Source organism: Equus asinus, chromosome 12, assembly GCF_041296235.1.
Source record: "Equus asinus isolate D_3611 breed Donkey chromosome 12, EquAss-T2T_v2, whole genome shotgun sequence".
Taxonomy (NCBI): Eukaryota; Metazoa; Chordata; class Mammalia; order Perissodactyla; family Equidae; genus Equus; species Equus asinus.
This window is the reverse complement of record NC_091801.1, coordinates 84,669,029-84,737,314: the sequence shown is the minus strand read 5'-3', so window position 1 is coordinate 84,737,314 and position 68,286 is coordinate 84,669,029. Positions and strand designations below refer to the sequence as shown.

The 68,286-nt window shown below is 54.7% G+C and overlaps 3 protein-coding genes across 15 annotated transcripts in view; 1 reads left to right on the top strand and 2 right to left on the bottom strand.

Annotated features, from left to right (window-relative positions):
- Positions 1-1,380, bottom strand: part of RHPN1 (rhophilin Rho GTPase binding protein 1) — a 12,229-nt gene extending 10,849 nt beyond the window's left edge. For 2 of the 4 annotated variants that reach the window (XM_070481780.1, XM_070481782.1), the window contains exon 1: positions 1,171-1,377. In XM_070481780.1, the coding sequence (XP_070337881.1) occupies positions 1,171-1,251 (81 nt within the window). In that variant the 5' untranslated portion in view covers positions 1,252-1,377. Of the gene's footprint in view, positions 1-1,170 lie in introns of all 4 variants that reach the window. The other 2 variants (XM_070481784.1, XM_014858114.3) reach the window with 2 other exon arrangements.
- Positions 1,381-13,448: 12,068 nt separating this feature from the next.
- TOP1MT (DNA topoisomerase I mitochondrial) lies at positions 13,449-45,197 on the top strand. Of its 5 annotated transcripts, XM_070481774.1 has the most exons (18): positions 13,449-13,652; positions 13,983-14,082; positions 14,578-14,648; positions 17,334-17,400; positions 18,027-19,054; positions 25,884-25,999; positions 28,498-28,619; positions 30,747-30,869; positions 31,424-31,611; positions 32,438-32,582; positions 32,969-33,112; positions 33,314-33,499; positions 35,921-35,989; positions 36,287-36,401; positions 37,064-37,191; positions 37,717-37,811; positions 44,329-44,478; positions 44,950-45,197. In XM_070481774.1, the coding sequence occupies exons 1-18, from the start codon at positions 13,588-13,590 to the stop codon at positions 45,050-45,052; spliced, it is 3,015 nt and encodes a 1,004-aa protein (XP_070337875.1). In that variant the 5' UTR covers positions 13,449-13,587; the 3' UTR covers positions 45,053-45,197. The 5 variants fall into 5 exon arrangements, with proteins under 5 accessions (XP_070337875.1, XP_070337873.1, XP_070337874.1 ...); XM_070481772.1 differs by lacking the exon at positions 44,950-45,197 and having other exon boundaries at positions 44,329-44,811; XM_070481773.1 differs by lacking the exons at positions 44,329-44,478; positions 44,950-45,197 and adding an exon at positions 41,527-41,940.
- Positions 45,198-46,702: 1,505 nt separating this feature from the next.
- Positions 46,703-58,195, bottom strand: ZNF696 (zinc finger protein 696). 6 transcript variants are annotated; one of them, XM_044781033.2, is made up of 3 exons: positions 57,999-58,195; positions 55,897-55,997; positions 46,703-52,634 (listed from the first exon to the last, which is right to left on the bottom strand). In XM_044781033.2, exons 2-3 carry the CDS (start codon positions 55,910-55,912, stop codon positions 51,538-51,540), a joined length of 1,113 nt encoding a protein of 370 aa, XP_044636968.1. In that variant the 5' UTR covers positions 55,913-55,997; positions 57,999-58,195; the 3' UTR covers positions 46,703-51,537. The 6 variants fall into 6 exon arrangements, with proteins under 6 accessions (XP_044636968.1, XP_014713677.1, XP_014713678.1 ...); XM_014858191.3 differs by having other exon boundaries at positions 57,826-58,050; XM_014858192.3 differs by lacking the exon at positions 57,999-58,195 and adding an exon at positions 57,826-57,869 and having other exon boundaries at positions 55,897-56,000.
- Positions 58,196-68,286: the final 10,091 nt, after the last annotated feature.

Sequence of the window (68,286 nt, the reverse complement as noted above, 5' to 3'; positions counted from 1 at the left end):
CCTCTGGAACATCTTGTGTGAACAACTTCCTGAACATTCCACCCAAAACAACACATGCTCTCTCCAGAGGCCACCTGCAAGGAAGTAAGTTCACAGAGGGCAGGCGACAGGCCTCCTCTCTCCAGTGCCCACTCCATGGGCCGCTGGCCACAGCCCCTGCCACCCAGTTGCTGCAGCACCTGGCATCTCTAGGGGGTTGCCAGGAAGGGGCCTGGCCCTTCAGGGGTCTAGTCAGCATCACTTGGCCAATAATCTGCAGCCCATGTCCTAGCTGATGCCTCCCTCCTTGTCCCCTGGAAGACCTGGGTCCCAGGCACACAAAAGCTAAACGGACGCAGCCGGGGGACAATGTGCAGTCTGACATGGGCAGAGCACCATCGCAGGCACAAGTGCCACCTCTGCTTGGTGGCAGCGGACTGAAAGCCCTTGGGGACACAGACACCCAAGGCCTGGCATGAACACTGGGCCAGCCTGGCGGGGACCCCCAGGGGACACCCGGGCTCCAGGCTGCAGATGGAGGCAGCCAGAGAGCCCCCTCCTTCCCAGGCACAGACTCTGCAGGTCTCCACCCCCTTCCAGAGGGTCCCCCATACTCCTGGGAATGGTCCACAGTCCACAGTCAGCGCCCCGGGTTAGGAACTTCAGAAGGTAGGAGGTTTCGGGAAGTGAGGAAAGGACAAGCTGTCCAGCCGTGAAGGCTTCAGCCCCCTGCCACTACCAGTCTCATCCAGTAAAGAGCGGGGTGCCCACGGCAAAGCTGAATAGCCTGGGGAGTGGGAGGGAAAAGCTAGGAAAGGAGGAATGACCGGAGCCAGGACGAACATGAGGGCAGCGGGCTGTCACAGACCAGAGCCCCATGCCTGCCAGAGGAGGGGCCCCCGGAGCGTCGGAGAAAATCACGTGCTGGACCTGCGCTCCCACCCATTCCTGGTTGGCACAGGAGGGTCCCCAAATGGGCAAGAGAGGAGCCTGGCGCAGGCAGGCAGCGCAGGCTTGGCCTCAGTTTCCCCAGCGGCAAGCCCAGCTTGTCCCTAGGGGCGAGCGAGATGTGGGAGGCTGGCCGCCCTCAGACAGGAGAAGCCAGCGCCGGCTCCGCAACCCCGCGGCCAGGATCGGGATGGGTTCTGGGCCCCTCCTCCCGGCGCCCCTGGCCCCGGCGGGAGCGCCCACCTTGCGGACGCTGCCGGCCGCCTGCAGCCGGACGCTTTCATCGCCGGCGCCCGGGCCGCCCGGCCTCTCCTCGGGGATCATCGCCGCCCGCCGCTCCGGCTGCGCCCGCCTGGGAGCCAACGCCGGCGCAGGTCCCTCCCAGGCGCTCCGCAGGGTCCCACACTGTCCCCTCCTCTGGGGTGGCGGGCGGAGGCCGGCCCGAGGGGCGTGGCGCCGGGCGCCGGGCGTGCGAAACTTGCTTCTGCCCAATCGGCGGCGGCGGCGACTCCGACGGACAGCAGTCTCAGCCAACCAGAGTTCGAGGGAGGCGGGCTCCGGGCGGCCAGGCTCCCCACCGCGCGCTCGCGGAGTCCCGGGGGAATGCGGTCGCCCTGGCAACCGCCGGGCTCGACGCCTAGCGGACGGTGCCGGGCGCGGACTGCGCATGCGACGCGGCCACTGCTTACTGTTCGGAAAAGTTAGGGAAAAAGGAAAAAACAACGCGAAAGCTAAAACTCCCGAACAGTGCCAGCCCAGACCTCCTCGGCGCGCCTCCCTGCATAGCTCCCTCTGCAGATTCCACAAGTTTGCCGCCCGTTTTATCCCGTCCCCCTGGCAACAGGCACCCTCTGGGGGCTTGTCCAAAAATGTTCACAATGGGGTTTTTAACGGTTTTGTTAGCGCGAGCCCTGGGGCGGGCCCTTAAACAATGCCAGCTTTCTTCTCTCGGCTCTGAGACCCAGGCCCAGGGCCTGGCTCCAGTCCGGTGCCGTCTGCCCAGTCGGCCTGCCAAGCCTCCAGAACCTTTTTCTAGAACCTGTCCCTGGAACCTACCTCCAGAACCTGCCCCAGGACCCCACCTCCGGAACTCCTACAGAACCTGCCCTGGAACCTGCTTCCACAACATGCTTCCAGAATCATCTTACTTCCACAACCTACTTCTAGAACCAACTTGCCTCTGCGCCCCGCCTGCCTGCAGAACTGGCCTGCTTCCAGAATTGGACCCTTTCCTGAACCTGTGCTCCCTGCAGGGTTGCCCCAGCAATCTGCCCCTATCCAGGTCTTTTCATAACTTTTCTGGGTTTCCTGGTGACTCTGGAACCCACTCAAATTTCATGTGGGGCTCACCTCACCTAAGAACGCACCCTTTTATAGGGGCGGGAACACTAGAACATAGGCAGTAACCACAGGTACATCTTTATCAAGTTCTTCCAAATCTCCAGCCTTGCCCATCCTAACCATCCCCCCGTGGTCACTGTGTGCCTTGGTGCAGAGCCCTGGGCTGGTTCTCCCCCCGCATGCACACCTGATCCTGCCGTTCCCCAGAGCTAAATCCTGTAAGCTAAGCTTCTTGGCCTGCCCTGGCCATCTGCAATGACGACAACAACAAAATAAGACAATTGTTAACTCCAGGGAAATTAAAAAGCTGTGCAGGAAATTAAAAGTAATCATAGAATATTACCTGACTCAGCTGTGTATTTCTTTTTCATTGCGGTAATAATGTAATCAAGATGTCCTGGCATCTTGACCCCAGGACAATTATAATGTAATTTTATTAGGAGGAGGGAAGAGGTGAGGATGAGGAAGACGGTGGGAGTGGAGAGTGAGAGATGCTGAAGCTTCATCCTGCCAAGGCTAAGTCAATAGTTAAAGCCTCAATTGGAAAATAAAATTCCAGAAGCAGAAGCATGTTGTTTAGAGTTGTGGAATTCAACTCCAAGTCATCAGCTCCAGGAGTACAAGGGTTGGCCCTGGGACGGGGGGCAGGAGGGGGGGTGGCACCGGGGGAGGCTGCGGTTTTGCTAAGCAGATCTTGTAGAACCACGTGGTCCGTGAAACTATGCACCTTCCATAACAAGGAAATCCCAAAGCTTGTTTTTTTAAAGAGTGGATGTCTAGAAATTGACAACAAAAAACACCCAAAATCAAACAACCATTTGGAAGTGAAAAGATGTTTGTAAATAAGGTTTGAATTAGAAGAAAGTTAAACCACAAACTGCACGTCACCTACACAGGAACTGGAAAGTAACTGACATTACAGAAAATGTATGGGAAAGACCAAAGGAAATTCCATAAACTTAGGTGAGTTTATTGCTAAAATATATATATATATATATATATATATGAAATACATTTACCAAATCAAAAGAAAGTAGGAGAAGGAAATTACTAAATATTAAAAGCTGACATCAGTCACATAGCAAAAAAGCTAACTTTTTAGGGAAAAAAAAAAATCAAGTTGATAAATCCCCAAGAGGCCTAATCAGGGTAAAAAGAGATTGTATGAGCTAGGATCTGCCTCTGACTGTGTGAGATGGGCATACAGTGGCTTAGCCATGGCTGGTGAGACATTTATTATTTTTCCCCAGACCACTATTCAGAGGGGGATGGTGGAGGCTGGGGCGCTGCCACAGGGGCACCCACGCCCCGGCTCCTGCCATTCGCTTGGCCTCACAGTGGAGATGCGGTCACTCCTCCTCTGGGCTCATTTCTGTGCTCCAGGGAGGGAAAAGAGGAAAGAAGCATCAAGGAAGAAAGGAAAACGTCCCCCAAATTCCCCCAGAACTGTGTCACCTGGCCACACGTGGCTACAATATGTTCCAGTTGGCACACTGCTGTCCCAAACACAGGGCTCTGTCAGTCAGGAAAACCAGAACGAGTTTCACAAACACAAACACATCACATTAAGAAAGGAAAAGAGCCGTGACTAAGCCATGGGGAGATTTTATTTTATATATATATATATATATATATATATATATATATATATATATATATTAGTATATAAAAAATTATACATTCACAATTATATAATTGTAAGACAACATTGTGAAAGTAAACTGGAAGCTCTAGAGAAAATAGGTGATTCCATACCAAAACTTAAATGATCAAAGTTGACCCAAGAAAAGGGAGAAAACAAGAATAGACAAATAAACCATAGAATGAACTGCTAAAAGGGTGCCAGACTCTAATAGTCTGGCAGTGGGTCCGTCTAATCTGCCAGGAACTGACGCCTTCTCTGCTGGTCCGACTCTTCCACCCTGTGAAAGCGTGGACGTGCTCCTGATGCAGCTGACCAAGCTAAAATGCCGTCATCTAATGAGAGAGGGCTCAGAGCGCTGCAGATCAATTTCATTCACAAACACTGGAAACCAAAAGAGCCTGTTGGTGGCCCAGCTTGGCCACTTGCCCTGCCCTGTCGTTACAGAATCCCCTTTGGTTTGTGTGGCCACCTCCTCCGTGAAGCCACATGTTCCAGGGAAGCATGGCCAGTCCCAGCCCTGGAAGGTGTAGGCCATCAGTGCCTAACCAAAGGGTGTCGGAACCATGTGGGGGCACTGTGTGTCAGAGGCTGGGGTGTTACATGTCCTGCGATGCGGGGCACACCTACAAGGTCACTGTCCCACCCCAAAGGCCAGGAGGACACGGTGACCTACTGTGGTCACTTAGACCCGTTCCCTTTGCCAGCAATTAATCCACACCTGTGGGCTTATGATGCAATTTTGGCCAGTTGGGCAAGAGGGGAGTCTTCAGGGGGTTCCTGGGAGAGTCCCCCAGGAGGAGACCACGCCTCCCTCAGCCCTGGGCGCTGTCACGAGCAGGTGCCACCCCCAAAAACTGGGCCGCCATCTTGCGATGGCCGGGGATGCCAGAGAGTGCTGAGGGTGGACAGAGCCCTGCCCTGCCCTGCCCCTCCCCTGACTTCCGGTGTGGTGAGGCAGCAACCTCCTTTCCCTCTCAGTCACTGTGAGCTGGGCTTTCTGATGTTGGGAGCCAAAAGTGTCTCAGCACGAACCACAGTAAACACACAATTGGAATAAAAATGACAGCAAACCAAGTCCAGCAGTGAGCTAATGCATGGCCTGCCCCCACCAAGCAGGTCCCACATGAGGAATCCCTCAGCCAAGGGGATCTCACTGGTAGATTAACAGAGGAAACGGTGTGCGGTAATCTTCACGTGGCCCCAAAAGCATCTGGACAATTCGGCCACTATTCTGTAAAAAATTCTAAGTAGAACAGAACCAGAAGGAACTGGTAAATTTGATAAAGACAATGCATCAAACAGATAACGATGATATTACTGTACAACAACTATATTATGAAAGCTTAAAACATTGCCGTTTAAATCAGGAACCAGCTATGCATGCCTGCCACTACCATAATTCTTCAGAGTTGTTTTGTAGTTCTTAGTTAAGGAAATAATGCAGGAAAACTAAATATTAGGTGAAAGGAGACAAAATTATCTTTATATTCAGATGACATGATTGCATAATTTGAAATCCCAAGAAATTCAACCAAAAAAACCTATTAAAACTAATTAGAGAATTTGGTAAGGCAGCCAGTTTTAAGGTAACTACATGTTATGGACTGAATCATCCCCACCCCCGTTCATATGCTGAAACCCTGACCCCCACTGTGATGGTGTTTGGAGATGGGGTCTTTGGAGTTGATTACGGCTAGATGAAGTCAGGAGGGTGGGGCCCTAATGATGGGATTAGCGTCCTTATAAGAAGAGACACCAGAGCTGGCTCACTCTCCACCGTGTGAGGACACATGGAGAAAGTGGCTGTCTGCAAACCAGGAACAGAGTCCTCACCTGGAACAGAATCAGCTGGTACCTTGATCTTGGACTTCCTGCCTCCAGAACTGTGAGAAAATAAATGTCTGTTGTTTAAGTCACCCAGCCTGTGGTACTTTGTTGTGGCAGCCCGAGCAGGCGAAGACACTATACAAAGATCAACTGATTTAAAATAAACTAGAAATACAAATTGGAAGTATTTTCCTTCACAAACATGACAAGACTGTAAGACGTTCAGGAAGAAATTTAATAAGAAATATACATGATCTATGAGATGTATACAATTTTATTGAGCAACTTAAAACCAGACTTGAATAATGGTTACACATATCATGCACTTGGATGAAAATATGTAGTTATTATAAAAATGCCAGCGCTCCCTAAAAGTAGCTTAAAGATCTCAGCATAAACAATTAAACTACTAAAAATGTTAGAAGAAATAGGAGATAACTTCTATAACCTCAGGGTTGAAGGAATGTTTTACATCAAAACGGACAATCCAGATACTATAAAGAAAAAGATTTGAAAATTTTACCATGTAAAAATTTAATATTTCTATATAGCAAAAGACATCAGGAAAAAGTGAAAAGACAAAGAAGAGATTTAAAAGTTGCAACATATGTGACAAACAGGGAGTAAATACTCCAAATAAAAGAGCTCCTAAAAATGGATTTAAGATAGTCAAAGGAAACATAGACAAGTGAGGAAAGGTCGTGTGTCAGTCTGTGTCCAGCCAGGAGAGCAGACACCACCCCAGGAATTTCAAAAAGAGGGGACTGAACACAGGAATTGGCATGCAAGCATGGGAAGGTCTGGAGGAGCAGAGCGGAAGACGGGATGGCCCCGAGCCTACCTGGAGTTGATGCTGCAAAGCCCAGGAGTCTGCACTCTGCCAACGCCAACGCTGCAGCTGCCCGAAGCCAATGGCTTAGCCTGGCGCATCTCAATGGCACATGGCGGATCTCACCTGAACCCAGCTGGCTAGGGAGCCTGGGAAAGGCACCCTGTCTGTCTTCCAGCCTCTTGGCTGTAGAGGTGAGTGTAGAAGCCCCGGTTTTGGGCTGGGGACCCAGGAAATATCCCACCCAGGAAATAAAGGACGACACAAATGAAAACATGCTCTCTGCAGTGGGAGTCAGGGAAAGGCGAAGGAGGCAACAATGGGATGCCTTTTCTAAGCACCAGATAGTCAAACATTTGACACGTTGCTCACACGCGGTGCTGACAAGGATGGGAAGGCAGGCTGCCAAGGTGTGAGGAGGTGAAGCCTTTTTGGAAAGTCCTCTGGAAGATGCTGTTAAAATCTAAAAGACACACGCCCTTCACTTCCACCAGCCTGCTTTTAGGAATCAAGCTTCTGAAGCAAAAATGTCAGAATTAATACAAAACAAAACACAATAAAACCTGGCTACAACCCCAGTTCCTCAACAGAGGTCTGGACAAACCTATAATGGCATTTCCATGCTGTGGAATATAATGAAGTAATTTTAAAATCAGACGTAATGATCTAAAATGAAGTCCACATCATAGTGTTAATTAAATAAAACAAACTTCAGAATAACTTATATGTGGGAAAAATCCCAAGTCCGTATTTGAAAAAGACAGACAAGGAGGAAAATTCCAAATGCGTCCATTTGTTCGCATAATTTCCAGAAGCACCAGCCGAGTTTGGCTGGCTGCATCCTTGACCGGCTTCCTCAGGCCGGCGGGCAGGAGAGACAACTGGCTTTTTCCTTTACATACTTCTGTATAACCGGACTTGTCACAGCAAGAATGTTCTGGTGCACTTTTGAAATTTAAAAAAATTAGAGGGAAAACAAGAGAATGGGAAGTGAGGAAGTGGAGGAGAGTTTTAGTGTGAAAAAGCAGAGAAATGGGACACCAGCTGGAGGTGGACACAGGTCAGCAGAGGGCTTTTCACAGATGGGAGACAGCAAGTGCTGATGGTGTGCGCCTTACGCTTTTATACAGATCAGTGCTTCGCAGATACGAGCCCATAGGCTCTTCATGCCAATGTAGTGGCACTTACGTCGACTTTCTTCCCAGCCTCAAGTCTCAATTAGATGGCAGTGCTGACACTTTATTTACAGTCACATTTTTTCAGAATCAGGGGCAGAGGAGGTAGCCTTTGCAGGCACAGGATTGGGTAGAGCCAAAGAATTTAATTACACATTTATTTGTTCACTGTTGTGGCATGCTAAGACTTTGGAGTTTTGGGATGCACCTGTACTTAGACGGCACACGACGTAAATTGAAAAACAAATAACCGTAAAACACGAAGAGAACGTGATGGACTGCTGTGTGCGCGCCCCGTGTCTGTGATGAATGGAGGAACAGGCACCACAGGGCTACAAGGAAGCCTTAATCAATGGCAGTAATAGCTGCCGATGCATCAGCCGGTGAGTGGGGGGCGGGGGGGGGCACTGAGGGACGCTGGAGAGGAATCAACGGAACGTGAAAAATGAATTGTTTGTAAATACAATCAACAATTTTGTTTTCATGAGAACACCATTCATCATGTGGAAACCACCTTTAGTGAAAGATGCACCTGGCTTTCTGGTGAGACGGGGCCATCAATCCCGCCCAAGTCACAGAGCTGTCAAAGGTCCCAGAGAACAGACACACATAATTATTCTTATTTGAAGACAAGTTGAGAGTCATTTGGGGAAAATAAAAGAGAGAGCCGCCAGGAGCCCTGGCCTGCAGTGGGCACAATATGAAAAGCCGCCAGGAGCAAGAGAACTTCAAACTCCCTTCTTCGGGGCACCTTGCCGAGGGACCCTAGCGGGAGGCCGCTCTATGGGCTCTGAATGCCACACTCTGTAATGTTCCCCAGCACCTCTATGCTCTCATCTGTCCTGGACATGAAGGTGCTGAGTGTGCACACGGGGAGGGAGGGAGAAGTCCTGTTCTGAGTAAGGAAGGCGGCTTGCCTGCTGGCTTCTGGGGAAATGGCACTTCTCAGGGAAAAGGTCCAAGGAAAAAGGGGGGACAAATTACTGCCCTTGTAAATTTGGCAGAGTGGCCTGGTTCCATGAGCATTTTTCTGGCCACTTTGGGGAACTGGTTTCATCCTTTTAACAGTGCGAGGCGAGGGTGTCCAGGGCTGCCCCAGAGAGCTGGTGTCAGTAGCTGGCATTTACTGTCTGATGACAGGCAGGCAGCTGGGAGCACCTGCATGCTTCCAGCACTGAAGCTTCCCGACAATCCTCTGGGGTGGATCTGATTGCCAAAGGCCCGCCTTGGGCTGGGGGAGGCAGGGAGCTCTGCAGGGGCAGCAGTCAGGCAGAGAATATGTTTGAAGGTTTGCTGATGGATTCAACGCAGGATGTGAAGAATGACACCACAATTCCAGCCTGAGCAACATGGAGAAAGACAGTGCGACCACCGGACAGCGCCAATTTGGAAGGAACAGGCTTGGGCAGATGGAGAGCTTGGTTTTGAAACGCTGGGCTGGAGCTGTCCGTCAGGCGGCCCAGGGGAGATGTGGAGCAGGCTGCTGAGCTGGAGCCTGGCGTGAGGCTGCAGGCAGAGCCACGTGTGGGTGCATGCGCTGTGCGGTCACTAGAGACCCGTCATGGACAGAGGGCTGGGCAGTTCACCATAGTGGTCAGGAAGAGGAAGGGCAGCCTGGAGCCGCAGGGACTGGGCCAGACAGGACCCAGAGACCCAGGGAAGGATGAGGTCCAAGGAGAGCCAGGGACCAATGCATTGCCTTGTGCTGCTGATGGTCAGTAGGACGAGGCTGCGGAATGTGCTGGAGGTCAGCGGAGACCTTGCCGGGGGCCGTCTCAGTGCGTGTGCAGACAAAAGGCTGCTTTGATGGGGATCAAAAGTGAGCCAGAGGAGAGGAAGTGAACAAAGGAAGTGGACACACATCTGGGGAGTTCTGCTCTAGGGGGAGCAGAAAACTGGTGCTGTCCCTGGTTGTGGGGTCAGGAGAGTGCCAAGGAGCTGGCTGGCCTTTAACAGAGGTATGAATAGTTCAACCACAGTAACAGGAGAAGGTAGAGGAATGGGGATACAGGCAGTGCACACATGGGGTTGGGAGGGTGTGGAGGCTCCCTGGGGACTGTTTCTATGTCTGTGACATAGGAAGCAAGGGCCAGGGCGAGAATGGGCTGAGAAGGGGTGCTGGAGGTCACAGGAGGGGAGGGGGAGAATGGGCTAGGATGGGGGGGTGGGGTTTCCTGGTGGGGCAGGGGGCCCAGCTGGTGTGTGGTTGCTGAGAAGGTGGAGGGTTGGGTTAAACCAGGGTTTGGGGGGGGTGAGAGGGCACAGGTGGTCAAATGGTGCCTAGGATAATGATTGTGTCTCATCAACAGCCTGCGATGTGTAGAAGAAAAAAAAAACTTAATTCCAAGGACTTATTCGTTTGTGAACTAATCCAGAAAGATTCAGATTCTGGAGAGAGGTAACTCTGATGTCACTACTGAATACCTTGTTGTCAGACAGCTTTGGATATAATTTATAAAATATTTTTGACATTTGCCCAGCCAATCAACTGACAACAAGGCTCTTACCCCAAATCTGGGACCACCGAGACATAGCCACCCTCAAAAATATGTATCATCAGAAAATATGCATCATTTATTTACCAAGCAAAAAAGGGGCATTATTCAGTGGAACCAAAGCTTCCTTCTCCCTGAAAACCTGTTTCTATTTTCCACGTATGACTAATTTTTAATCTCAGTGACTGAGCGGTAATGCCATTGTCACTGATGCTGACAACGGGGTTTTTTAAGAAGCATATGATAGATGTTGCCTTCATGGTATCCTTTTTTGGTTATTGTTCCTGTGGCGTTCTGAATAAAATGAGTTCAGCCTCCGTGGGGCTCTAGCAAATCCAGGCACAATTGTAGATTAGATGCCATCTTTATGCAAAGCTTCCACAGCGCACACTTGGCCGGCAGTGTGAGCCGTCTATACGACAGAAGGCTTCCGTCTGGCCATTATTCACCAAAGCAGGAAAACAGCTATTTACCTAACTTCCATTTGTTAAGAAGGCAGGAATGGCATCTTCAATAACTTCAAACAAAGGCACTACAACTGGTAAAACCACCAAATTGTAGAGTAAGAAAGCACCTTTGAAATAGCCTGCTCTGTTCTCCTCGAGTGTATGTTTTTAGGTGGTTTTCCTGTGATGCAGTTTTAGGGTCAGAAGACAGCCCCACCCACCTGGCCATGCAAACTGGACCCTTGGGTGCCATCCTCAATTCCTCTTGTCCCCACCTCCACCATCCTCAGCTGGCCATCCTCACTGCCATCTCCCACTGGCATGAGGCGTCCAGTTTCCTGCAGGCCTCCCCATGAGCCATCTCGCCCACCAAGGGCCAGTCATCTCTGCAAAATGCAATGGAAACACATTATCTCACCTAAGCTGACAGTGCCCCCCAGTGCCTGCCCAATCGCATCCACACGCCCCGGCCCCTCCCCAACTCCAACATGCACACACAGGTGCATGCACACACACACATGCACTTGCACACACTTTAGCCAACGCTCTCAGTGCCCTGCTCACATCTCCTGGGCACTGGCTATTCCCATGCATTCCAATTCCTCCTGCAGACACCTGCGACCTCTTCCCTGAGGGCTTCTCTCAGTGCCTAGGTGTGCCGGCCTGTGCCTGGGGCTTACTGGAAGTCGGGGATTTGACAGCCCAGAAGCAGCCCCAGCCAATGACAGACAGGAGGTGCTGGATGGATCAGGGACCTAATTCACTCTGGAGGTGTGTTCCTCTGAGGCTCCAAGTGGGGCTGAGCCCACCGCGGGAACCTGCTGTTCAGTACACCTGGGGCTGGCCTCATTCCCTTCCCTGTCTCACTTCCCCACCCCACTACCTGTGCTTCCTGGGCCTACCACCCAAATAAAGTATTTGCACCAAGGGTCTGCTTTTGCAGGAACCCGACCTCAGACGCTTGCACACACGGTGCACACGGGCCCACTTGCAACTGTCCTGACCATTTGCAGCCACTCGCTGTGCCTTTATCCACACAGCTCCCTGTCTGTCTGGAGTCCTCTCTCCACTCTGCCGCCCTGGCCAACATCTACTGAACTTCCCAGCCTCAGATGAATGTCGCCGCTCCCAGCCGTCTCTCCAGACTCAGTGGGCCAGATGTGGTTCTAGCACCCCCTCCCTTGCCGACACCGAGGAGCACGCCTCGCTTGCCGCACTCCCCCGGGGCCCAGCACGCCGCGTTCACGGTGATGGACACTCGCACGCCCAACGTCCCCGTGGGCACGCGCCAGCCGGCCGGTGCAGCGTCCGAACGGCTCCGTTCAACAACCTGCTCCTGCGCTCTTCTCAAACGTCCCCGGTTCAGAGCTCAAAGCAGCAAAGGGCTGGGCGGTACATCCACGTCTGAGGACCCCGAGGCCGAGCCCGCGGCAACCGGGGTCTGAGGCCCGGAGCGGGTGCTCGGGCGCTGGGCCTTTCCGCGGGGTCCAGCCCCGGCTTCCCGCCTCGACGCCCCGCTCTCCGGCTCCTCTCTCGCGGGCCCAGCTCCGCCCCACCGCCCGGTGATCGCTGACCCAGCGGCCTCCAGATGCGCCGACTCCGGACCACACGCTTCACCACCACTCTGGGCCTGGCGGGGGTCTGCAGCTCGGTTCCCAGGAGACCGGGGCGGGGGCGTCAGCGCCCCCTCCCCTGGCGTCCCGCGCATGCGCCCCCGCCCCGCGCAGCTCCGCCCCCTCCACCGCCAGCTCTCCCGGCGGCCCCCGCGGCAGCGTCGAGGCGCGGCACGTGGCGGCGGCTGCGCACGCGCGGACCCGGTGACTAGCCGCCGGGCGCTGCCGTGGGCGTTGGTGCGGCTGCTTTGGGGGATCCCAGGGCCTTTGAAGAGCTGCAGAAGAGGTTGGACCCGGCCTGAGGGCGCAGGGGCTGTCGCAGGGGCGGGTGGGGCCTGGAGGGGGCTCTGGCTGTGCCCTCAGCGACCCCGTTCGCGTCGGTGACCCCCGCCGTGCCCTCCGTGGCCCTGTTCTCTTTGGGGTGTTTGTCCGCCTGTCCCCTTCCCTCGGTGTCCAACGCCCCCTGTGCCCGACCCAGTGGCCGGCTGCGCCTCCTGCTCCTGACCAGCTGCCCTGCAGGCTGCATAGGAGAAGGGCCTGGATTGGCCCTCACAGGGGGAAATCCCGCCCTGTCCCCGGGGGCTCCTCCCCGCAGGGGGCGCTGTCGATGTGCCAGCCCTCCCCAAGCCCGCATGCGCTAACCGGCTTCCTGCCCGGCCCCTGAATCTCCAGCTCCACTAACCTTAGGGCCCCGGTTGTCCGCTGAGTTCCGATCCGCCATCCCCCTCCTCACCATGCTGGTGTTCATCTTGTAACACCTCGAGTTTTCAGCTTTTTTTCTTTTTCTTTTCGTCTGACGCATCTAAAGCGATAAGTAGTCAGCTAGAATTGGCAAACGGGCTATTTTCCGGGGAGTCTGTGCCTGAATTCAAAATACTTAATCGTGACATTTAAAAATATAAACATGACAACATATAAAACCCGAGAAGATGCTCAGGACCTGTTCACTGAAACTGTTCCCAGAGAGACTAATTGTATAATGGTGGGGTCGTGAATGAATACTATGTACTGACCGTCAGAACCAGTGGAGACTCATGAGCAGAGTGCCTTTGCTGTGCTCTTGGTTGTGGGTTCCTGTGAGTTGCTGTTGCTGTGTTTTAGATGTAGACTCAGCGGGCCGGAGCACCAGCTGCAGGCGCGACTGGCCGTAGAATGTCCCTGCCGCATGGGTCCAGGCTCACTTCCTTTAGAACTGACCTGCCACTTGCCCTGGGGTCCTCTGTGATGTGTCACAGCCCTATGTGTTTTCTTACAGTTGGGGATTCGCAGTTACAGATAAAGAAGAGGCGATGGGAGATGATGAGGTGTCCGATTTGAAGCAGTTCTCAGTGAAGGATAAGGTTGCCCTCACGAGGTAATGGAATGCTTTTGGGAAGAAGAAGTGGCCTTTGCTGGGCGAGTTGTGATTTTTGTTAAGGGGCTGGCTCAGCTCTTACAACAACGTAGTCTGATTGGCCCCATCCCCACACTGGTGGAAGGTGGGATGTGAATAGCGTCTGTGCGCCGACTCGGCCCAGGTGGTGTCCAGCAGGGAGTCTGTTATCAGACTGGAGACGGAGAGGGAGGCGGTGATCTGATTGCGTTTCCGTGAGGTTTGTGTTTCTTCCCATCAAAGACATCATTTCAGTGTTGGCTTTGCGTTTCCTCCCTTGGGAGTCACATGAAAATATTTCTTTGATTAAAGGAAGAGAGAGAATACCGAGCAGATGAAGCTAGAAAACTCAAAGAAACGGAAAGTGAAGGAGCCAAACCAAACCAGTCGGGGAAGATGTGGGGAAGACCAGGTTTGAATCTTTTATTCCACATACTGTTAATGTTTCACTTTTAAACTCACAGTTTTCAATATGTTGCATTCTTTGTGTTTTTTTTACCCATAAGTCTTTCTAAGTTTTCATGTCATATTGGTAAAATTTAAAACATGTACTTTGTGTTCATGGTAAGGGACATATATTTCCAACTTCAGAAGGTGCACTGCTTTCTGTGTTGTGTGTGGGGTTGGACTCAGTCCTGAGGGGCATGGGTTTGGCTTCTTACCTCTCAGAAGCCTTTGACCCGGCTGCTGCCACCCTCTTGCTGAGTTGTAAGGAATGGGCAGCCGCTGGCTGGGTGTCAGAGTGGCCTGGACCTGCTCACACTCAGTCTTCATGTTTGGTCTTCTCAAGGGCCACATGCAGGACACATTGGGGCAGTCTCCTTAGCATTTTAACAGCAGTTCTAACCATTTATCGTGACATGGACGTGCTCTCAGTAAATAAACTCTCTTATCTTGTGACCTGTAGCAGTGCTTGAAAGAAGAAAGTACATTCTCCATTTCGAAAGAAAATCCAGGCCAGGGTAGTGTTACCATCAGGTAAGGTTTGTTCTGTGTCCCTTTCCTGTGTGGAGGGGGGGAAGTGGGGATGGTGAGGGGGGTGCGGCGAGCTCCGTGGGGGGGGGGTGACATCACCTTCTGTCCTCAGACTCTGGCCTTTGCAGTGGAATTGTGACCTGCACTCCCTGTTTTTATCGTCTTTGCTTTCACTGAGACGGAAGTTAGGAATCCGGTAGATCTGTAGCATGGTGGGGAACGTGAGCTGCTGTCTGATGCGAGGGACTCGATCTCTGGCACGTTCGTGTGAGAGGCAGAGATGGAGGGTGATGTCCTGAGCACCAGCCCTCCCTCAGCTGCCGTGGGTCCTTCTTTTGGTTTGTTTTTCTTGTGAATAAATGATCTTGTCAGAACTAATTGTAAACTTAGTAACAATCAGTGTACCGACAGCTTTTTCAAAGGGTAGCACCAAAACAGTTTAAACGGCGTTGGGCTGACAGTTGTCGCTGACCCTTCTTGACCTCTCCTCTCTGTTTTCTACCACTTTCTTGTATCAGATGATAGTGTAAAAAGCTTCCTTTGTCCAGCAGAACAAAGAAAAAGCTGAATGGAAAAAACTGTAGTAGGATTTGCTTTTGAAAACTCTGATGCTGCAGACGGATCCCTGGCTCGATGCGAGGATCTGTCTGTTGGGTTAGGGTGAATGGAATCTGCATTAGAATCAGGGAGTTGGAGCTATGTTGTTTTCAATAGTATTTCCATTTTTGAGCGAAGCTCCTGGCCTTGGAACACAGGAGTTGTTTAATTTGGTGTTTGCTCTGAGTCACCTCAAATCCTGCTTACTAGTAAGTTCCTATAATCTGCTCCCCCAGGAGGAGGCAGGCCATCCTTTGCGCCCGCCGCGTGCTGCTTCAACAGGCCCCACCATCTCCCTCACTGCGGTGCACTGTGTGTTGACTTCTATGTAGGCTCACACTGTCCACGTCGCTGCTTTGTTCAGGTTGCAGAAATTGGAATTTTTATGTTGAAATATCACAAGTGTTAAACGTTGGTGCAATTTTACAAAAGTGCTTGGCCGGCCAAACAGAAATGTGTGTGGCCCAGATGTAGCTCATGGGCCGACAGTTGCAGCCTCCGTGCTCCGGACAGAGGCAGGACTTCTCTCTGTGCCTGACGTTCTGTTCCAACTCTCCTTCTCTCATGGAAAATTTCAGAAAGTTATGAAAACATTCTTTTTGTGTTATTTTTATTGTGATAAAATCTATATAATATAGAATTCATTATCTTAACCATTTTAAAGTGTATAATTCAGTGATAATAAGTGCATTCACAAACGTGTGCAACCATCACCACTATCTAACAATTCTAGAACTTTTTCATCATCCTGAAAGGAAACTCCATACCCCTTATTTCCCTCTTCCCCCAGCCCGACAACCACTAATCTGTTTTCAATTTCTATGGATTTGCCTATTCTGGATAGTTCATATAAGTGAATCATAGAGTATTTGTCCTTTTGTGTCTGGCTTCTTTCACTTAGCATGTTTTTAAGATTCATCCATGTCATAGCGTGCATCAGTACTTCATTCCTTTTATGGCTGAAAATAGTCTATTGTAGGCATAGGCCACTTTTTGCTTATCCATTCATCTGTTGATGGACATTTTGGGTTATTTCCACCTTTCGACTCTTGTAAATATTTCTGCATATTTACAATACTGTAAATGTTGTGAACGTTCACGCACAAGTATGTGTTTGAATATCTAGGAGTGGAATTGCTGGGTCTTAATGGCAAATCTATATTTGCTTTGTTGAGAAACTGCCAGACTGTTTTCCAAATGGCTCCACCATTTTGTATTCCTACTAGCAACGTACAGAGAATTCAGTTTCTTCACATCCTTGCCAACACTTGTTATTTTCTCTCTTTTTGCTGTAGCCATCCTAGTGCGTGCAAAGGCAACTGTTTGTAGGTGATCTGTCAGCCAATGAGTGGGCATGCCTGGCCACCATTACCTTGTGCCTGGGTCCCCCGGCAGGGCCCTGTTGCCCTACAGGTTTTGGAGGGGTCTCTCCGTTTAGTTTGGGTTTTGTTTCTAAATGTATTTTCTGAAGGACTGTTTTTCCAGATGGATGATTCCAAGACAGTTGTGGTATTGATGGGGGGAGGGGTGGACCTACTGGATGACAGGGAGCTGGCCCTGCCGTCCCTTGTCCCTGTGGCCCCAGGCAGGCTCTTATAGGCAGGAGACGGCCAGAGATGCTTTCGCAGCTTCCGCCACCTGGAGTCGGGCTCGTTCACTCCCCTGCTCATGGATTAACTGTCATATTTACCAAAGCCTGTTTTAAAAAGAAAAAAGTTTGGGGCTGGCCCCGTGGCCGAGTGGTTAAGCTCATGCGCTCTGCTTCGGTGGACCAGGGTTCGAATCCTGAGCACAGACATGGCACCACTCATCAGGCCACAATGAGGCAGCATCCCACATGCCACAACTAGAAGGACCCACAACTAAAATATACAACTGTGTACTGGGGGGATTTAGGGAGAAAAAAGCAGGGGGGAAAAAAAAGAAGATTGGAAACAGTTGTTAGCTCAGGTGCCAATCTTTAAAAAAAAGTTCGTTAAAGAGATTAGAGACTTCTACAGGATTGTTCTGAATCTTTTCCCCATTTTTAAAATGGCAGGCTTTCTAAGTGAGCAGCAGCTTTACATATTTATGTATAAATTTGTATTCCAGATCTGCACAGACCACCAAGCCAGTGAAGACAAATAACCATGAAAAGCCATCCAAGAAAAAAAGCCAAGTGAGCATCCTAAAGTGTGGTTCTCAGGACCGTTGTCAGTGATTTATAGGCACTCGTGCCTGGCAGGATGTTTATTCTTGCAAACATAAGAAGACAGTGAATGAACTTAATGTCTAACTTTCTAATAGGAATTTATTGTGAAATAAGTTGGTAGAGCCTCGATGGGGGCAGTGGCCTTGGAATAGTTCTTCCTCCCTGTGCCCCCACTTGATGGTGTTTGTACCTGGGGGCGGGTGAGCCTGGGTGGGGTGGAAGACGGTGGCGTGGCCTATGCCTGCCCTGGAGCGGGAGGAGCCCCAAGCCTGCCACGTGCTGCCCTCGTTCCACTCCTGACAAGGGCTGAGACACCAAAGCTGTTTCCCAAAGCTCAGTCGGAGGCGCTTAGAAACCCATGGCCTCGGTCTGGAGGCCCCCTGAGGGCTGTCCCTGTGGGCAGTGGTAGGGCGTGTGCAGTGTCTTGGGAAGCCGTCCTGCAGGGTTGTGTGTGCTCTCTGGTCCCTTTTCCCTCCCTGTGAGCTCCGAGTGGTGGCCAGCCTGCCTCGTCGTGGGCCTCCCACCTCGTCTCTGACCTGGGGCGGGCGCTGCCCGGGGCCCGCTCATGACGTGTTCTCTCTGTTCTGGGCAAGGTTCCGAGGCCACGAGGAGGCCCTGAAGACAGAATGGAGCTGGCCCTTGGTGGATGTGAGATGGTCTCTGGGGACGGGCCCCTGCAGGCTGTGCTGGGCAGGAAGGAAGGCATTAAGGCCCTGCCACGCAGCACCCTCGGAGAGGGAGACAGTGAGCAAGGAGATGCTAACCGGGAAGGGAGCCCGGTGAAAATGAAAAGCAAACAGAAGAAAACTAAAGAAAAAACGTGGGAAGAGAAGAGGCTGAAAGGGCTTGAGGAGAAACGTGCTGGGAGGTGTTCAAAAGCATCGAGGCTGGAGAAGGACCACAGGGACGCCAGCCGCAGGAAGGGGGGCCCTGAGGGAACGGGGGGCAGGCCAGCAGCCAGAGGGAAGGGGGAGCAAAGTGGGGACAAGGAGACAGGAGCGGGGAGCCCCAAAGAAGGAACACAGGCTGAGGACAGAGAACTAGTTACGGCAGGGAAGGCAACAGCGGAAGGGTTGCTGGGGAGGAGACAGACAGATGAGGAGGGGGAAGACACGGGGGCCAGCAGAGCCATGGAAGGGGCCCGTGAAGGATTGGGTGGGGACACCCAGGCAGGAGGGGAGGCCCATGGTCACAAGTCCAAGTCACAGGTGGAGCGTCCCAGAATAGACAGGAGAAGGAAGATGGAGACTGCAGGTGGGGTGGGGGCCCGGGGAGCAAAGGATCAGAGACGGGGAGACCAGGGGCCACAGAGAGCCAAGCTCATGGAGGAGGGGAGCATGAAGCGCGCCCACGGATGCGGCCCTGCGGGGGAGGAAGGAGCCGGCCAGGAGGTGGTCCCCGCCACTGCCCCCGGGCTGGGAGGCTTCCCAAGGAAGACTCGAGAAGAGAAAAAGCTGAAAGAAAAGAAGAAGCAGGGCGGCATGAAGCAGGGCAGAGGCAAGGAGCTGCCGCAAGAGCAGGAGCAGCTGGTTGGCGTGGGGACATGCAGAGGGCGAGAAAAGAAGAGGGACGCGGAGGCCCCGAAAGGGCAGGAGAAGGAGGAAGCAGGCCAGTGGAGATGGTACGTCCCGCCTGTCCTGTCCCCTCCCCTCAAGGCCAGGGACATCCTGGCAGCTCTCAGGTTGTGGGCGCCAGTGGGAAGGGGTGTGTACCCTCAGGGCTAGCCCGGGCACCCTCAGGGGCCTGTCGGGGAGGTGTGATGGGTAACTCCAGGATGCCCTAGTGCAGCGGCAGCTTCGGAAATGGAGGTTTTCCCGGGTACCAGTGAGCGGCCTCCATGAAGCTCTCGCTCTGCGTCTGCGTTGCTTTTGCCCAGTCCTTGATGAGGTCACTACTGTTCTCTCCATTTTTCACATGAGGAAGCCAAGGTACAGAGAAGTTAAGTAACTTGCCCATGGTCACACAGCTGCTAAGCAGAGGAGCAGACTTTGGACCCCGTTACCTTAATTAACCATCACACCTGCGCCATCCCATATGGCAGCTGGCCACCATCAGCCACTTGTGGCAACGAGGGCCTGAGATCTGGCTGGTTCCAGTTGTGATGTGGTGTGAGTGTGAAGTGCACACTGATTTCAAAGACTTAGTTTGAAAAAGAGAATGTAAAGTAACTCATTAATTTTTCACATTGATTATGCATTGAAATGACAATATTTTGGATATAATGGTTGAACTGCTGTGTATTACTAAAGTTAAATTCACCTTTTCTTTTGGAAATAGGGCTTCTAGACGATTTAAAAGCCCTGTGTGGCTCGTGTCCCATTTCTGCTGGACAGCGCTGCCTCATACCCTGTGGAGGAGACCACAAGTGGGTCTGCGGCTTCGGGGTCAGAAAGGTCTTTCTTGGTATCTGCTCCCACATTCAGCAGCTGTTTGATTCTGGGGAAGTTACTTAAACTTTCTGAGTCTTGTTTCTCTTGTATATGAAATGGTGTTGTGCGTACCTGCTGCGTGGAGTTGCTGTTAAGTATGAGGACACACGTGAAGGGTTCTGAGGGGGGCTCTCATTGTGGGGCCATTTGCGTCTTCCTGATGGCTAGTGATGTGAGCGTCTTTTCACATGCTCATTGGCCATTTGTATGTCGTCTTCGGAGAAATGTCAGTTTAGATCCTTTGCTCGTTCCAATTTAGCTGTTTTGTCTTTGGTCGCTTGTAGCTTTGATGTCATTTAGAACACCCTTTATTTAATCCGGGCTCATGAAGGTTTACGCCTATGTTTTTTCCTGAGAGTTTTATGGTTTTAGTTTCAGGTCTTTGATCCATGTTGATTTGACTTTCGCATGTGGTGCCCAACTGCATTCTTCGCCCGTGGATGGTCCAGCACCGTTTGTTGAAAAGGCTGTTTTTTTCCTATTGAGTGGTCTTGGCACCCTTGTGGAAAATCAGTTGACCATGGATGTATGGGTTTATTTCTGAACTCTTGGTTCTGCTCCATTGATTTACCTGTGTGTCCTTATGCCAACACCACACTGTCCTGATTCCTGAAACTTTATAATAAGTTTTGAAATCTGAATGTGTGAGTCTGCTAACTTAGTTCTTTTTCAAGATTGTTTCTGGTTTTGTGGATCCCTCATATTTTCCTATAAGTTTTAGGATTGGGTTGTCAATTTCTGCAGAGATGCCAGCTGGAATTTTGGTGGGCACTGTGTTGTGCCTGTAGATCACTTTGGGGAATGTTGTCATTGTAGCAAAATGACGTCTTCCAAACCATGAACATGGGACAACTTTCTGTTTATTTAGATCATCTTTAATTTCTTTCTGCAATGTTCTATAGTTTTCAGCATACAAGTTTTTGACCTCCTTAGTTGAATTTATTCCTAGCTATTTTATTTTTTTGGTGCTATTATAAATGGAGTCATTTCTTAATTTTCTTCTCAGGTTTCTCGTTGCAGGTGTAAAGAAACAAAGCTAATTTTTGGATGTTGATCTTATACCCTGCAACATTGTTGAAGTCATTTATTAGATTCAGTAATTTTCTTGTGGAGTCTTTTGGGTTTTCTGTCTACAGTGTCCTGCTGTCTGCAAGTAGAGGCAGCTTACTTTTCCTGTCCGACTCGGGCGCCTTCTGTTTCTCTTTCGTGCCTCTGTGCTCTGTTTGGAACCCCCAGGACTGTGTGGAACGGCAGTGGTGAGAGCAGACCCGCCATTGTCTGGTTCTGGTCCTGGGGAACAGTGTGGTCTTTCACCTTTGGGTATGACGTGGCTGTGGGTTTTGTAGCTTCTTTTTCTCGGGTTGAGGAAGTTCCTTTCTACTCCTAGTTTGTTAAGTGTGTTTTCTATTTTTATCATGAAAACCTGTTGGATTTTGTCAGGTGCTTTTTCTTCATCTGTTTGTAGATCTTAGGGTTTTTGTCCTGCCACGTCCCCATTTACAAAGCCTAAGTGGTCTGAATTTGAAAGCAAAATGGCCGCAGGATTCTGTTGCAGGAGTGGTGGGCATGTGTGGAATTTCCTTCCTGGTTTTAGAAGGATTATAAGAGAGAATATATGCAAACCTCTAAACACACCTGGTGTAAGGTGGTCTGTCAGATGCCTTGCTGCTGCCGTCCTAATGTGTCTGGGTGCTGAGATCCAGCCGTTGCGGCCATGCAGCTCTGTGCCAGTGCTTCCAGCCACGAGGTGGGAGTGGGAACTGAAGAACTGGTGGCAGTAGTGAGGGTTACCGAGGGTGCACAGGCGAGCTTGTCTCTGTTAAATATCCCCTAGGTGATCACAGCGCGTATGCCTGGGCCTGCCGTGTGCACTAGGTGTGGACACTGCCACCTACGCTCGTCTGCTTCCTGCAGTCCCTAAGCCCTATTTTACAGAGACCGAGATGCAGGAGAGTCAGACACCTGCCTGAGGTGGACAAGTGGTGGGGCTGTGCGGCGGGCTGGCTCCGGGCGCCAGGTGAGCGCCGTGTCCATCTCCTGACCAGGATTTGCTCTGTAGGGCTTATAGCTTGGCCGCGCTGCTCAGGGGGAAGGGGGGGTCAAGCCCAGGGACAGTGAGTGCGTGGAGGGAGGTTTCAGCACGTGCAGGGGTGAGGGGTGAGAGGCTGGTCAGCCAGGATTGTGTTACAGGACTTGTAGGGAGAGTTGTCAAGAGGCACCTTCTCTGGGAGGCCACTTGGGCCTGGATGGAAGGTGTGTCTGTGTTCTGGCTGTGCTGGCATTTTGTCCATTGTGTCCTCACACAGCTTCACTTGTCTGTGGCACAGTAGGGCCCTCTGACAGTGTGGAGGCATCCCTCTCCCGTGTCTAGGGTGGTGTACAGGGCGAGCATATGTTTATGGAGGGCCAGGTGCCCTTAGGACCTCTGTGGGGCAGGGAATGTGGCGTTCCAGCGCTGAAAATGTGCTCCTAGGTGTTTATGCAGTGCCTACTGTGTGCGGCCCTGGGCCTCTCCCAGCGCTGCCTTCGTGGGAGCCTCAGGCTCATCGTGTGGCCCGGGTGAGCATCCCAGCACCTCTGGGCTGGGACGTGGGGACGAAAGGGGGCGAGACTGGACTTGGATTCAGGGCCAGTGCGTCAGGAGGCTGGACCAAGTGCACAGGGAAACAGGGATGAGGGGACAGCGGCCGGAGTGGCCCTGCCAGTGCAGCTGCCTGTGCCTGGGAGATGTCCCTCCCAGCGCTGGCGGAAGAGCCCAGGTGGGCGCACTCACCAGGCCACGTCCACGGAGCACGCGCGGGGGCCGGGGTCGGCGAGCTCCTGCGGTTCCTGCTCCTGGGGAGGGCAAGGAGCAGGCTGCGCAGGAACGCCCCGCATCCCCGCGCTGCGCAGAGGGCCGGAGGGTGGGAGTGCCGGGCAGCAGAGCCAGGTAAGGCGGCCGAGGACACCGGGCAGGGGAGTCAGGGCGGGCACACCGGGTCCTCCCTGACCGCTCCTCTGGGCCAGGGACAGAGCACCCTCAGGGGAGCACAGGCCCTGCGGCTGGCCTTGCTCTTGAGTTTCCCTAAATGTAATTCGAGAGCACAGAGGCAGCACGTGCTGTTTCTTGACTCCACCCTTGGACGTCCTGTCCCAGGAGGTGCAGGCCCCGCCCCGTCTCACCGCTCCTCCCATCCCGGGAGGGTGCCCCATTTGGGAGTTTCTTCCCCTATTGGTTCTTTTTTTCGGTTTGTTGAGATTCGTTGCTTATGTAGCTGCACCTGGCTTAAGCGCTGTAGTGTTTGGTTTTGGATTTCATGTCTGGTCTGACGCTGGCTCTTTCATCCCACGCTGGCTTCTCAGTTCCTCCGTGTTTCCAGAAGCTGGGCTTCGTTCATTCCTTCGTGGGCACATACCACGTGTCCAGTCCCCCCTTAGTGGCCATTGTGTTCCCTGCTAAGGCTTGTTTCTGCGCCAGTGCTCCCAAGCTCCGCCCTGGGGCACATGGGGCAGAGGTCCTGCAGGTGTGTACAGGGGTCAGGGGTTAAATAGCGGGCATGACGTGGGTTCCCCTCTACGTGAGATGCCGCTTTTCCAAGAAGTTGGGGGGGGTTGCCACCTGCCAGGCATCAGAGTTCCCATGTTGCAAACTTAGTGCGTTTGTGCCTGAGTGACTCACAGTGGTCTGGTCAGCCCTGCCTGGGTGTGACCTGAGTACTATCAGTTCATCCATTTTACAGCCAAGGAGCCAAAACACGCCCAAGGCCACACAGCAGGAAGGCCCTGTCTGCCTCTGGGAGCTCAGGCTCTGCTGAGGAGGAAGGCCAGCACAAGCACGATGGGCCGAAGGAGCCGAGGGAGGGGAGGAGGGGCCCTGGGAAGACAGTGGGCCTGCACAGCTGGCGCACCTCCCTCTGCAGATGCATTCCAGAAAGAGCTGCTGAATTGCAGCTGCACGAGATTGGGTAAATAGGTTGGAGGGAGATCTCCCTTTCAGAATGAGCTTGCTTCTTGTGGCAGTGCTTGGTCCCGGAGTCTGTGGAGGGACAGAAGAATGTCACTGAGGTGTGCAGTGCTCCAGTGAGTGGCAAGGGCAGGACATGAGCAAAGATCCCACTCACAGACCTTGACCTCAGGATGCTTGTCTGAAGTGGAGGTTTTGGGAAGGATTCAGCATGGTGCCTAGTACGTGGTGAATGCTCAGCCCCCTTACTGCCTGGCACTCCCAAGGTGCACACAGGTTTTTGGTATCTGAAAATGGATGCATCTTCCATTGATTTGATAAGACAGCATTATCTTAGTTTACATCCTTAGCGGCACTTACAGTGCACCATCAGCGCCACCCTAGATGCGCTGGAACAGGGTGGTGGGGTAAGGATCCAACAACCTTGAGACAGTGGTGCCATCTCGTGTGGCGGGTGACCTCCCAGAATTCAACAGGCTCTTCCGCTCCCTTACCCCCCTCCCCAACCCCAGGAAGGGCCTCAGGGGGCTCCCCTCTGTTATCCCTCACCACCTAACTCGATCACCAGAGCCTCTGGATTCTACTCCAGAGTGTTCTTAAACCCTCAACTTCTCAGGTTACAGGCTCCACCCAGATGCAGCCCCTCTGCCCTGCTCTCCTGCCTGATCTCTCCTTGCAGAAACAGCCAGCAGGACCCTCTCACAGATGTGTCTTCCCATGTCCCTTTCCGTCTCCAACCCTTCGGAGACTTCCTGCTGCTCGTAGCTGAATCTATGAGCTGCCTGTGCTCAGGGCTAAGCGTGGGTCTCCCCGTGCCCGGGTGTCCGAGCTGAGCAGGTTACCTGCCTTCTTGGCTAGTGCCGAGAGCAGTGTCCGCCTGTCTGGAAGGCTGTGCCCTGCCACACGGGAGTGCTTTTCCTGCTCTGCCCTCCTCCTTCACTGCTCACCATACTGGTGCTGCCAGTCAGGCTGAGCTCTTGCCATGTGGGGCCTTTGCACCTGCTGTTCCTTATGCTGGGAGTTGCTTTTCTCCCAGCTCTCTTCATAGAGCTGCACCTGAGCTGGCAGAGGGTTGCCCACCCACCCCCACCCACCCCCACCCACCCCCACCCATTGCCCTTTCATCTTAGCCAAGGTGTGTCTGTCTGAATTCATCTGATTTCCTCTCTAAGGTTCTTTGGGAAGGGGCTTGTTGGTCATCTGTGTCCCTGGGGCCTGGTGTGGTGCTGGCCCAGAGCAGACCCTCGGTCCCTGGGGCATAGGTGATGATTTCATGTGGAGTCTGGCCCTGGTGTGGTGCCATATGGGGCCTTGTCCATCTGCCTCCGGGGCTGGCTCTTGTCTGCAGACGGCACACTATCTCAGGAAGATCTGGGGACTGATTGCAGCTGGGACCTTGGCAGGGAGCCTCAGAGGTCACGTCCATCCAGTTTCATGGGGATGTGTCAGGCCATACAAGTTGTCCCCACAGCCAACAGCAGACCTCTCCCTAGAGTCCCTGAGGCTTGCACCCCTGGGCCGCCTCTCTGCTTGGACATCTGCTCTTTCCCTCTCCTCTGTGGGCTGGGACTCGGCTCCCCTGTGGTCCAGGCAGCCCCTCTCCTCCCCCTCCACCCAGCGCCTCCAAGGCAGGGCTCTTCAGCACCGAGCGGGGCCTTGACTTAGCAGAGGAAATGGTTGCAAGCGCAAACCATCATGGCTCCAGGAGGGGCCTCCAGAGATGGTCCGGGGGACTCTGGGCTGGCCTTCAGGGGACCGAGCTGGGCACGGCCCTTGGAGGAGTCCCCCTGCCCTTTCCCCACAGCTGGGCTCATGCACCTGTGCTGACTGGCCACTTCGTGCACATCTGAGCTGGGTGGAGAGGGAGGTGTGGTCACTGGACTAGGACTGTGGTCTGAGGTTACCCCTAGCAGGCTGACTGCCTGCCTGCTCAGCTGTGTGGTAGAGGCCACAGCGCCCGCCTGTGTGGAGTCACAGAGGGGAGTCCGTGAGGGACACACAGAAAAGGCTTGACCCTGGCGGGCACGTGGTGCAGGTGCAGTGTGAGGAAAAGCAGACCTTCTCATCTTGTCCTCCAGGTGGGAAGAGGAGAAGAGCCAAGATGGAGTGAAATGGAAACAGCTGGAGCACAAAGGCCCGTACTTCGCTCCCTCATACGAGCCCCTTCCTGATGGAGTTCACTTCTACTATGACGGTGAGGACCCGCCCCAGTGACCTGAGGGGAGCGCATGCGCCTGCGGGCGAAGGCAGTGTGGTGTCCGCTGACCTGGAGCAGACAGAGAGCTGCCTCTGGCCTGTGCTGCTCCGCCTGCTGGCGCTCCGCCTGCATGCCCTGGGGGGAGGGTTATGGAGTTGGCATTGGGCCGCCCCGTGCTGGCAGCACTCCTCGTCGGTCAGACGGTCAGCCACTGGGAGATGTGCTGGACCTTTGCTTAGGCTCCAGGAGAGGCCACTGCTGGGTCTGGGATTCAGAGCCTCCCTCGCTCCCTCGGGCACCTGCAGCCTGGCACCCTCTCAGAGACCGCTGGTGTGTACAGGTAGCTGGCAGTTGGAGGGGACACACCTTGGGCGCACGGTGGGCCAAGTGTGGTGGGGTGTGCGCTGTCCCCCAGTTCTGTCACCTGCCTTCCTGCTGTGCCCCAGGCTGGTGTGGGCTGTGTCCTAGACTGGCCCTCTGGGCGTGGCCAGGTTTCTACGTCCTGGCTGTTTGGACTGTACTGCTCGCAGCGTCCCAGTTTCTGCTGCTTCATGAGAAACTGGGCTGGGTACTGCAGGGCTGTGAGCGCTGAGCCACCCTGGGGGTCAGAATGTGGGACTTGTCCAACTCCTCCCAAGGGCTTGGGGTCAGTGGGCCCTTTTCTCCATGGCTGCCTTGGCCCTCGTGCTCGCCGTCTCACTGTGGCAGGAGCTCTTGCCTGGTCCTGTGCTGCTGGTTTTACCTGTTTCAGCCCACTTTCTGCGTCTCTGCTAGAGCAGTCCTGAAGACAGACCTCCTCTCCTGGGTCAGCCCAGGCCCTCAGCAGCACCTGTGTGCACATGGGCACATGCACTCACGTGCAAACGCATGCCTGTGCGCACACACACGTAGGTGTGCCCCCATGCAGGCACCCATGTGCAGGCGCATACACCCATGCATGTATACGCACACACAAGCCCCCAAGATACCTGCAGTCGCCCTGTCTGTGCGTGGGCCAACCTGGCCACGCCGCTCCTCTGTTTCCTGTGCAGCCCCCTCCAGGCTCACCCTGACTGCTGGCAAGTCCCCCTCCTGCAAGGCGGCCGTGCAGGGAGGCCTCCCTCTATGGCTGGGGCTCTGGGAGCACTTACCACCTGGAGAATTGTGTGACCTCCCGTGGGCTCCTGCCCAGTCACGCTCACAGGCATGTCCTCAGTAGATGCTCAGCCAGGACTCAGCCACATTTTTTCCTTGCTTACTGCAACTTGGTTGATGTACTTTTTGGCTTAGAATCTGTTTCTCTGAGCTTGACTGTAAATTCCATGACAGGCTGTGCTGTCACTGCTGCGTGGGCACCTGGTGGGAACAGCACTGCGGCAGGCAACCCAAGGGCCTCGCTGCACCAGCTCTGTGCCTGGAGCAGCCCTTTGCCGCGGGCTGCTGCCCCTCTGCCTCTCCTGCTCCATGGAGAGCCTGCCTCCACCAGATGGGAAGGAAGTGGGAGCCAAGGCTGGCCTGCGCCGGCCCAGTCCCGGAGAGAAGGCGTGTTTGCAGGTCAGAGGACGGGGAGCCGAGCCCCTTGGGCCTTGGCTGCTCATAGTGTCCTCCGTCCTCCTGAGAAGCTAGTTTGGGGAGGAACTTTGCTGTTTTATCATGAATGCCTTTTTCCTTATTACCAAACTAATGCATATGTAGTTTTCCAACATATTGTTATGAAAATTTTCAGACATACAGAAAAGTTGGAGGAGCTTCGTGATGAATACCCCACCCCCACAGTTACGTTCCCGCTGCTTAAACGCCTGTTCGTCGTTGGCACGCCTCTTTAATCCTTGCTGATTTTAGAATAAAATGTAGAAAATAGTTGGGCAAAGAGGTGAAGATGTGTAAAAGGTCACAACACCTACAGTTATTCATGTTTTCTACTTTGAAGACTAACTTTTATTTTGCTTATAATTATGTGGAAATTTGTGTGTTTTAAAATCGCAGGGGGCCAGCCCCCTGGCCGAGTGGTTAAGTTCGCGCGCTCCACTGTGGTGGCCCAGGGTTTCGCCGCTTTGGATCCTGGGCGCGGACATGGCACCGCTCATCAGGCCACACTGAAGCAGTGTCCCACATGCCACAACTAGAAGGACCCACAACTAAAATATACAACTATGTACCGAGGGGCTTTGGGGAGAAAAAGGAAAAATGAAATCTTTAAAATTGCACATGTTCTTGAACCATAAGTTTCCATGTAAGTGTGGTAGCAAAATAAAATGTTACAGCAGGAAGAATGTGAATAATGGTGGCCGCAGAACGCAACGCTCCAGCACCTACTCGAGGATGCTTACAGTGGCCACCCAGACACAGGGGCACCAATCTTTTTAAATTTAGAATGTGCTTCTGAGCTTAAAAAAACTAGAATGCCTTGCTCTTGGTTCAATATGTAATACAGTGTGATTTAAAAGAGCAGAGTTATGCAGGCTGGGCGTGGGGCAGGGTGGCTCCTACATCAGCACATCTTCTCATGTCCCCAGGAAAGCCCGTGAAGTTGAGCTTAGCAGCCGAGGAGGTTGCCACGTTTTATGGGAAAATGTTGGATCATGAATATACAACAAAAGAAGTTTTCCAAAATAATTTCTTCAGTGACTGGCGGAAGGTACGTGCTGTGGGCAGCGCGACAGCTGTCCTGGACCCCACACCAGGGCCAGGTGCCGTCAGCTGCTGCCTCTCGTGGCCTGACTGAGCTCTTGCTGGCCACCCTCTTTTCTCAGATGGCCTAGTGCTCTGTCGACATTGCCCTGCCCGGCCTCTCCTCTCTCAGGAGCCGCTGGAGAGGCAGGCAGAGGGAGCGAGCCAGATTTGTCTTGACCTTGCCCCAGGTACAGCTGCAAGGACAGGGATGGCTCTCAGAAGGAGAGATGGCAGGAGGCCAGGAGTGGCACCTTCTGGCCCTCAGGAAACAAACATTTGGCAGGAAGTTCTTTGAAGATAAGGTGCTATGTTAAGGCTGTTTTCTTATTTTAGAAAATTGAGTTAGGCATGAGTCTGCACTAATCTTGGCAAACAGCTCATTTGAGTTTCCCATGTGCATGCACCCTTGGGACTCCACACAGAGAATGGCAGAACGCTCCAAGGCCCTTCCCAGGACCTCTTTCAGCGTGACACCAGCGCAGTCCATCCCAGGGTGCTGGCTGTTGCTGGCGTGCTCCACTGTGGGCACACACACCACGTGTCCATTTCTCCATCGTCGGGCATCTGGGTCCTTTCTGGGTTTTGGTTGTCACAAGGGAAGCTGCCAAGGACATTCTGGCCCAGGTCGTTGTGTGGACTCGAGCACTGACCTCTTCGCAGGGACCAAGGGTGGGAGGCTGGGTCACAGGCTGTCTGTGTCTGGCTGTACTGGAAAGCGCCATGCAGTGTTCCCCTGCGCCTGTCCACGTGCATTCTCAGCATGTGTGCGGGGTTGCAGAGGGCCTGCGGTGTCACCAGGCTGGGGAGTGCGGTGGGCTCACTGTGGCTTGACCTTGCTTTTCCCTAATGACCAGAGATGGGGGCATCTTCTTGTGTGCTTATTTTCCCATTTCCTTTTGTGAACTTATGTTCATTAAAAAATTGAGTTGCTGGCATATTCCTTACTGGTCTGTAGGAGTTTTTCGTGATGTCTTCTGGATGCAGGTTCTCTGTCAGATGCATGGAGTGTGGATCTTGTCCCGCAGTCTGTGGCCGTCTCACCTTCTCTCTTTGGATGAAGAGAAAAGTTTCATTGGTCAGTTCAGTTTAGCAGTGTTTGATCAAAGATATGATTTGTGAATATTTTCTCCCAGTCTATGGCTTATGTTTTCATTTTCTTAACAGTGTCTTTTGAAGGTCAGGAGTTTTAAATGTTGGGAAGTCTCATGTATTCTTTTTTGTAGTAAATTGTGTTTTGGTGTCATGTCGAGGAACCTTTGCCTTAACCTGAGACCGCAGAGGTTTTTCTGAGCTGTTTTCTTGAAGTTTTAAAGTTTCAGTTTTTATTGTAGGTTTGTGTGCACTTAGGTCAACACCTGAGCTGATTTGGGTTGCTGTGAGGTGCAGCCCGGAGCGCCTTCTCTGCATGTGGTGTCTTACGGTCCCGCACCGCTTGTTGAAGGCCCTGCTTTCCTGTCCGTCCACATCTGGGTCTGTCTGGATTCTGCTCCTCGGCCTCGATGCCAGCACCACGCTGCCCTCGTGCCTGCAGCTCTGGGGGAAGGCTTGAGTCTGGTTGTGCTGGTTGTCTAGCTTTGTTCTTCTGTCAGTGCTTCTTTCAATCACTGACAACGATGAAGGCAGAGATGCACAGATGCAGGTCTGCAATACATCTGTGTAATAGTGGTGCAAAGCGGGCAGGACCTGAATAGTGAGTGAGGGACGCCGTTAGTCCTGTCCACGTGTCCACAGTCCACATGCAGCCTGGGTGGGGGCTGTTCTTCAGAGGAGGCCACGTGGGCCAGCTCAGAAAGCCACCAGGAGGAAGCTCAGGACCTTGGGGCTCACCACCTGCCCTCTTGCCTGAAAAGCCGCTCTTGGTGGGATGGCTGTGGAGGCTGTTAGTTCAGTGGGGTGGCCTTGGTGCTGTCTGCCCAGAGTCCATTCCTCCTCCTCCTGGGATGTCACGACTGTCCCTGTGGAATGGGCCCCTAGCTGGGGGGGGGAGGTTGGGAAAGGGTCCCTGACACCCATGTGAGTGATGTCGGCATTCCAATCATGAACATGCCTGCTTTAGGTGACGAAAGTGTGTACATCTGTGGTTTTGGTGCAGGAAATGACAGCAGAAGAGAGGAAAATCATCAAGCACCTGGACAAGTGTGACTTCACAGAGATCCACAGATACTTTGTGGACAAGACTGCAGCCCGGAAAGCCCTGTCCAGGGAGGAGAAACAGGTCAGACTGCGTGGGCCCCGAGCAGCCGCTCCAGGCCCAGTCAGGCTCCTGGGGCCTTAGGGCGCGGGGTTGCTGGTGTGCACGTGGCCTCACATGCAGGCTGAATAAACGACCGCATCATCTCATAAAGCTGTTTCCTATGGGGTTCTTCTAGACGAGGGTCCCCTGAGAAGATGGAGTTCAGGGGCCTCAATCATTCTGTTCTATCACTTTCGAGTTATGTGTCTCTAAATCGGTTTAAGAAGTACTTCAGTGTTCCCAGAGCACGGGTGACAATAAGCCCGCTGTGGGAAACAGTGGGATAAATATTTACCCTCAGTGATGACAGTGGATTCAGGACGGCTGTGGGTGTGAGGGTGTGGCACCAGGGTACCCTGCTCTGCGCTCTAGGCTGTCCTCGCTGGGCCCTCCCAGGCTCCTGTGGAGAGCAAAGGGACTTTGACGAGTCCGCCTAACCCCCCAAAAGTGGGACCAAGTCCTGGGGTAACCACAGGGCATTTAGGTTTGTTCTGTCTCTTCACCACTAATGTCTATGTACTATTTTGTTAATTCAGAAGTTAAAAGAAGAGGCAGAAAAGCTTCAGCAAGAGTTTGGCTACTGTACTCTAGATGGGCACCGAGAAAAAATAGGCAATTTCAAGACGGAGCCCCCTGGGTTGTTCCGGGGCCGCGGTGACCACCCCAAGATGGGGATGCTGAAGAGGAGAATCCTGCCAGAGGACGTGACCATCAACTGCAGCAGGTGGGGGGGGGGGGGTGGCGCCGCAGGGCACGGCCCCAAGGGGAGTGCCGAAACCTGGATGCTTCGGGCCGTTCGCATGCCTCTGGGAGAGTGGGGTACATGGCAGGTGTGTCACTGTAACCCCATGCCTCCAGCTGGCTCTGTGAGCTGGGGGCAGGGCCCCCTTTCCTGCCAGTTGATGAGTTCTGCTGCAGCCTGTGTGTTGACTGACCCTCATTGCTCCACCGCATGCTTGAGATTTTACCCCACCAAGAAAGTTTGTCCTATTTGCAACGTTTTTTTCCATATTTCAGATTTTTAAGGTAGTCCAATAACGTGGGACGGTTTCGAACTTACTGGAAGAAAGTTCTAGCAAGTACAGGGTGGATCACGCACTCTGTTGGTAGTTTCTATTACGTTAGCTGCAGATGGCGTGGGGCGAGGGGCAGGCCCAGGCAGAGGGCTCCCCACAGGCCAGTCCTGTGAGGAGCCTGGCAGCAGCTGGTGTCCCTCCAGAGCTGCTGAGGCTCCTGGGGACACCTGAGGACTCTTGGGGATGCCGTCCTGTCTCCGCAGGGGCAGTGGGCAGCTGCATTACATGGCAGGCTCTGAGTGAGCCGTCACACTCCCGCGATGAGGGAGCTGAAAGAAGCGGCGGAGGCAGCAGTAGGGGGCGAGGGCTGGGGAGCTGGGCGGGCGGCCCGGAGCCGAGACTCAGGCCGAGACCTGCCCTGGGCCGCCGTGGCCGTGTGGCTGGGTGCCAGCAGTCACCCAGAGAGGGTCATTTTGCTCATATTTCAGAGAACAAGGTCTTGAAATTCTTACGTTTGGGTCACTTCTGCTGCAGGGACTCAAAGATACCCGAGCCCCCAGCAGGTCACCAGTGGAAGGAGGTGCGCTCTGATAACACGGTCACGTGGCTGGCCTCGTGGACGGAGAACATCCAGAACTCTATCAAGTATGTCATGCTGAACCCAAGCTCGAAGCTGAAGGTGAGGACGGCTGGTGGCGCCTCCCTCCCAGGGAGCCCCTCCTGGGCTCCAGAGCTCGGTGTCCACTCAGGAGGGTGGATGAGGAGACCGACACCTTCTCTAGCCTTTGGCAAGGATTTCCCTGAAATTGGTAGGAATTAACGAGCCAATTTTGAAGTCATACTGTGCTTAGTGGTCGCGTGTCTTAAAAGAAATCAGGAATTTAAATTTACGTTCATGCTAAATTTTGCTGAGTTTAGACTCTGCTCGCCAGCACTGCCCCTGCCCAGCAAAGCTGCAGACGGGAGGGTCGGGGGTCTCCGTGGATTCGGGGGTGGAGCCGATGGTGTCTCCTTATCTCACAGGAGTATGCAGGGTTTCCTGTGCTACTTACTCTCTTTGTTTAGGGGGAGAAAGATTGGCAAAAGTATGAAGTAGCTCGACGCTTGAAAGGGGTTGTGGATGAGATCCGTTCTCAGTATCGGGCGGATTGGAAGTCTCGAGAAATGAAGAAGAGGCAGTGCGCGGTGGCCCTTTATTTCATCGATAAGGTGCGGTGGCCCCTGGCTTCTCGGCTGCTGTGCATACAGACGCTCCAGTCACAAAGACCCAGGTGGTTGGGCAGCTGTGGGGACAGCGGGACTTCGTGTCCTGAGCTGTAACCTTGGGCTGATAGAGGGGCGTGTGTGTGCCCGCATGTGCGCGTGCCTGTGTACACACACCACACCCCTGACTGGCCCACCCCTGACCAGCTGGCGCTGAGAGCCGGGAATGAGAAGGAAGAGGGTGAGACGGCGGACACGGTGGGTTGTTGCTCCCTCCGCGTGGAGCACATCCAGCTGTACCCAGAGGCCGACGGCTGCCAGCACGTTGTGGAATTGGACTTCCTGGGAAAGGACTCGATCCGCTACTACAACAGAGTGCCCGTGGAGAGGCCTGTGAGTGCCCGCGCGCGATCAGCGGCCGGGTTCAGGGAGGGAAGCAGTCGTGCACCTCTGTATTTGCCCTTTAGCTCTGGACCTTCTCGTTTTTCTCTTCAAGTCTTCAGGGAGTGTGAGAGACACGCAGCAGGAGCACACGGCCTGTTTGCCAGATCTGTCCTGCTTGGAGGCAAGGCCTGCTGTGTGAGAGAGGCTCGTCTAGGATGGAGGGGCTTTCTCCTCGTTGTGACCCTCTGGGTGGTACACTCGGGTTAGGTGTGAACGCCAACGTAGGCTGAACTAGACCCCTCTCTCTAGGCGTCAGCTTCGTCATTCGCTCTTCTGGTGTTTGCGTTAGCCAGGGCCCACGGAACAGGTACCACAACACGCAGCTCTGGAGGCCAGGGTCCCGAGACCAGGGTGTTGGCAGGGTCACGTACTCTCTGAGACTCTGGGGAGAATCCTTCCATTCTCCCCTGGTGTCTGGAGGTGGTCGTCCATCCTTGGCATCTTGGCTCATGGCTGCATCTCTCCAGTCTGTGGCTGCATCACTCCAGTCTCTGGGTGTGCAACGACGTGGCCGTCTTCTCTCTGTGTGTCTGTGTTTCTCCTCTTCTTACAAGGACACAGTCATGTTGGATTTAGGGCCCACCCTACCCCACTGTGACCTCATTTTAACTAATTACATCTCCAAAGACCCCTATTTCTGAAGAAGGTCATATTCTGAGGCCCTGGGAAGGACATGAATTTGGGGGGGACACTGTTCACCCCAGTACACCTGTGAAGGGTCTCCTGGCCCGGGGCCATGCAGCTCCCTGTGGTATCCTGTGGTGCCCCCGGTCTCCTCTCTAAACGATGTGGTCCAGGAGTCGAGCCTGCTGGCTGACCACCGAGCCCGCAGCGCCTGGGCTGGCCCGCGTTGGTGGGGGGAGGGATGAGGTCTGGAAGGATGGGTAAGTTTCTGGTCTGCAGAGGGATTTGAATGAAGAGAAATTGGAATTTGGGGAATATCCTCTCCTCCTGGAATGGTGTTCCCGAGAGTGGCAGTCGCCCTGGCTCCTGTCTGGGTGGGCACCATGCTGTAGCAACACAGAAGAGACCCAGCCCTGGCGCCAGCACCTTACAAGCACACACAGCAGCCGGGGCTGGGCCACCTGAGAATGGAGTGGGAGGTGTGGGGAGACAGTCGAGGGCGGCAGGGACGCAGCTGCTTGGGAGGCAGCAATCCAGCAGAGCCCTGCGTGCCAGGGCCTCTGAGCGGGCGGCTCTGGAATCTGTTCTCGGTCAATACCGAGTAGGATGGCGACAGGCTAGGGGAAGAGAGGCTCAGGGCCACGTTGGAGAGGAGTCAAAGCGGGAGGGGAGTCAGGTCTGTCTGCACACGGGGTATCAGGCGACCGTGTAAGATGGTACTGAGGCAGGTTTCCTAACAGAAGGTCCTCACACCGTGCCTCCATTCGGGCTGCAAGGCAAAACCCCACAAACTGGGTACCTCACAGACAACAGGATTTATTTCTCACGTTCTGGAGGCTGGAGCCTGAGATCGGGGGCCGGCCTGGCCGTGTCCTGTGAGGGCCCCCTTCCCGGCTCATAGCCGCGCCTTCTCTCTGTGTCCTCACATGGTGGGAGGGTGAGGGAGCGCTCTGGGGGTCTCTTTTATAAGCCACTAATCCCACTCGCAAGTCTGCCACCTCTGCTGGTGGTTGGGAGAGCTGGAGGACATGGTGCCTGGGCCTCCTGCCATGTCTGCTGAGCGTGAGGGCTGTCTCGGTCACTTTGTAGCTGGTCGCCTGGTGTCCAGCCAAGTGAGGCATATTTGGAGCTGCATGGGATGTCCCCAGTGGTGGTGAGCAGCACATAGCTGGCTGAAGAGACAGGGTCTAGGCCGATGTGAACCGTGAGGATGTTTGCCCGCCCCCAGAGGGACTGAAAAAAGTGAGGGTGTGCAGCGTGCGCACGGCCTGCGCAGAGCTTCTCCCAGTAGGACTGCCTCTTCGCAAGGGCATGAGTTCCCTCTCTTGGAAGTGGCCGGTAGAGGGAAATGGGACAAAAGGGCCTTCCATGAAGGTCCCCTGAGGCCCTGTGGTATCAAGTGAGTCTGACCATGTCACCAGTGCAGGCCCTGGACTCAGGGTCGCCTGGAGGAAGCCCAGCTTTGATGTTGGAGGAAGGAGCCAGGGGCGTGGGGAGGGAGAGACAGCGCCAGTCTCGTGAGCACAGCACTGAGATGTACTGAGTGGCCCACGGGAGAGGTCGCGCATTCAGACCACCTTCCTAAAAGAAAACCCGTCGCTGGTCTCCAGATTCTAGTCGCGCAGATGTCCCTTTAGGTCCTTCGTTTAATTCTTCTGTTTCCTCCAGAACAGGCTGTTTCTCTCTTTTGCACATGTGAGCCTTTTTAAAGGCTCTGTTGGGCTGAAGGTCTTCTTTGTGTCCCAGGTGTACAAGAATTTGCAGCTGTTTATGGAGAACAAGAGCCGTGGGGACGACCTCTTTGACAGACTGACCGTAAGTCTGTGTGTTTTTAAAAGCAGTGTTGATGGGGGTGACCCAGGGACTGCCAGTGCTGCACGGCCTGCTCGTGTCCAGAACAGCTGGTCTGATGAGATGGGAAGAGTGTGAGCACCGAGTTAGCATGTCATTTTGCCCAAGAAGGTTGAGGGTCTCCTTGTCCTGATCACCAGCTAAAATCCCCCATCATTTCTTCCTTCTGGAAGCACAAGGCAGGGAGGCTGGGAAGAATGTTAGAAACTGTCCCCAGAGGAAACCACATCCCTAGGCCCACCTTTTTTCCCCCGTGTTTAGACTACTAGCCTCAACAAGCACCTTCAGGACTTGATGGACGGCCTGACTGCCAAAGTGTTCCGCACCTACAACGCCAGCGTCACCTTGCAGGAGCAGCTGCGAGCCCTGACCAGAGGTGAGCTTGGCCCCACCTGTTCTGGGGAGAACAGGCCCTGGTCGTGGGCCGGTGCTGTGTGGCCGGTGTCCAGGGGAGGAGTAGAGACCACCTGGCCCCAGGGGACACTCCAGGTTTGGATGGAGTCAGAGGTCAGGGAAGTGCTCATCTGAGCTGTGAGTGGCCTTCAGGACCCCAGACATCTTCTGTAGGATGTGTCTTACCTGCAGGGCCCACTGCTCCTGGCTCTGGCCAGCGGCCTCTCTGGGGGCCACCTCTGCTCAGCACCCCCTTCTTCAATGCGTCAACCACACAGCCACACAGTTAGGCTTCGCCCCATCTATCGTCTGCTTCTCAGCAGAGTCGGTTTTGAAGACCCTGCCCAGCTCTGCACGTCCCTGTCGTGTGCTGGAACCCTCTCCCCACCGGCTTCTGACCTACTGCCCGGCTGTCCAAGCTCAGCCTGTCTCTGGGCCTCCGCTGGAGGCTCCTGGGTGCTGTCCTGACTCCCCTGTGGTGGTGGTCCCCAGCTGTGCTCCTGGTCTGTGGGCCCCTTGGACAGGGTGCCTACCCCTGACGCTCAGTCTTGTCCACAGAGTCAAGGTCCTCAGTGAGGGGAAGGACTCTCACATGAAGTGTTGTCCTGTGGCCACTACTTTGTAACAAACTCTCCTGTTTTTCAGCTGAAGACAGTGTAGCTGCGAAGATTCTGTCTTACAACCGAGCAAACCGAGCTGTGGCCATTCTCTGCAACCATCAGCGGGCAACTCCCAAGACCTTCGAGAAGTCGATGCAGAATCTCCAGTTGAAGGCATGCGGTTGACGCGGCAGCTCACCGTGGGAGGGCCTCTGGGTGCCAGCCACTGCGGGCTCCATCGCCAGGCTCCCCCTGCCCTGCCCTCCCAAATGCCTTGTTCACAGTCCAGGGCCACCTGGCCAGCAGAGGGGTTCCAGGCCAATCAGGGCTGCCCAGGGCCAGGTGTTGGCTTCTCTGAGGGGAGAACTGCCTAGGGGCGCCAGAGGCTGTCCTGGCTCGGCCTCTGGTGCAGAAAGGCCTCTAGTCCAGGAAGGAGGTCAGTGGAGCAGGGGCTAGGGTCTCGCTGGAGCAGGTGGTACATTTAGGGCCTCTTCCTTACCCTGTCCCCTGGCCACAGAGTGACTGGTCAGGGTCGACCCTCCAGTACCCCTACTAGGCAAGCAGGTGCCCGTGGAGATTCAGGGCCTGCTCAGCTGGGCCCTTTCAGGGCGTAGGGGCCAGCAGGTTGTGGATGGTGGTCCCTGGGGCTGGGCCAGGTAGGGACGGGAGCAGCCCTGACGGGGCCCTCTTCCTCTGCAGATTGAGGCGAAGAAGAAGCAGGTGGCGGAGGCCAAGGCGGAGCTGAAGCAGGCTCGGGCCGGCCACAAATCCAGAGGGGACGACAGGTCCAGAAGGTGAGTGTCCTGAGGGCGCAGGCCGTTGAGTCAGGGCTGGCCGGGAGCTTTAGTTTTTCCTCTTGCCAATTCTGTGGGTTTCTTTTCAGTCATTACTTTGTGATTTTTAAAAATACAGACCATGTTATTTGTGCAAAGAAGTGAGGCAGTACGGAAGTGCCCGAGGAGAAGCGTGGCCCGGCCTCCACCGTGGCCCGTCGGCAGTGGGCTCGCCCCCGTGCTTGGCGCAGGCGAGCTCCGGCCCGGTGCTGCGGGCTCTGTTAGCGGCTCGGTTGAGATGTGATTTTTGTGACAGCCGGTTCACCTGCTTACTCTGTGCAAGTGGTTTTGGCGCATTCACAGAGTTGTGCAACCATCATCAGCATGGATTTTAGAACATTTCCGTCACCTCAGAAGCAAGCCTCATGTCCTGAGCACTCCCCCCACTGCCCTCCCCCACTGCCCTCCCCCAGCTCCTGGACATTGCACACAGGTGGAGGTGTGCCATACGTGGACTCTGTGTCTGGCTTCTTTGAGGCAGCAGAACGTTGTGAAGGTTCATCCACGCTGTAGTGCGCGTTGGCCTCACTCCTTGTTGCCAATATTCGTTCTCTTGTCTCGATGGACGGCGTGTTGTCTGTCCGTCCATCAGTTGCTGGATATTTGCGTGGTCTCCACTTCTTGGCTTTTGTGGGTAAGGCTGCTGTGAGCACTCAGGTGTTTGTTTCTGTGTGTTTCTGTTTGGCACCTCCCTGGGAGCGGAGTTGCTGGGTCACTTGACACCTCCAGGTTGAACATTTTCAGAAGGCCCCAGGCTGGCTTCCACAGCAGCTGTGCATTCTGCGTTCTCACCATGGGGTGTGAGCTTCTGGTTTCTCCTCCTCGCCAGCACTTGACTTAGTCCCTTGTTGGGCGGGAGGTGGGCTCTCATTGTGGGTGGTTTGCGTCTCCCTGAAGGCTGAGGAGATCGAGCATCTTCCACATGCTTATTGGCTATTTGTACATCGTCTCTGGAGGAATGTCTCTCCAGGTCCCTTGCCCATTTTCCAGTTCATCATCTTTTTACTGTTGGGTTGTAAAAGCTCATTATTTATTCCTGCTACAAGTCTCTTTTCAAATGTGATTTGAAAATACTTTCTCCCGTCCTGTGGGTTGTCTTTTCACTTTCTTGGTGGCGTCCTTGGAAGCACAAAATTTTTAAATTTTGGTGAGTGCAATTTATTTTTTTGTTGTTGCTGTTCTTTAGTGCTCTGTCTGATAAAGCTTTGCCTGACCCAAGGTCCTGTGGTGTATTCCTAAGTTTTCTCATAAGAGTGTTAGAGTTTTAGCTCTTACATTTAGGTCGTTATCCATCTTGAGTTAAGGTTTGTACCTGGTGTGAGGTAGGGGTCCACCTTCTTTCTTTTGCATTTGGATCTCTTGCTGTCCCAGCACCATTTGCTGAAAGACTGTTTTCCCCACTGAGTGGCCCCGGCTCCCTGTGGAAGATCAGTTGGTTGGAGGTGTTTGGGTTTCTTTCTGGACTCTCAGTTCCGTTCATGTTCACGTCTGTGCTGGTGCTGGTACCACTGAGTCTTGGGTGCTGTAAGTTTTGAAATGGGAAAGTGTGAGCCATCCAATTTTGTTTTTCTCTTTACAGACTGTTTTGGCTATTCAGGGGCCCTTGAAGTTCCACATGAATTGTAGGCTCAGCTTGTCACTTTCTGCCGGGAAGCCAGCGCGGGCTCTGATAGGGGTTGCATTGACTCTGTAGATCGAGCCTCCCGCTCTGTGAACACTAGGATGTCCTTTAGATATTTAGTGCCTTAGTTTCTTTCAACAAAGTTCTAGAGTATAAGTTTTGCACCTTTCTTTTGTTAAATTTATTCTGTAAGTGTTTTATTGTTTGCTGCTGTTCTAAATGGAATTGTTTTCTTAATTTCGTTTGGATTGCTCATTGCTAGCTTTGTTGGAGGTCTCCAGGACCATCCCTGGTTCAGTGATCCATAGGAGGATCCCCAGGACCGCTCACATTGATTATAGGGCAAGAACTCCCGGCAGTGGGCCCGGGCACGCCAGGTGCCAGCTCCCGAGTCCTCTCCCAGCACCCCAGGTGCTCCGGGCAGTTCAGATGCCTCAGCTGCACCTTTCTGATTTCAGAGATCATTAGTGCTCCCCCCCAACCCCTGCAGGCACCAGGATTTTAGGGGGTTTTCCTTCGTGGTTACAAAATCAGTGTTCACATTCAGTCATCGTGACTTTACATTTCTTCACTTATCCTTATTCCTCCCTGAGACCTTTTGTCTGGGTTTTGTGTATGAGAGATTGAAAGCATTTCCACAGAAAAGTGTTTCTGTATACCTGAGCCAGAAAGACCCCATATCCAGCGATTGGGCAGGACGGACTCCTGGATTGTCGTGCAAGTTCTAAGTGGGTTTATGTAACGTCCAAGAGTGTGGGTTTGTTTGCTCCTGCTGATCCTGTGAGCAGCCGAGATCAGATGAGCTGCATCCCACATCTGCCTGCCCCGATGGGTGTGAGCACCGGGCACCTAGGAGCGTGGAGTCTGGCCCTGCCCCCACCACTGCAGACTGCGCTGACCGCCAAGTCTCAGGACGAGCCTCGAGACATCCCTGGGGGTGTGTGACTGTCCCTGTGATGTGCCCTCCCCGGTGTCAGAAGTGCACCACAGTCGCACTTGATTTCTGATGGCCCCGTCAGCAAACAGGCTTTATCACGGGGGCATCTGCAGGTGACCCTGCTGGTCCAGCCACAGCCATGATGTCTGCCCAGTTTAGGGCCCTACGCAGAGCTGTCCTGAATCTGCAGCAGTCCCTGGGTCTGAGGCCTGGTCCTGGAGCCTTCGGTCCAGCTCCCCTGTGCTGAGGCTGAAACTCCCGTAGCTCACGGGGTCGGGTTTTTGCTCAGAACCCGATCCAGACCATGTGTCTCTGAATTCACGATTCCAAGGGGACCAGCGGCTTTCCTTCTGCAGCCCCAAAGCGGAGGTGCTGCAAGTCCAAGTGACAAGGCTTCCCTGTGCCCTCATTACCTTGTCCGTCTGGAGGTTAGAAATAGGCCTGCTCAAAAATACACATCAGGCCAGAAAGCAGCCTCGGGGTCTGAGACGTCTCACCTCACAAGAGCCATGAGCAGTGCCCTCCACCCAGCGATTCAGACTCCAGAGCTGTCTTGTCTGGGGCGAGCCTCTTCTTCGCGGTGTCTCTCTTTCCCCAGAGACTCCGATAGGCTAAACCATAGTAAAAACCATCACCGACAGAGACTCAGCGTGTCTCCAGTACTCAGAGTTGAAATTCTTTTTTTTTTAAAGATTTTATTTTTCCTTTTTCTCCCCAAATCCCACCTGTACATAGTTGTGTATTTTTAGTTGTGGGTCCTTCTAGTTGTGGCATGTGGGATGCCGCCTCAGCATGGCTTGACAAGCAGTGCCATGTCCGTGCCCAGGATTTGAACTGGTGAAACCCTGGGCCGCCGAAGCGGAGCGCACGAACTTAACCACTCGGCCCTGGGGCAGCCCCCTTAGAGTTGTAATTCTAACCTTCCCGCCAGCTGCAAGGCAAGGCTGCTGTGTCCACTGTCGCTTTTTCTTGTACCTTTTCTGGTTGGGATGATCCATCTAGCATTTATAAAATTACAAGCATTTAACGTATTATATCTGTTTTTTACTAAACATCCCGACGCAATAGCCACAAAATACGAAGCCATTACCACACCCCCCGTTTCTTTCTTGCTGCAGGTTTCCTCAGCCCCTGGCAGTTCTCGACTTGCCAGGCTTAAGCGTACAGGGCAGCTGCCGAGAGGATCCCAGCTGGGACGGGCCCAAGCAGCCGTCTCTAGAACTCCGTTCCGGATCCAGCCTTTTTTTCTCCCACTGGGAGGGGAGAGCAATGCAAACTTTTAACACTTTTGGCCCATCCAAAGCTCACTCTTGGGAATTTGGGACCCTTTCTCCCACCTGGAGGAGAACAGAAACCCGAGGCCTGAGCTGGGCTGTCGTTTTTCCCTCTCTGTAGCCACTGTGGCCCAAAGCAGCCCGAGGATGTGAGCCCACCCTCCTGGGGTTGGAGCTGTCGTTTCCAGATTCCTCAGGGAGCTTTGACTCTCAGAGCAGACAGCAGCCCAGCTGCCGTTTCATCACGGACGACTCCATGGGCACCCAGGCCTCCTTCCTTGTCAGACGAGCCTCTTGCCATGGCTCTGCCAGTCAGTGCCAGCGAGTCACACTTTGACACGAACTGAACCCCAGACCACTTCTGGGTTCAGGGATTCCGCAGGACTCACCGGGTTCGGCAGTCACAGCCGTGGCTTAGTGGAGCGAAAGGGCACAGAGAGCGCCAGCAGACGGAGGCAGCGCACGAGCCTGTGGTGTCACACAGGGCGGGTGCCATTTCTCTTACCAGCAAGCTGTGACGACACGTGTGAAATGTCCACCAGAGAAGCTTATTGGAGACTTGGTGCCCGGGCTGTCATGGGGGCTGGTCACCTAGGCTGCCTCTGCCCAGCACATCCCTAACTTCCAGACCCCCGCGAGGAGAGCAGGAGCGCAGTGCAGAGCATGTTTGTATACACACGTCAGGCTCAGAGAGCCACCTCAGTGGGGGCCATGGGACCCCCGAGATCCAGCCTTGGAAGCAGGCCTGTCCGAGGATGGGCGGGCCTGCTGTGTGAACTCTCCTCCACACTGTGCGCAAGGAGTACAGCTGATGTTTTTTGATCTTGTGTCCTGCAGCCTGCTGACCTCATTTACTAGCGCTAGTAGTTTTTTAGCGGAGTCTGTAGGATTTTTAAGATCATGTTATCTGCAAATAGAGATAGTTTACTCCTTCCTTTCCAGTTAGATGCTGTTTCTTTTCCTTGCCTGATTGCTTTGGCTGGACTCTCCAGCACGGTGTCGAGTACTAGTGACATGAGTGGACAGCCCCGTCTTGTTCCTGCTTCTAGGCCAGAGCTTCGCTCTCCGCACCAAGGACCGTGGCAGCCGCAGCCTTTCTTAGACGCCCTGCATCTGTGGGGGCGTTTGCTCTCTCCCTAGGCCGTCAGGTGTGGGTTTTCGTGGAAGGGTGTTGGGTTTTGTCAGATGCTTTCTCTGCATCTGTGGAGACGATCATGTTTTTATCTTCCTGTTGAGGTGGTCTGTCACATCAGCTGATCTTCAGGTGTCCAGCCGTCCTTGCATCCCTGGAATAAATCCTGTTTGATCATTGTGTAGAATCTTTTTTATATATTGCTGAATTTGGTTTGATTGTGTTGAGGATTTTTGCTTCTGTGTGTAAAAAGGATAATAGTGTGTGGTTTCTTGTGACGTCTTTGGTTTTAGTGTGAGGGTAACGCTGGTCTCAGAGTGAGGTGGGACGGGTTCCCTCCTCTTCCCTTCTGTGGAAGTGTGTGAAGAATTGGTGGTACTCTTCTTTAAATGCATGGTAGAGTTCCCCGGTGACGTCCTCTGGGCCTGGGCCGTCTCCGTGGGAGGTGATCGATCGCTGTACTTGTTAGAGGCTTGTGCATGTTTTCCATTCTTCTTGCGTCCGTTTTGGTGGTTTGTGTCCTGGTTCTTTGTTCACTTCACGGGGTCGTCTGGTTTGTGGGCACGCGGTTGTTCAGAGTCTCCCTTGCCATCCCTCTCCAGCGATGTGTCCCTTTATTCCCAATGGCTGTGGTTCTAGGCGTGCGAACGTTTCCTCATTGTGACAAGTGTCCTTGGCTGCAGAGGGGCATTTTTAACACGGGGGCTGTGTGTAAGAAATGTCAAGTGATCAGACCGTGGAGTATTCATAATAATGAAAAATAAGGCTGTCATCCACCCTGACCTCCGTTCCCCCGGGGTGGCTGGGGACTTTCTGTGTGTCTTCCGGAAAGCCCGGACGTGTGCATGCCCGTCGTCCTCCCTCCCCCACCCCCCTTTTCCCCATAAGTCGCACCCACTGTTTGTACATTGGTGTCCGTGTGCGCCCGGCAGCTGTGTCAGAGCAGCGCCCGGCCCTGTGGCTCACGCGTCTCGGCGGCTCCGGGATGAGTGCTTGCTGTTCAGGCTGCCCCGCGGTTGGCCGGCTCGGCCTTTGGCGGCAGCACTCCCTCTTGGTCGTGAGTCATTCCGCACGTGTCCAGGTGGATTTGAAGTGTGCACTCCTGGGAGAAGGGCAGGGGTTAAACTTCATGGCACTGGTGGCCTCATGGCCGTCGGCAGGTTGCCCACCCCCACCCTGCCTGGGCATTGTCTTACCCAGCGTCCTGGGTGAGGCGTGTGGGGAGGGGAAGAGGGTGCCTGTCTGGAGAAACCTGCTTTTCTGTAAAAAGGTGGGAGTGAGGGCTCAGCGTTTTTCTGAACGGGAAAGGCTCTCTCATACTGGTTGTCACCCTTTGCCCCTTTTCCCATGTCTGTCGTGGTTCACATTTCCACAGAGCTCCCCTCTCCCGCCTCCTTTCTGCTGAGGGAGGGCTGTCTGTTGTAATGCAGGCCTCCCCGGGGCTCGGCCCACACCCAGGGAGTGCGCGGGCAGGTGCCCCCGTGGGGACCTGCAGCCCGTCCTTCTCTTGCCAGCTTCCTGGAGAAGAGGGAGAGGCTGCTGGAGAAGCTGGAGGAGCAGCTCATGAGACTGAGCACACAGGCCACGGACAAGGAGGAGAGCAAGCAGGTGGCCCTGGGCACGTCCAAGCTCAACTACCTGGACCCCCGGATCAGCGTCGCCTGGTGCGCGGGCCCCAGCTTGCTGTGCCCACTCACATCCTTGAGGAGGGGCCCGGGTTCCCCAAGTGGCCCCTGTGGTCAGCACAGGTCCTTCCTGTGGTGGGACCTGCCTGACTGGTGTGTCTCTGATGCCCAGTCCTGTGTCATTAGTCCTTCCTCCCTGAGAGCTTTGGGACAGTGTAAGGCCGGGTAGTGACAAGTAGCTGGCGTGGGATGATGACCCTGAGTCAGGTGCCTGCACCCACCCAGCCACGAGGAGCTCAGCCTGCCCACTGGGAGTGGAAGTGCCAGGGTTGCCTTGTGCCCCGTGAGCATTCCCTGAGCACCCCACTTGCCCTTCTGGGTCCCTTTGCACTCTCAGAGGCCTCCCTGACGCCCTGGCAGTGGCCGTGACCAGGAGGAGCAGGTCTTGGAGCCGAGGCGTCCCGGCCTCCGTCCCGCTGTGTCCTGAGACCCCTGGTCTGCTCTCCGCAGGTGTAAGCGTTTCGGGGTGCCCGTGGAGAGGATCTACAACAAGACGCAGAGGGAGAGGTTCGCCTGGGCCCTCGACATGGCGGGCGAAGACTTTGAGTTCTAAACAAGCATCCTCGTGCCTCACTGGAGTTTATTATTATTTTTTCACTATTAAAGCAATCTTGGGGAATTTTGTACAATGAAATGTTTTGCTGCAGGTGTTTGTGGTGTCATTATACAGAAGGTCGCTGACACTCGCGTGCCCTGTCCTTTGAAGTGTGTCTGCTCCCCCAGCTGCTGTCCCCTGGCCGTGGCAGCCGCTTTCTCTCTCAGGGCTCCTGCACAGAGTGACGGACAAGAGCTGGGCTGTGGCCATGTGCCTGTCTCTAGAACCCGCTAACAGTGCGCGGGGCTGCTGGGGCTGGTTGAGGGGGTCCCTGACTCCCGTGAGAGGAGGCCTGGGTACCCCCACCCGCACACACTGTCGCAGCCCTGGGCGGGGACCCCTCAGACACGCTGTCCTCTCCTCCTGAGCAGATGGGCCAGTGGGGCCCTGAGTGCCTGTCTTCCCCCCAGAGGGCTGCTTGTGTGCCCACGGCCAGGCTCTCCCTCCGGGCTCCAACCTGGCGGCAGGAAGGTGTGGCCTGATGGGGTGGATGGAGTCGTTGTGTCCTCGAGTGAGAAGTGGCAACAGATGGGGCCATCCCAAAAGTGCAGGCAGGGAGGGGGTGTGACAGCTGTGCCCTGGGGCACCCCCGGACAGAGCCACAGGGGCCGGTGGAAGTCACTCAGTAAAGGTCTCAGGCAGGTGCGCGGCGCCAGGTGGCCAGGACAAGCAGGCCTGGCTGAGGATGGACTGGGACCATCATGGCCGTGCAGGGTGGGCAGGACGTCCCTGCTGCAGCTGGGGTCTCTGCGAGGTGGGCACGGGGGGGAGGTGTTTTAAAACTCTATTTTGGGGGCAGATAATCTTTCTTTTTAGTTTCCAGGTCTGTGGCTCAAGAGGCAGCTCACACACATCCGCACATCCAGACAGGACGGGCAGGAGATGATGGCTTTGAGGCCGACGTGGCCACTGGCCGAGGCTCTGGAGCGCCTTGCGCAGAGGATCCCTGCTGTGCGTGCGGAGGAGAGTCAGTGACTGTGGCTGCACGGCGGACCGTAGGAGAGTAAAACCAGTCAGACAGCTGCGGTGCCTCCCATCAAGAGACGGGCTGTTTGTCCCCCAGCCCGGGCTTCCTTTTGCTGTCGTTGTGCGTGTCCCTCTCGGCTGTCTGTTGTGTAGCTGTTCCCTGCCTACTGGGTCCCACTCACTCCTTGTCGGTCCCCCTCATTTTGGAGATCTTCTTTAGCAGCCTCATGAAAAAGAATGAAGAACAAGTTGGTGAGTTTGCGCACGTGAAAAGGCTGTTTCACAACCATCACACTTGATAACCTGAACCCGCGTCGGCCTTCAGGTGCGAGTTATCCTCACCCCTCGTCAGTGCACTTCCGGGCGTCCCGGCTGGCGCCCTCCTGCTGAGGCCCAGCCTGGGGGCCTGTGTGCCACCTCTGTCCCTGTGAGGTCCTGCTCCTCAGGCCCCGCGCGCCCCGCAGAGGGTGGTAGTGGGCACTTCTACTCCGGTGCCGCGCCTCTCAGTGTGGGGGAAGCAGTGAAATTATTCCTCTGATAATTTCACTCCCACCACGCTCTGTTTTCTTTCTTTCCCCCGGAACTCCTCTTAGTCTTAATCTTTCTATCTTATCTCCTTGTCTTTTTTTTCTTTTAAAAAGGTTTTCTCAACTTTACTTCTCAACTTTCTCACTAATTTGTTTTTAATTCCCACCATCACATTTAATCTCTAAGAGTTCGTTCGTTCTTTTGAATTGTTCCTTTAGAAACACTATTCTGTTCTTTTTTAATGGGTACAGTTCCTTTTAGTCCCTGAGGTTGCCACACATCCTTGTTCACACTTCCCCTCGTCCCGTGCCGCCTGCTTCCGCCGAGTGTCCCTTTCCTTCCTGGGCGGACTCGGCCTCCACCTGCCCTCTGCACTCGCCCACCATGGCTCTGAGGTGCAGGGTCCTCCCTGTCGTCGTGTTTGAACTGGGGTGCCACCCACTCGGGCTTGCTGCGATCACGGACATGTTTGGATGGTTTCTGCCATCTTACTCTTTGGTTATTTGCCCAGTTATTTCCAGGTTTTTCTTTTTTCCTGCTTATTTTTTAATTGATAGAAGTTTTTGTTCATTTTAAATGATTGCATTTTTGTTTTTCTACTGGATTGGAAATATATGCACTGTTTATATTTAGTAATTAACATTAAACTATACTATGCATATTTAACTTGTCACAGTCTAAAATTAAAGTCTTACACCCCTTGACAACAATAACAGGATCTTGGGCCATTTAAATTGTCTTCTTTGTTTTTTTTTTTGTGTGTGAAGAAGATTGAGCTAACATCTGTTGCCCGTCTTCCTCAGTACACAGTTGGATATCGTAGTTGTAGGTCATTCTAGTTCTGCTATGCGGGACGCCACCTCAGCATGGCTGGATGAACTGTGTGGTCTGTGCCCAGGATCTGAACCGGCGAACCCTGGGCCGCTGAAGCAGAGCGCGTGAACTTAACCACTCGGCCATGGGGCGAGCCCCTAAATCCTCTTCTAACGCCCATGCTCTTCTTGCCCAGTATTTTAGGTGACGTTATTCTTTCATACATAGAATGTTTGGATTACATTCATATTTATCATTTGGTTTGCTTACATTCCATTTTCTAACTAAGACCATCATTCTGAAATCATTTTCCTTCTTTTTGCAGTACAGACTTCGGATGTTCTTGTAGCGAAAGTTCCTTAGTGATAAACTGAGATTTATGTATAAATAAATGTTTGTTTTCACCTCATCTATGAAAACTAATTTTGCTGGGCATCCAGGTCTAGGCCGCCAGGTCCTGTGTGCACGCTGAAGACACTCACCACGGCCTTGTCTCTGCGGCTGACTCCAGAAGTCTCTGACGGTGCAACTCTAGTTCCTGTGTTGGAGATCTGGCCCTGCTCTCTTTCAGGATCTTTGTCTTGCTGGTCTGCTTCAGTTGTCTTGTATCTAGGTGTGGATCTCTCTTCATTTATGCAGCTTCATATACATTGTACTTCCCGGATCTGTGAATTTATGTTTTTCATTAAAGAAAGAAAAGCCTTGCTGGAACACTCTAAGTGGGATCCAAAGAAATTCAGTCCTGTAGAGCGCAGAATTGTGACGATGATGAAACGAGCCTGTAGAGACGCCAGCCGGAGGCTAAGCAAGTTGGCTGTGGGCCCTGCAGTCAGGCCGACAGAGCACAGCCTCAGCGCAGGTGGGCAGCTGTGCGTCGGGCCCAAGTGCTGACAGGGGTGACTCCGGGACGAGGACGGCTGGGACTTCCGGGATACTGAGAACAGTGTCAGTGTGCTCGCCTTTAACTGATATTTTGTCAGCCTGACTGTGGGGAGACTGAGCCAGGGGAGAAGTAGGGATGCGGACGGGCCTCATCTCCACACGGGGTTGGCTGGCTTCCCCACCTGGCCTCGCTTGGCCCTCCATCCTCAGCCCTGCAGAAAATCCGAGCCTTGGCCCTGGTGGAGGACAGGGACTGGGCGGGCTAGGGGAGCCATCTGCCCAGCAGGTTGGAATTGGAATAACTGGGGCGGGTGTCAGTGCAGGGTTTCACTGTTTCCTCCCTTCTCTCTCCCGGGACTCCCTTCAGATCCACGGCAGACCTTCCTGTTGGATCTTCCAGCCTTTACCATGTGCTTTCTGTTCTCTGTCTCCTTGTCTGTGTGCTATTCTGGATCGCCCTGGGCGTGTCTTCCATGCACCAGCGCTTTCTTCAGCACGCTCTGCTCAGCTCTTTAACCCGCCCGTTGAGTTCTATTTCAACAATTACATTTCTCATTCCTACAAGTTCTCCTTTAAAATCCCTGCCTCTTCATTCCTGATAGTGTCCTATTGCTTTCTGTTCGCTGTGACTGTCTTATTTCTTTAAACACTTCATGCGTAACTATGGTCAGTGCCTGCGCCTTTGTGGTTTGTATGACTGTTTGCTGTCGGCGTTGATCCTCATTCAGTGGGACTCACCTTCCTGTGTGCCTGCTGACCTCCGCGAGCTCTCTGCTTGACCTTATGAGCAGGAGCACCACGGCTCTGAGGACAGAAACTTTGCTCCAAAGAGGGACTGCTTTGGCTTCCCCTAGGACCTGGGAGCAGCACGAACCTGGGACCCCTCAGCACATCTGAGGATCTTGGCTCAGCATGGGCGTCCCAGGCTCAGTTTCCCACCTCACCATTGGTGCAAGAGCCAGCAGCCCAGTAGCCGTGGTGCCACTGAATCCACTCTGCCCCTACAGGCTGCACAGCCCTGCAGCCTAAGCTCACATCTGTGTGTGTGTGTGTAAGATTTGCCCTGAGCTAACATCTATTGCCAGTCTTCCTCTCTTTTGTGTGTGGGTTGCTGCCTCAGCATGGCTGACAGGTGGTGTAGGTTCATGCCTGGGACCAAACCCCCAAACCTGGGCCGCCAAAGCGGAGCACACCAAAGTTAACCACTACACCCTGGCCCCCTAAGCTCACATCTTAAAAGAAATAGGTGCCAATAAGAGCCCTAGAATTGTGCTACTATTTTGGAAGTCCAGCCAGCTCCAGGACCCAGAATAATTCACAGTCGGTAGTTATGCTAGAGCAGACAACTGCCATGGAGTGGCACCAAACCACAGCCGGACCAGGGCAGATCTGGATCAGGAGCCGGACCCCAGGACTTACACCAGGTGACTGCTCAGATTTGTCTTGTTCATTACAGTCGACTTTCAGTAACGTGACCTCACTGAATTCATCATGGCAGAGTTTAACAATAGGCACCAAAATATTTTCCCCAACAAAGACAGCTCTCTCTCCCTATCTGGCAAGTAACATTTGCAGTCATGTGTCATGTGGCGACAGCAACATGTTCTCAGAAATGTGGTGGTAGGCGATTTCATTGTGTGACCATCACAGAGTCCACTCCCGCAAACCTAGATGGCACAGCACACCACACACCTAGGCTCTCTGGCACTAACTGTACGGGGCCACTGTCGTGTATGTGGTCCGTTGCTGACCCAAACGGCGTTCTGCGGCGCGTGACTGTACGCGTGTCCATAACCCTGTCGAGTTGTCATGTGCGATTTCAGATCAAGTAGTGAGCTCACTTAGACCATTGTTTTCTATTATTACACTTTGTCTTGGATCACCAACTACAAAATCGCAAGGTCCTATAAGCACGTTTCTTACACCCTTTCACATTCCTCTCGTGTGCCCCGGCCTTTGCTTTGTACACAACACTTAATCCATGTGTTGATTAAATCTTTGAAGAACCAGCTCAGGAGTCACCCTGGGAGCTCCTCCCGGTTTCGTCCCCTGCGCCAGGCTTCCTGTCTGCTGCTCTCCCGCGCTGCCCACTCCCTGTATATGCTTATGTTACTGGACTTTTCCTGGGGTGTCCGTTCCAGTGAGAGCTGTGCGTCTGTCTCACCCTCAGCCCGTAGGGTCCTCGAGGGCAGATACCATGGTGGATTTGCTTCCCGTAGAACAGCTGAGGGCTTAGGAAGCATTTGTTGAAAGTGCAAGTATCTTAAGCTTCCTTTTCTTGTACTGCCTGCATGAGGCTGAGCAGAGTTCTGCACGCTGCACACTCTGAAATGCTGTAAAAACAAGTGGATCGAGGTCATCGCCTCCTTGTGGCCAGGCCTCATGGTCTCTCCTTCGTGCCTCTTCCATAAAACTCCCCAGCATATTGCACTTGCTGCTCTGTTGTGGGGCGCACAGTCTGTATCCAGGGCTGTGCTACAGCCGTTCTGGCTACAAGGAGCTCACACGTTGATGGAGACTCAGACATAAACATACAGCTTTGACACAAGGTAGAAAGTGACTCTTGCCTTTTAAAAAGTGCTACGGAACTAAAAGACATACAACAGGTACATGGATAAATCTCAAAAACATTAAGTAGAGGGAAAGAAATCAGACATAAAAGATTATAATGTTCTATTTATACAAGGTTCTAGAACAAGCAAAACTATAGTGATAGAAATGAACTCACTGGTTGCCTCTGAGGATGAGGGGGTCGACTTGAAGGAGGCATAAAGGAACTTTCTGGGATGATGGAAATAGTCTCCATCTTCATAGTGTGGTGGTTATAAAGGTCAAAACGGGTTATATTTGTCAAAACTCATAAAACCAAACACTTAAGATCTATGCATTTCACCATATGTAAATTACACCTCAGGAAAAACAGTGCTATGAAAGTGAAAAAAATTCATTTCAGTGGACACGTCACCATCGATCCCCTCTCTTCCTCTGGGAAAACCTCCATTCCCATCGACACAGCTTGCCTTCCCTGAGACCCCCTTCTCTTCCGACTGCCCCCAGGCAAGGTGGCAGCAGACAGACAGACTGAAGCCTTCCGCCTGGGCAAGACTAAGCCACCAAGACAGCTTTATTGTCCTCACTGCACGTGGAACGAAGCACACAAACCTCTTGGCGTGGGCAAGCTTTCACAGGTGTCGCCCCCGCCCCCTCCAGTCTCGTCGGCACGTTGTCCCTGCTCCACACCACCCCTCCCAGGTTCACTCGGGGCCGTGAACCCGCTGGTGCTGGATCAGGTGAAAGCTCAGGCGGAAGGCGCGCCCACACTCCGTGCAGCGGAAAGGCTTCTCGCCGGTGTGGATCCTCTGGTGCCGGAAGAAGCCGGACAGGGCCCGGAAGGCGCGCCCACACTCGCTGCACTCGTAGGGCTTCTCCCCAGTGTGGATGCGCCGGTGCTCGCTGAGGAAGGAGCTTCGGCTGAAGGCGCGCCCGCACTCCTGGCACGCGTAGGGCTTCTCGCCGGTGTGCACCCTCTGGTGCTGAATGAGGTTGGAGCTCTGGCTGAAGGCTTTCCCACATTCTTTACATTCGTAGGGGTTCTCTCCATGGTGAATTCTCTGGTGCCGAACGACATTGGAACTGTGAATGAAGGTTTTCCCACATTCGCTGCACTCATACAGTCTCTCTCCAGTGTGGATTCTCCGGTGCTTAACAGCGTCTGACCGCTGACTGAAGGACTTGCCACATTCAGGACATTCGTAAGGTCTTTCTCCCGTATGGATTCTCTGATGCCTAATAAGGTTGAAGCTCTGGCTGAAGGCTTTCCCACACTCCTTGCAAACGTACGGCTTCTCCCCGTTGTGAATTCGCTGGTGCCTGACGACATGTGAGCTGTGGATAAAAGCTTTCCCACAGTCGCTGCATTCGTAGGGTTTCTCCCCAGAGTGAATGCTCTGATGCTTCACCACATCCGAATAGCATTTGAAGCCCCTGTCGCAAGTGCTGCATCGATAAGGCCGCCCTTTCCAGCTTCCTCTCCCATCCGTCGCAGAGCCTGCATTCAGGGTGACTTCGGACCCAGACACAGTGCTCCCGTGGCCGTTCTGCCCTGCAGCTTTCTCATAAACAGCCGGTCCCCGAGGGGGATCTCCGGGCTTCTCTCCAGCTTCCTCAATCCCACAAAGGTCCCGAAGCCCCAGTGCCCGGGGAGGCCCCTGAAGCAGTCCTGGCACACTCTCTCCATGGCTTTCCCCTTCTCCTAACATCACTGGCTTTGGTGCCAACCCTGTGCTCTCAGCCCCTTGCTCAGCAGCACAGCTGGAAGCATGGCCACCACTGGATGCCTGTGCCAGAAAAGCTGGAAAAGAGGGTCAGGGATGTATAACTTTAGACATAAGAAAACTCTTGAACAACATACAGTTGTATGTGAACTTGAGACGGCACTGCCACCTGTGGAGATGACAGAAGTGATGGCAACAAAGGCAGTGGGCAGCAGACACCTGTCATTTTGCTTGTCCCGATCCAGCCCAGTTCTCCTCCCCGTTCCTAACTGCTGTGGTTACAGGAACAGACAAGGGGCCGGAGGAGGGCTCAGCAGGGTGCCTCCCTGCCCCTGACCTTAGTCCACCTGTGTCAGGAGTGAAGGAGGCAGAAACCAGGCTGAGTGCTGCCTGCTCTGCCATGTGGCCTGGAAAGCAATGAAAGTTGGTCGGCAGCAAAGCAGAGCAGAATGAAACTGAAGCAGAGGTCCGGGAGGTGTAGGGACAAGGGTGCCCTGATGGCACAGCCTGTTTCTCCAAGCCAGGACTCCCTGAGACAACCCTGTATCCTTGACAATTCCCCCAACCCACCAACTCAAAGGACTCTGTTCTATGCAAGTAAGAGAATCCTTTCTCAGCGAGAAGTGAGCACCCAGAGTAAGCGGCCAGCAGCCTGTGAGAAGGACGATGGAGCTGGTGGGGCCCTCCCGGTCCTGACTGTTGGGCAGTGAGGCATCTGGTTAAACTAGTCCCGTTGGCTAATGGGAACACACCATGTGCCCACCTAGTCAGAAGCTTTCTGGATGTGGGAGCATGATAGTGGGATCTCAGAATGCTGGGTACTGACTGTGGCCTTCACAGGGTCCTCCTGTGCCAGGTGCTGCAGGGGCGCCTGGGGAGCTGAGACAGGGACGCCTACTCACGAGGGAGCTCAGGAGGACAGGACCACCATGACAAGCACAGCAACCAAGTTAAGAGAAAACTTTTCCACCCACAGGCAATAACCTGAGCCACTGAACGGAACCAGTTAAGTCCTCAGCCGCTCCCCTCTCGAGGACTTGAACTGCGGATGTCATAACGACACCTATGGCTGGGCTGGGGGGCAAGGATGCTCTTCCCAGGCGGGTGGCATCCACAGAGCTTTCCCACTGATTCCCTAATAAGGGGGCTGTTCAGTTGAGCAACTGGAGGTAGGGAGAGGCCGCAAGCAAGGGCTAAGAAACAGAAGGCCCCCGGGGGTGGCCAGCCCTGGCCTTGTGGTTTGGTGGACCTGGAAGTTCAAGAAAGTGACTCAGAGGCACTTATGAAGAAAAAGTTATTCAGAGTTAAGACAAGGAGGGCCACATCCTCTCCTGCTGGTTCTGCCGGGTCAGGCTTCAGGTCCTGTGAACTGCTTGCCTCCTGAGGCCAGGCCAGGTGCCCCAGGCAGCCCTGTGTAGGTGTCCTCCCGTGCCAGCCTCCGAGGGGCCCTGAAGGGCCCTAAGCATGGAGCACTGGTTCTCATCTGGGGCGACGTTGTCTCCAGGGCACTTCTGTCTGGAAACTCTGAGGTCACCATGGGAGGGGGTGCTCCTGGCACTCAGTGGTTAGGTAGAGGCCAGGTAGGCTGTGGAACATCCTAGAATGCACAGGATGCCCCACAACAAAGAATCTTCCATCCCAAGATGTCCACAGTGCCGAGGCTGAGAAACCCTGATGGGGAGGAGTCCTCCCACAAGCAGAAGCTGGGGCTGCCAGGCCTTCTCATGAAGAAACTCGCTCCCCCAGCAAAGGTGCCAGTCACCAAACACGCCGGTGAGATCCAACGGCCCCCTATGTCACTCCACCCACATCTCTCCTTCAGGCTGTTATAGCTGGTGGTACAAACTCGGGGCCGGCAACCCAGACATGGGGTTTTCTCTTTATTCCTTTCAAAATGGGTGGTTTTGTTGTGAGTGACCTGCTCTTCCTCCGCCACTCTGTATGTTGGCATTTGCTACAATTATTATTTAGTCCAAAATTGCAGGACTGTGCAGAACCCCATCTGGACAGGATTGAGGTTGGACACGGGAGGGAGAGGCATGGCCTGGAGTCCCAGGCATGAAGGGCAGCTCCATGGCAGTGCCCCTGAGGGATGAGCATGTGTGCGTGGACACGGGGGTTCCTGACTTCAGGGGGATCAGGTGCAGGTGTGCGGGGGGTGTGTGTTTGTTCTGGGCAGCCGTGGTTATATTGTGCCCAGGCCCCAACTGCTGAGTGGAAACCATCAGAGAGTGTGGTGGGGAAAGGCTCGAGGCAATCATGTGTCTTTGCTAAGGGAAGATGGCATTGTTGTTAGCACTGGTTATATAATGTCATAATAGCAACAACAGTAAATGGAATATGAGTCCTCAGCTTTGACAGCCCTCAAATGTGGCCTTAACTCTTCAGTACAGAGTGGGATGGGAGCCGGAAAGGGAGATGGCCGATGGGCGGGACGCTAGCCAGGTTTTCATCCATCAGACTCTTCCTGGTCACCTACTCTGAGCCCAGGACCACTGACACAGCTGGGCCCCGGGAAGCAGAGCCAAGAATTAACGAAACTGAGGGTGAAGGAGTTAAAATCACCCTGGATTAGGGGGAAACTGTGCTTTGTACCCTCAAGGTTAACATGGGAAACAAAATAGCCAAGGTTCCTGAGCCCGCCTTGCAGAACAGCAGGAGGACGCTGATAGAGAGGAACTTGCTGACAGCCCCCTGCCTGCCTAAGCACCTTACAGGAACATCGAGGAGCTGAAATGACTGACTGTAAACTTCAGAGGTCAAAGACTAAAATCCACTATGCGTGACGCGTAGAAGAGACAGCCGTCCCTGTGCAGAGCACTCTTAGAACTTCAGCCCCAAGGGCACATGCTCCCCGTCCCCACCTAAGACCCCAATAAAAACCCTTGCTTGTAGCTTTTTGGGAATTCGGGATTACAGCACGAGCCGCCCGTTCTCCCTGCTCAGCGCTTTGCAATAAAATTCCTACTTTCTTCACTGAACCCGGCGTCAGAGACTGCCTTGCTGCGTGATGGGAGAGCGAGCTCACTTGCGGTTCGATATCATTAGTGTTCTTGTTCTCAGAAGTCTCCAGGCAAGGGGACCAGAAGGGAGGGGTGCAGAGTGTGCCAGGAGAGCAGAGGAAGGAAGCAGGGAGAGGTGAGGCCAGCGGGCAGTGAGAGGAGGAGGGCTGTGAGGGGAAAGGAAGTGGGATGGGGCTGTGCCGCCCGAGGCCGGCGGTGTCCCTCTGCAGCCGGCAGACTGACTTGGGGAGCCCGATTCCTCAGCTGTCCCCTAGGACCTCCCTAGCCCCAGGACAGTCCCCCCGCGGCCCCTCTGGACCTGGCTGCCAGGCCTCACCTGTGCATGTGTCCATCAAGGTGGCCTCTGTGGGTTCTGGAGACGCAAGCCTGGGGACCCTCCTCCGCAGCACCTAGCAGAAACACCAGGTGTGGGAACACCTGCTTGGGTACCAGAGAAGAAAGGGGAGAAAATGACAGAGAGTGACGGCAAGGTCAGAATGCCTTCAGAGAAGCGAGGGTCAGAGCCCCCCTGGGGATGCCAAAGGAGCCCCGTCCCCCACTGGGCCCGCTGCTGTCACTAGGAATCAAGGTCCTGACTCAACAGAGACCCTGGAAACTAGTGTTCTGTGGGAACCCTGTGCAGGCCATGTGGGCTCCCTGCAGCCCTGCCCCCCAAAGTTCAGAGCAAAGGTGGGTGTGGCAGCATCTGCCAGCTGCCTGCTGCCATCTCAGCTCCACGAACGAGGACGAGCCCAGCCCCTTCAATCAGCTTCAGATGTCTGGGGAAATAGCTATGCTTTTAAAACTTTCCTGATAATTATAAAGATTTGAATATAAAGTATGAAACCAAAAAACCAAGAAAAATTAATTGAATGGTGTCATTTTGGATTGAGGAATGATTTTGCTAAGCTTGACACCAAAGGTAAAGTTGGACAGATTTAACCACCTGAGAAAATTTCATGTAAAAAGCAAACAAATGAAAAAAACTCCAACAACAGGAGGAATATTTGCAACCCAGATCGACATTCATATCCTTAACACATAAAGACTACTACATATTCACGAGAAAGCATGAACACTCGGTAAAGTCATGAACTGGTAATCCAAAAAAGAAAAAAAAACAGTGGCCAATAATATTTTTTAATATAAGCCCCATATTTGCAACTAAGAAATGTAATTTATTTTTATTTTTTTGAAGATTGGCACCTGAGCTAACTCTGTTACCAATCTTTTCTTCTTCTTCTTCTTCTCCTTCTCCCCAAAGCCACCCAGTATAGTTGTATATTCCACTTGTACCTCTGGTTGTGCTATATGGGACGCCCCCTCAGCGGGGTCTGATGAGCGGTGCTAGGTCCACACCCAGGATCCAAACCGGCAAAACCCCAGGGCGCCGAAGCAGAGTGCGCCAACTTAACCACTTGGCGACAGGGCTGGTCCCAAAAAATGTAATTTAAAACGTCACGTTTTATTCTGAAAGTAGCAAAGACTTAAAAACGGTAGCACCTTAGGAGCCAGAAAGGGAAGACAGGCAGGCTCCTGGGAGGGGAAGCGATGCCACGTGGCAGGCGGGGAATTCAAGATCTACAAAGGCCTTCATCACACCGGGCTTCGCTTCCAGAACCTACCCGGCCCTGAAATCAGGGACGTCCACAAAGACTGACCTCTAGGGATACTTCCTATATGACCTACAGGGATAAAGTGATTTCAAGTAAAGAACAAGAAGGTTTACCCATGCTAGTAGCCGGGACAAAGTGACCCCCTCACAGCCGTCACAACGGTCAGGGGAGGTTCTCAGTCCACCTGTCCCTGAGGCCATCAAATGGTCAGGGGTCCCCGAGGCCGTCACAATGGTCAGGGAGGCTGTCCCCGAGGCCATCGCAGTGGTCAAGGGAGGCTGTCCCCAGGGCTGTCACACTGGTCACCACAATGCTCAGGAGCCCCTGAGACCGTCGCAACGGTTGGGGGTCCCTGAAGCTGTCACACTGGTCAGGGGAGGCTGCCCCCGAAGCCATCACACTGGTCAGGGGAGGCTATCCCCGAGAATGTCACAATGGTCAGGGAGGCTGTGCCCGAGACCATCTCAACGGTCAGGGAGCCTGTCCCTGGCCGGGGCCTTAGTGCCGCCTCTCGCGTCCTCTCCGCACAGCGGACGTGCAGCTCCCGCAGCGAGACCCCAGGACGGACACGCAGTCCCGCGCCCGGGCCTTAGTTTTCCGCTGGGGCTCGGCCCCCGCGACAGCCGCCCTCCCAGCCCGCAACCGCTCACCTGCCGCCCCGCCGCCCGCCGGAAGCGCTGTCGTCCCCCAACCCGCGGCGCGGGCACTTCCGGCGACGCTCTAGGGCCCCGGAGGACCGTGCGCTCGGCTGCCCTGGAGGCCGCGGGGCCGACCCTGCTGGCCCGGCCGTGGTCGCTTTGCTGTTCTAAAGGCGATTCCCTACCTCTGTGTGCGAGGGCCTTGGCCCAGCCATCTTCATGTCAGCCCGCCCCCGCGGGCCCTCCAGGGCCCCGACCTCTGCGGGCACCGCCCCGGGCGGGGCTCCCGGGTCTCTCCTCTGTCCCCTCCGGGCTCCATCGCCTCCCGCCGGGTCCAGAGATGGGGTCAGGGATGTCAGTCTGGGTTTGGTGACCGAGCTGACTGCGGAAAGAACGAATGAATGAACGAATGCAGGCAGTACTCATGGAGAAAGGCGGGGGCTCCGTGGGGGAAGGAGGCAGGCAGAAAAGCTCGGGAGCGCGGGATCGGGTGGGGACATGTCAGGAAACCTCCCCCGTGGAGAAGAGCAGAGAAAAGGCGCCAGGGGAGGGACCCTCAGACCGCCCGCCAGGCGGCAGAGCCCGCCGCTTGCTGTTCCCCAGCATGTGGATTCCCCTCGCTAAGACCAAAGGCACCGCAGCCGCCTCCTCCCGGAGTGTTCCCGCTGCAGCAGCCAACACACGTATGACTGACTCTGCCCTCATGACACATTTTCTCCTCCCAGCTGCAGGGACCCCACCTCTCCCAGTTTCCCTCACCAGTAGTTTTCAGTGACCACACACTTACTGGCTTAAAACAACCTGCATTTATGATCTCACAGTGTATTTGGTTGCAGAGTCTGGGGACAGCCTAGCCATGTCCCGGGCGAGTCTCTCCGAGGACTAGGGGCTCGCCTGAGGGCTCCACCGGGAAGCATCTGCTCCTAAGCCTGCGCAGTCGTTGGCAAGACCCAGTTCCTGGGGCAGGAGTTCTCTGGGGTCTGATGCCCGTAGGGTGGGGGTGCAGGTTTCCCACGGGCACTGCAACCTTGGGTTTCTCTGCAGAATGGATGCCCCCACGTTTACCTGAGGCTGAAACACCATTACGGCATCTGCCACAGACCTGTGTCCTGGGGCTTGGGTTATGAGTGGCATGTCCCCAAGGCATCATTCAGTTGTGTCTCCATGCTCTAGGCACTTTCCTGTCAGTGACACTTGCAGTCTCTCCTCAACCTCCTGACATGCTTCAGGAAACCCAAGCCCAGAGAGCCCCTTGAAACATCCCCCTGCTCCCTGACAATGTCCCTTGACATCTGACTTTTACAGATGTCTCTTGTTCTGGGCCACCCCCCATCCTGCTCCGAGTTCTCAGCCCACTCACCAAACAGAAGCACAGATGGTGAGGGGCCCCCGATGCTGGGCTGGGCCATCGATGGTGGCCATGGAGGAGGCTGGCTCTCCAAAAGCCGGGAGCTCCATGCTGTCCGCTGTGCCCAGAACACACCATGCGTGGATGGCAGCAGGTCTTACCTTGATAAGCCTAGCGCGGGCTCCTCACCTCCACCCACCTCTCCAGCCTCACCTCTTCCTCCAACTGTGGGGCCAGCTGTCATTCCCTGAACACACCAGGCTCGCTCTCGCCTCTCTCTGAGCCTCTGCTCATTCCATTCCCCTGCCTGGAAAGCCCCACCTGTTCCTTCCACAATCTCGTCCCCTTTCCTTTTAGCTGGACACAGGTCATGCATGTCCAGCTGCAACACTGCAATGATGTGTCCTCAGGGTGTCACATATGAAGGTACATGGTGTCCATCGGCCCTTCACTGGTTGGTGATAATTCCGATCATGTAGTCGAGGTGTTGTCTGCTTTTTCCACTGTATGGCTGCTATTTCTGCCCTTGCAATGAATAAACCATCTCCAGGGAGGTAAGAGAGGCTGAGGAGCGGATCCACACTAAGGAATCCTGAGGGCATATGGCAACTAAAGGCAAGATATGATCCCAGACTGGAGCCTGGACTGAAGGGAAAATGGATCCTGGGTTGAAGGGAAAACGTCGTGAAGAACAGTGGGACAGAGACAGAACAGGAACCTGCAGTGTGATGGGGCCAAGGGACAGAATGTATGCAAACCATTCTAAAACGGTTTGGGAAAAGAATTTGTGTTGATGTAAAAAAATTCTAAGAGTACATTTCTGCCACGTGGTGTGAACTAGTGTGATTTCTTTCTTCTTTTCTCCATTCCCCAAATTTTCTACAATATAATCTGCTTATATAATAGGAAAAATGGCTTGTCAAAAGTTTTATCAAAAAAGTGAAATCTTGGCAAACAGAAGTAAAAGCAGTCATTTATAAGCTTGTAAAAACCTGGGGAAGGGCTGTTTCATTTTTAAGCCATGGAGCAGATCATACATCGCATATCAAGCTTGTTCTCAGAGGGTGCAGCTGGAGGCCAGCAGTGACACCCTGGCCTCCATTCCCTCCTTAGCCTCGAGACATGTAGCAGAGCCCAGAAGGCTGCACGTGTTTCCACTGCCCTGGGTTCCCACCACATGTGTCAGTCTGACAACCAGGTGCCGGAAGGAGCTGTTCCGTTCAGACAGCCAGAGCGGTGGCTTTGTCACTGGGTGTGCACGGGTTTTTCTGGGGTGCACCTGAGGGGACCCCTTCCCTTGTGCATTCCAGTAACAGCACCCCTTCCTTCTGAGTGCTGTTTCTCTATTCCCTTAGGTCATTCTAGAAGCCTCTCTCCCCCAGGATGGGCCTGTGACCAGTCTCTCTTGGGGTTTCCCAGAAGCTGAAGGAGAGGTCTCTGTCCTCTGCAGCCCTGGGCTGAGATGGTGTCAGACCTGGGGAACACCAGGCAGCAGTTGGAGCCTGTGGCCACACAAGGACCTGCAGAGATGAGAGGTGCAGAGGTGGCAGAGAGACCTGGTGGCAGGAGAGCCAAACTCACAATGAAGGGCCTGTGGCCCCAACCACACACGGGTCTGTCCCTTCACTAATTCAGCCCCCGGGGGACGCTGCAGAGGCAGAAGCACTAACGTGTCCTACCGGCCCGCTCGCCTTCCACTGCCCCTTATGCGAATCACCTCCTCTGCTATGAATAACCCCGAGAGGGACACTACTTTGCAGAGGAGGAAATTTGGGCTTCCAGACGAAGGAGCTCGCCCACAGAAACGGGAAGGGACACAGCTCACTCAGTCAGGAGAAGCCAGGCTGCGCTGTGCTAACAGACATGCTCTAGTCCCTGCGCTGGAAACAGCAGTGGTCCGTGGTCATGGCCGCAGGCCGCCTCTGCTTTGTTGGTCTTCCTCAGGCCAGGCACCAGTGAAGGCCGCTGGTCGCTGTGGGCCGAGTGCAGAGAATGTGGAGAAGGCCCCGCTGGCTCCTCACTTCCCTTTGATTGCCTAGAGCCAGTCTGAGGCCCAGCCAGGTTCAGGAGAACTGGGGCGTGTCTGCCCGACCCGGGGAAGAGAGGAGAGGGCAGGACCACAGTGGACCAGCCTTTTGCCTCGTGGTGCTGCAGGCCAGGCAGCAGGAGACCAGGTAGTCGCTGTCAGAACCGTCACCTCTTTTGGCCCAGAAATAGCTTCCAGACGCAAGAGCAGAGAGCAGAATGCAGACCACAGGCCACGTGCCACCGAAGGGGCCAAGGGTGGCCGCGTACAGGACGCCCCCCTGCTCACAGGACCACCAGGCAGCCCCTCAGCTTTCTCAGTACCTGCGCTGACGACCTTCCCGCCTCTGGCCTCCCCCAGGGTCCCCGGGTCCACCCCTCTGCAGCCTCCCTACAGCCCGCCCACCGGCCCGCCCTCCGCGGCGGGCGTCCTGAGGCTTTCTCACTGCACGCTGCATCAGCAAACCCTTGTTGACACGCCCACTGTATTATTCATTTGTAACAAATTATAAATATTATAAAACACGTGAAAATTCAAACATGTAAAAAGAATGATCTGGAAAGTAGAAAGAGAGGTTTCCGTCCGCATCCCAGGGGACTATCTCAGGTACTCTGGAGGGCTGCTCTTCCCACAAGCGACATTTCTAACACGCAAGTCCCACCTCGCTCCCGCTACGCACTGGACCGTCCAGGCTCCGTCCCGGGCCTGTGACCTGACCCTGCGCTCCGGCCCCACTACCGGAGAGGCGGCCCCTCTTCCAGACTCGACTCCCGGCCCGCGCCCTCGCCCCCGCGCCGCGTTTCAGGCTCCAGCGTGGCTCGCGGCGCTCCCTTCCCAGCTGCGGACAGGAGGCGACTGCCCGCGACCCCGCCTGGAGCCTGCCCCCTCCCCGCGCCCCGCCCCCGAGGTCCCCCCAGCCCCCCTCCCGCCCAGCGCAGGGCGAGCTGCGCAGGGGCGGGGCCCCGCGGCCCCTCCTAGAAAAGGGGTAAGAACCTGGAGAGCAAACCCGCCCGCTGTTTCGTAAAGAGCCAGGCGGTACAGATGCTTTGCGCTTATTCACCTTTTCTCATAACCCTTTAAAAATGTAGAGACCAGTGGTCGCTTGATGGCTGCCTGAAATGAGGCCAGGGGCGCTGGCCCCCTGGCAGAGCCCTGGTCTAGATGTCCGCCCGGCTGCGGTCGGGGCACCGCGGGGCCCTCAGGGGCTACATTCCTCGCCTGTGTGTCAACAGCAAGGCCGTCAGGCGTCCCAAGGAGAGAAAGGGCATGCCCGCCCTGCTCAACCCACCCGTTCAGGCCCCTGACCCTGACCCCGTCTGCACTTGTCCCACCTAGAGGCCCCAGAGGGGAGCGAAGACTGGACTGGGGGGCCCGAGGTGTGCCGACCAGCTTCAGCAGGAGGTCAGCAGCCTGCCCACCCACGCCGCCCCCCCGCACGGCGCAGCGGGCGTCCCCAGCGACACCTCCACCCTCCTGCGTGGCCCAGGTCCTCCGGGTGGCCGCCTCGGCTCACTCGGTGCCGTGAACCCGCTGGTGCTGGATCAGGTGCGAGCTGAGGCGGAAGGCGCGCCGGTACTCGCTGCAGAGAAAAGGTTTCTCCCCGGTGTGGACCCGCAGGTGCTGGAAGAAGCCCGACAGGGCCCGGAAGGCGCGCCCGCACTCGCTGCACGCGTGGGGCTTCTCGCGGTGTGCACCCTGCGGTGCTGCACGAGGTCGGAGCTATGGCGGAAGGTGTGGCCGCGCTCGGCGCACGCGAAGGGCTTCTCGCCGGCGTGGAACCGCAGTGCGAGCTGTGCGCAAACGCTTCCCCGCACTCGCCGCACGCGGATGGCTTCTCGCCGGTGCGGATTCTCCGGTACTTCACCATGTCCGATCTCCGGGCAAACGCCCTCCAGCGCTCGCCTCACTCGTGCGGCTTCTCCCCGTGGGGAGCCTTCTGCTGTTCCAGGGCCTGAGCGCAGCGCGGGGAGGCTTCGGGGCACAGGGCACCGCAGGGCGCCTGCTTGCCCCCGCTGGGTCTCCCGACACCTGCTGGATCCCGACCGGCCCCTCTCGCTGGGGTCACAGTCTTCCCGATGTGTCACCAGGCTGGCGGTGAGGCTGGCCTTGCTTCTGGGCTCGTGTTTGTGGTTTCTCTCCTCCCCGAGCGTTACCTGGCACCTGCAGGTCTTGTGGGGCACCCTGGCCTGTCCCTGTGAACCCCAATGGCTTCTGCAGGACCTGGCAGATCCCTGGCCCCGGGAGCTTTGCCCCCAAGACACCCTGGGGCTCCGTCTCTGCCAGGGCCTCCTGCCCAGGCATCTGCTGCTCACTCGGAGGTCTGTCCTCACGGTCTGAGACCAGAAAGGGAGGCAAATGTCACCAGGCTCTGGGCTAGAGCACAGAGACTCTGGAAAAGGCAATGCCATCTCATTTCAATCAGCGGCGAGGGAAAAGGAAATGAGACCTCTGTCACCTGTCGGGGATGGGAAGGGGCGTGGATGGGGTTACACAGGGATAGAGGGAAGGGAGAGGTCGCTGGGCCAGAGGCAGGCTGTGAGAAGGGCCAGGGCCAGGAGGTGGGTGGCTGGGGAGCAGGGGGCCAGGGGAAAGGGCTGGAGACGTCACTCCCCCAGGTGAGTTGCTGTGATCCTAATGCTGTGGAGTTTGTCCCGCCTCCCCTCCCATGGGGGATTTGGGAGCTGGAAGAGGAGCACAGGAAGTGTGGTGCCTGCACAGTGTCCTCGCAGGGCGGCGACGACAGTGTCCTACGTCTGCTCCCCGGACTGCATCGGGCACCTCTTGCTGGTGGGTCACTGACCTTGGAGAAGGGCCTCTGTGACCTTCGTGCATACCGAAAAGACGCGCCCTGCAGCTGTGTTCTGGGGTCTGTCTGTCGCCCCTCTGTGCTGATGGGACAAAGCTACATTCCCAATAACGTCTAGAATCTGCCTGCTTCTCCTAAAAATAAGCCAGGACTTCTGGTCAAAGATAAGTGAGTAGAGGCCTTTTCCTTACTTTTTCCTCCATTTATACTGAAAACATAAAAACATGAACAGCCAGCATGGGGACTGAGCCCTGAGCCACAGCCTGGGAGGCCCCACCTCTGGCAGGTCTGGGCTGCACAGCCGGTGGACAGAGCACTGACCCCAAGCAGCCCGCATGGCGGGGGGTGGGGGCATCCAGGGTTGAGGATGGGCCATGGGAGAGGCCGAGAGTGCCACCAGAAACCCAGTCTGACACGGGGGTGCCTGCGGGCTGAGGGGGACTTCCCAGGTGAGGAGGGAGGGGAGCAGCATCTCAGATCCATGCTGTCTTGAGGAGAGGGCCCCCAGCAAGGGATGTGGCAGAGCTGGCGATAGGGCATGGGTGGGAGTCGGGGTGGGCCTGGCCCAGCCCCCCGCCCCGGCCTACTGCTTTCCCACAGGGCAGGCCCCAAGCAACTCAGGATGCCCTGGGATGGTTCCTCAAATTACAATAAAGAAATTACAAATGGCTTTGCTAAAAAAAATTAAAAGAGCTCAGGGAAAGGATGTGAGTGTCACAGAGAGGTTTAGGTCAGCAGAATGCAGAAAAGAAGTGGAGGAAAGGGAGCACAGCCTCCTGGAGGAGAAGCCAAGAGCCCGTGGCCACTGCCTCTGGGAGCGACGGTCAGCCCCACAACCACACGGACCCCAATCCTGCCAGCCACCTGGACGAGCCTCAGGGAGGACCCCGGGCTCCAGGTGAGGATGTGGCCCTGCTGACACTTGGACTGCAGCCTGTGAGACCCGACAGCAGCCCCAGCAACACTGCCCCGGCCTCCCGACCCACGGAATCTGTGCGATAACAAGTGGGCTCTTTGAGAGAGGCTTCGATGAGACGCCCTGGAGGCCCTAAGGGTGGGAAACCCACGCAGCATGGTGAGACCCAGAGGCCTCCAGGCCAGCCCTGCCCGGCATATCAGTGCTGTGGAGTCAGGGAGGCCTGACGCGAGGCCTGCTCCTGCTGTTCTGGATGCTGCGGATGCACCCAGAGGGGGACAGGGCACCACAGTGCCTGCCCTCGGGGGCTCGCGAAGAAGGGAGACAGGCGTGAGGTGCAGCAGGTCCAGACAGCGGTGCGCAGAGGGCTAGCTCAGCAGCTGAGACAAGGGAGCAGCTGACTCCGCAGGACAGCCGCGGCAGGCACTGTCAAAGCGGGTCCTGAAGCGCGAATAGGAGTGCAGGAGAGGGCACTGTGCTGGGAGAGAGTGTGCCAGGGGTGAGGATCGGTGGGTAGGGAGCGGGGCCTGGCTGCACTGACAGCCCTGGGGCCACCAGAGGGTTCCAGCTAAGGAAGGACATGACTTGAAGGTTTGGGATGGAGAGACACACGACCTTGAGAAGTAACAATGGGATCAAGTCCAACATACTCCCGTTGAGAAATTATTTGGAAGTTTTAAAGTACACGTTAGACTAACTTACTGGGCTTTCATTGTCCACTATTAATTTCTTAGTAACTCTCCCTTAAAATACTTTTGTAAAAAATGAAAATGTATTTGCTTACTTAATTTTTATTCCTATAAAAAGAAAAGGCTTTTTTCTTTTTTAGAAGCAACAAGAAGCTGAACTAACCCAACAAAGTCAAGTCAGGGATGTGGCAGAGAGGCCTGAGGGATCCTTGAAAAACGAAGTGGAAACGATCAGAACAATTGATAAGAGGAGACATGAAGGTGTGGAAGGCAGGGGAAGATAAGCAGGACACTTCCAGATGGGTCTTCTGAAGAAGAGACCAGAGGGACTGTGGGACTAAGATTTCTCCGCAACGAAGGCCTGAAGCACAGAGGGGGAATGCCTCCCAGCAGGAAAGGGAGCACCGACCACGGACACACGCTATGGTATAGCCCAAACTCACGATGCTGAGCAACAGTCAGACCCGGAGCATGCTGAGGCTGCGATCCCACTCATCTGAAGTTGAAAAGCACCAGGGCCGCAGAGAAGCTAGAATGGTGGTCACCTTGTGACAACTGACTGGAAGGGGAGGGTCTGGAAAGTTCTGCGTCTTGACTGGGTTGGGTTTATAAGAGTAAACATATGTAAAAAGTCAAGCAGTCTACTTAAGATGTAGGAATTTTCAATATGTAAGTTATATCCTAATAAAAAAATTTAAAAATAAGACACCAACCCCAGGAAAATATAATGTAAGCTGGCCAAGAGCAGCGCACATCTTGGTGGAGCTTTCAAGCTCCAGGACAAGGAAGAGATGAGAAGAGCTCCTCATGGTGGGAGCATGGGTAGGCTCAGCAAAGGCGGCGAGGAAAACCCCACAACCACACCCCCACTCCAAGAATTTTACACCCACCCAAGCTGTCCTTCAAGTGTACAGGCCATGCAGCATGTGCTACAGCTTTCAGGACCTTAAGAAACGCAGCTGCCTCCTGCCCATCGCCATGGTGCCCTCTCCCAGGCCAGAGCTGGGCTGGGGGTCCTGCTGGGTGGACAAGTGGACTGGGGTCCTGGGGAGAAACCTGCCTCTCCCGCCTACATGTCACTCAGTTTCGTCCCAGGGAGTGCACACCACGCTGGCTGGACGCTGCCCTCTGGAGGGGCTGCCTGAAGGTCAGGTATGCAGGAGAGGGGCGGCGGCCTCGCAGACACACTGCGCACAGGATGCAGTGGGAAGGCCCAGCCATGGGGTCAGGCAGACCTGGGTCAGAGGCTGGTCCCGGCAGGTACTAGCTGCCTAATGGACGAACGACGTCGCCTGCCTCAGACCTAAGGATGGGCTGGAGACCACGTGGGGCAAATTACAGTGCCAAGAGTTCCTGCTCTGTGCCCACAAGTGGACCTGTCTTCTATTAGCTCCCCCACCACGGGGGCTGTGGGGCGCCTCCAGGGCAGTGACACAGCGTTCCATCTCGGCACCCGGGGCCTGGCACACGGTGCTGAATTCCTGAGTGGGGGGGCACGTTTTGTAGAATTGGTGAGTGGATGGCTTGTCCACCAAGGGTTACAGCAAACCGCGAGGGAGGAGGAGGGGGTGGGCAGGTGGAAGGCCTCCTGGGAGAACATGGATCACAGAATCCCGGATCTGGGTTCAAATCTTGGCTGTGGTAAGTCTTCTCTGAGCCTCGGTTTCCCGCCAGTGAATGGGGGGGCTGGAGAGAAGGTGCACAGGGGTTCTAGCACTGCTCCTGGCAGATCTGAGACCTTCACGGCACGACTTCATTTTAGGGCTGAGGTTAAGCTCTGAATCAATCTGGTTAGGCAGCAAGGGCAGTAAACCACCACGCAGAGCCTGAAAGACTGAAAACCTGTGCAGACACTCCTATACCTGCTGACAAGTGATTTCTTTCCTGGGGGGAGGGGGGTGTTCTTCTATTTTCCCGACACTTTCCAAATTTTCTTTAATGAGCATGAATGACTCTTACAATGAAAACAGACTCCCAAACGCTATCTAAGAAAAAGAACTGTTAAAACCTGTGCTCCTTGAGGACCAGACTTCAATTTTCTCTGAGATCGGGGGCCTGCCTGACCCTGCGACAAGCCAGGAGGGGACTGGGCTGAGCGGGGGATGCTGCACACTCAGTGACCAGAGATGTCAAGGTCAGGCCTGGGGCCCGAGGGCAAAGACCGGGCCTCGAGAGTAGAGTACCGTGTTCCAGGATCCCGGCCTCCGGAAGAGGAGAGCCTGGCCGTGTCCCCTCGGCAGGCGAAGAGAGAGGTGAGGTGACAGCAGGTGACAAGGCTGCCATCGGCAGGTGAAGACTTCTTGCTGGTCGGTGGACAGGTCCCGAGGAAGACACACCCCAGCGGAGTGCGAAGGGCCGTGCCCGCGCCAAGTGCTCTCACACGGGGGAGCGGCCTCTCCCGGGGCTCTCGAATCTTTCAGCCGGCCTCCTTAAAGCGCAGAGCCGGGAGGCAGGACTTGGGCCCCAGGCCCTCAGCCGATGGCCCCAGGCTCCCGCCCCCGCGGACCGCCGGGTGGCTGAGTCGTGCTGACGGCGCAAGAGAAGGCCCGAGGGGGCCGGGCGCAGTACCGCGTCTACCGTCCGCTCCGGGCCCGGGGCCCGAGAGTCGCGCGGCCGAGCCTCTCGCCCGCCGCCTGCTCCCCTCCAACCCGGACCCGGACCCGGACCCGGACCGGGACACAGACCCAG

Bases quoted from the DNA above. Each gene is read 5' to 3' on its own strand.
- TOP1MT (XM_070481772.1), top strand. From the start codon at position 13,588: ATGGGAGATGATGAGGTGTCCGATTTGAAGCAGTTCTCAGTGAAGGAT. The intron at 19,055-25,883 runs GTACGTCCCGCC...CTTGTCCTCCAG, and splicing joins GAAGCAGGCCAGTGGAGATG to GTGGGAAGAGGAGAAGAGCC. The intron at 33,500-35,920 runs GTGAGTGCCCGC...TTTGTGTCCCAG, and splicing joins GAGTGCCCGTGGAGAGGCCT to GTGTACAAGAATTTGCAGCT.